At 38.6% G+C, this 72089-nt stretch overlaps 1 long non-coding RNA gene across 1 annotated transcript; it reads left to right on the plus strand.

The window, feature by feature from the left end:
- The first annotated feature begins 834 nt into the window (after nucleotides 1-834).
- Nucleotides 835-37626, plus strand: LOC135971138 (uncharacterized). The gene is made up of 3 exons (XR_010587219.1): nucleotides 835-1016; nucleotides 29970-30009; nucleotides 36766-37626. It is a non-coding gene; the product is annotated as an uncharacterized lncRNA (long non-coding RNA).
- The last annotated feature ends 34463 nt before the right edge of the window (nucleotides 37627-72089 follow it).

The following is a 72089-nucleotide window of genomic DNA, read 5'->3' on the forward strand; positions in this document are numbered from 1 at the left end:
TTTAGGAGTTAGAGCTACATATAAAAACAATTATGCTGAACAAACTTAAATTTTATGTTTAAACTCAGAGGGGCATTGAAATTAGATGAATAAATATTACATCCATGGTACAGTATAATCACAGATGGTTTTCTTTCTCTTTTCTGGAAAGATAAATGTAGAAGCTACAGCTATAACACTGTGCTTTGTAGGCATATATTTATGTCATGACTATTATAAAAAGGTAATATATTACCCTGAACTTTGTGTCTTTTTGATTTGTTAATGTAAGTATGAATGTACATAAGTCTAAAACAAGACCTGCAATAATATCCCCATTGTTTTTCTTTTTCTTGTTATTTTCTTCATGCATGGGTGTGGGTGTATATGTGTATGTATGTTCTAAGGAATGATTTAAAAAGTATCAAACGATCAGAATATACTTTTTTTAATTTGAGAAGATGATCACATTTTGGTCTAGTTGTGGTAGATTCATGGCGTATCATGAATCTAAAAATCAACATATTATTTAGGATGGGTAAACTGAGGCTAAAAAATAGATTTCTTGTCCAGGCACGGTGGCTCACGCCTGTAATCCCAGCACTTTGGGAGGCTGAAGTGGGCGGATCACTTGAGGCCAGGAGTTTGCGACCAGCCTGGCCAACACAATGAAACCCTATCTCTACTAAAAATACAAAAATTAGCCAGGAGTTGTGGTGGGCACCTATAATCCCAGCTACTCAGAAGGCTGAGGCAGGAGAATTGCTTGAACCTGGGAGGTGGAGGTTGCAGTGAGCCAAGATCGTACCACTGCACTCCAGCCTGGGCAACAGAGGGAGACTCTGTCTCAAAAAAAAAAAAAAAAAAAAAAAAAAAAAAGATTTCTCAAATTCAATCACTTAAATAACAAAAATGTTTATCTCTTTCTCATTCAAGGTTCTGGTTGATAATTCAGTTCTTGTGAAGCTGTTCACCATATAGCGATTCAGAAATCAAGGCTGTTGGCTGCTTGGACATCTTTAATGTGCAGCTTCCAGGTAGGTCATTCTGAGCATTGCCATCACAGTCAACCTAAACTGGGAAAGAGAATGGAGGAGTGCACGTGCAAATCATTTATGGTCCAGATTTGGAGGTGGTACACATCACCTCTGCTAACATGCCAAAGGCGAGCACTCAATCACATGCCATGCCTAACTGCTATGTAGTTTTGGGCCAAAGGAAGGAGAGTATGTATTTTGGTGGACAGTCAGCTGACTTAACTGGTAACACCTTTTTATGGCTTTGTTATTTGCTGATGGAGAATGATTCCAGAAGAAAAAAGCATCCTACCTTTACTTACCACAGATTCTGTCCACTAAATAATCATATTCATGAAACCTCAAATTCCCGAATTCAGTGTCAACTCTCTTTACTTGCATTTCTCACTTTATTACCTTTCCCTTGCTTTAAGTCAATTTAAAGGCCATTTTTTATTGATGCAGTTGATTCACATTCAAGCTGATACTAACTGGCAATTATCAACTAGTGACTCTAGCTTTAGCAGAGATCATAATCACGTGGTGTAATGTGCTAATTCTAGGCCCTAACCCCACAAAGTTTCAGATTTAGTAATCTGGAATAGAACTCGATATTTATTTGCCTTTCTTTTTTTTTCTGAGACATGGTTTCTGTCAGTCAGGCTGGAGTGCAGCGGCCTGAACACAGCTTACTTCACTCTCACCCTCCTGAGCTTAAGCAATCTATCGGGGAAACCCACCCCCGATAACTCACAATTCACGTGGGCTCTTTTCTATTTCCCTAAGCATCGGCCGGTCTGAGAAATAAAGGGAAAGAGTACGAAAGAGAGAGATTTTAAAGCTGGGTGTCTGGGGGAGACATCACATGTCGGCAGGTTCCGTGATGCTCCCTGAGCCGTAAAACCAGCAAGTTTTTATTAGCAATTTTCAAAAGGGGAGGGAGTGTATGAATAGGGTGTGGGTCACAGAGAACATTTGTTTCACAAGTTAATAAAATATCAGAAAGCAAATGGAGGCAGGGTGAGATCACAGGACCACAAGACTGGGTGAAATTAAAATTGTTAGTGAAGTTTTGGGCACGCATTGTCATTGGTAACATCTTATCAGGAGACAGGGTTTGAGAGCAGACAACTGGTGTGACCAAAATTTATTAGGCAGGAATTTCCTTGTCTTAATAAACCTGGGAGCACTACAGGAGACCAGGGCTTATTTCATCCCTTTGTCTACCATGATAAAAGACAGTCATCCCCAAAGTGGCCATTTTAGAGGCCTCCCCTGAGGGACGCATTCTCTTTCTCAGGTATGTTCCTTGCTGAGAAAAAGAATTCAGCGATGTTTCTCTTATTTGCTTTTGAAAGAAGAGAAATATGGCTCTTTTCTGCCTGGCTCACATGCAATCAGAGTTGAAAGTTATCTCCCTTGTTCTCTGAACATTGCTGTCATCCTGTTCTTTTTTCAAGGTGCCCAGATTTCATATTGTTCAAACACACATGCTCTACAGACAATTTGTGCAGTTAACGCAATCATCACAGGGTCCTGAGGTGACATACATCCTCCTCAGCTTACGAAGATGATGGGATTAAGAGATTAAAGTAAAGACAGGCATAGGAAATCACAAGGGTATTGACTAGGGAGGTGATAAGTGTCCATGAAATCTTCACAATTTATGTTCAGAGCTTGCAGTAAAGACAGGTGTAAGAAATTATAAAAGTATTAATTTGGGGAATGAATAAATGTCCATGAAATCTTCACAATTTATGTTCTGCCATGGCTTCAGCTGGTTCCTCTGTTTGGGGTCCCTGACTTCCCTCAACAGCAATCCTTCCACCTCATCCTTTTAAATAGCTGAGACCACAAGTGTGCACCACCACACCTGCATAATATATTTTTTTATTTTTAGTAGAGATGAGGTTTCTCCATGTTGCCCAAGTTGGTCTAGAACTCCTGGCCTCAAGTTGGTCTAGAACTCCTGGCCTCCTGAAGTGCTGGGATTACAGGCATACGCCACTGCGCCCGACCCTGATATTTCCGATATTTCCATTTCTAACAAGTTTAACATGATACTGATTCTGCTGATCTCAGATCACGCTTTGAGAATAAGTACCCTAGACTTTTCCAATGATGCCTGAATTTTTCTCTGCTTATACTTTTGCCTACCTCCTTACAGCAAAACCATCCTTCCTTGAACCCAAGAGGACTTAAAGATATCTGCTCACCTTCTGTAAGGCAAACTGAAACTTCTGTTTGAACTGGTGTTTTTGCTAAAATTGTGCTCTCCAATTATATTTAATTGGACAAGTAACTGTGATTTGATTTATTGCAAATCTGAAGGACCACTCTTGCCTTCCCACTATCCAAGACTTCTTTTTGGCATAGGTTTTCTTGTCATATGCCCCAAATTTGGATTTGCTCGTCTAAACCTCTGGCTCACATATGATATTTATTTATTTATTTATTTACTTATTTTTTGAGATGGAGTCTCGCTTTGTCGCCCAGGCTGGAGTGCAGTGGCCGGATCTCAGCTCACTGCAAGCTCCGCCTCCTGGGTTTACGCCATTCTCCTGCCTCAGCCTCTCGAGTAGCTGGGACTACAGGCGCCTGCCACCTTGCCTGGCTAGTTTTTTGTATTTTTTAGTAGAGACGGGGTTTCACCGTGTTAGCCAGGATGGTCTCGATTTCCTGACCTCGTGATCCGCCCATCTCGGCCTCCCAAAGTGCTGGGATTACAGGCTTTAGCCACCACGCCCGGCCCATATAAGATATTTAAACAGTCTTACTCAAAGCCTCCAATGTGCTCCTTTCACTTCTCTAGCAAGTGGCATCACTCAGAAAGTTGTATTTTTGCATCAAATGTCTCGCTTGTCTGGGGCTTTTAAACAATGTTTAAAAACTAGCAACCTTTGTTTGCTAGTTTTGTTGAATACCTACCATTCTTTGTGTATCCCAAAGATATATATATCTTTGCTACAAAGATACATTACTTCTTTATCTATCTTTGGGATACACAAAGAATGGTAGGCACATTATTTTTTTAATGGCTCCACATCTTGATCTTTGTTCATTATTCAAAATTACATGCTTATTATTGGTTACTGCAGGCTGCCTCTATAACCCAACATTTATTACATATTTAAAAATTTTGTTCTTTTTTTTTTTTTGCTTCCAAAATAGTTATCTCAGGCAAACAGGAGTCTATGAGAACTACAGTCGTATCTTTGACCTAATTTGTCTGCTGACTTCTCTTGGTGATTCAGTGTAAAACACTACAGGTGCTAATCTGCCTGGGGCAGGAAAGAACAAAATAGATTTGATACAACAGTTTCAAAGCTTACAGGTAATTAACTCAGCATGATTAATTGGATTTGTACCAAGCATTTGTTTGCCCATGCTGAGAAAAATAATAATTTGTCTCTTTCATCAGTGGATCTCAAAATAGTTTGCAAACATTAATTAATGCTTATCACACATCTCATCATCCCCATTTCCAGATGAGGAAACTGAGCAATAGAAGATAAAAAATGATTTGCCTACAGTCTTGCAGCTGGGCCCAGTGGAGTGCAGAGTAGAACACTGATTTTGGTCTTTTGACCTTGGGGTCATACTTCTTGCTGATGGAAATGCTGACGCCACACTCTTAAATATGGACAACCAAGTTTAGTCATTCCTTCAGCCTAATCTACTCAAAACACAGAAACAAAGTGAAACTTTAGGAAAGATATGTGGCTATGTTTTATATGGATAAACTCTGGTGCGAGTGTGTGTGTGTGTGTGTGTGTGTGTGTGTGTGTGTGTAATCACATATGTGTATGCTTCTGAACTTGCATTTAACGTTGAGTTAGAATTATTCCTTAGTTAGACAGCATTTTATAAGCATTTGTTTGCCCTGTGGAGAGATTGACCAATGAATGGAAGGAATGAAGGTGAAGAGTTGCCTCTGTCCATGGATCAGGTCATGAGATAGCTGGGAATAGGGGCTCACCCAATTCTCAGGGAATGGCTGCACTTCAAATTGGCTTCCCTCGGGGCCGGTGGCTTTGCCTCTCTGCAGTTGGAAGAGCTGCAACTAAACCCAACTTCACACCAAAGGTTCACCAGGTGCTAGCAGCTGGTGTTTCCAGATAGCTCCCTGCACAGCAAATGACTGACCCAGGCTGCTCAATCCCTGCCTGCAAGCCTGTTCTCCCACTTGCCTTATAGAAAGGGAGAGCAGCAGGAGGGTGGTGATGTCTCTCCTGGAGCACACTTCTAATGTGGGCCCAACTGTACTAAGCAAGGAACCCCTTCCTGCAAGGAGACCTGGGCAGGCAACTGCTGACACTATTCTCTTGCAGTTCCAGCCTGCACCATGGGACATGACTGGTAATTGGCCAAGCCCTTTATACACGCACCTGTCCCAGGCACCAGAGTCTTGATGCTCAGAGTCAGGCTCTCAGTTCTGGTATTTATATATATCAATAGTGGGAGCAATTTTTATTGGCTTCAGTAGATAACTTTTCAAAGATGACAGAGGAATTATAAAGAGTGTCCAAACTCAAATTGAAAATGATATACATGCCTTTTTCAGGGTACCAACATAAGCACAGTATACATTTAATTAACATTTCATATGCACACATATAAACACAAATACAGATGCTTCTCAACTTACAGTGGTGTTATGTCCTGATAAACCCATTATAAGTTGAAAACATCTGCATTTAATACACCTAACTTACCTAAAATCATAGCTTAGCCTAGCCTACATTAAAATTCTTAGAACGCTTACATTAGCCTATGATTGGACAAAATCATCTAGCACAAAGCCTATTTTATAATAAAGTGTTGAATGTCTCATGTAATTTATAGAATATTATTCTGAAAGAGAAAAACAGATGGCTTTGCACCATTGAAAAGTCAAAAAAGCGTAAGTTGGGGACTATCTACACATACTTTTGGGAAAGAGGGGTATTCATCAACTTCCAGATCCTCTTTACCAAAGGCCTTTGGAAATCTTTAGCTGATTTGGCAAAGGACATGGTTTCTGCTTTCCTATATCCTGGTCCTCTTTTCTTTTTTTGTCTTTGGGTTTCCCTTCTGTGGCTTAGGTCATTCTTGCCCCATGCCAATCCATGATAAGATAAGGTAGGATCTTTACTACTTCCTTTTCATTATTACTCCTTAGTTTGATGTTCTCAAATGGTAGTGTTCATTAGAAGTATCTGGAGATCTTGTTTAAAAGAAAGTGCAGCTTCCTGGCTGCACTCTCAGAGATGCAGATTTAATAGGTCTAGGATGGGCCCCAACTGTCTGTGTTTTTAACAAACATGCCTAGGTCATTCCAATGTATGTGGCCCATGGATTGCACTTTAAGAAACATTGCTTTAATGTTTGCATTTGAAAACATTCCAAGTTTGTTTCAAATACAGCCTTTGGCAAAGCTTCACTCTACAAAATGCTGGTTGCCCACTTTGTTAGATAAACTCCAGGAATAGTTTTGCTGCTTACCTCGTCTTGCAGCTCTCTGTATCTCAATATCCTGTTTGGCCTCTGATCTCTTTATCCTCATGTGTTCTCTCCTGTACACTAGGGTAAAAGAAAAGAATTTTTATTCTGCCAAAAGTGTAACTTTTAGATAAAGGTTCTAATTAAAAAGAAATCTCCTTATTATACACAGTCATGTATAATACCATTAAGCACCCCTCAGGTAGGAATTACTGGATATTTATTGTTTAAACAACTGGAATGATATGCTTGTGGGTGGTCCAGGTTTTAGAAAACATGATAATTATCTATTAATCAAAAGGATGTCTTCTGTTCTCATTACACTGTTTACATGTATACATATACTTATTTATGTATTAGAAAATGAAAAGACAGTGTACATTCAACAAATTTGATTCCTGCTTTAACTTCTTCTAAATTATCCAATTCTCATTCCCTTTTATTGCCACTGGCATATACTAAATAATGGGCACATGGCAATCAAGGCCTATATTTGTTAACACCTGCCAACCCTTTAATTCCAAGGATCTATCAAGCAGGCAACTGCCATTTTATGTGGTTAAAAAAGAGTAAGCAAGAAGATTGGTTTTCCCAACACTGAGAAGCAGAGTGGTTTCACAACATGGCAGCTAATGTTATACCCTATGTTAGGATAGCAAAACTGTGACCTCCAGGCCAAATCAGGCCCATCACCTATTTTTGTAAATAATGTCTTATGAAAGTACAGCCATGATCATTTGTTTACCTGCCTATGATTGCTTTTATGCTACAACATCAGAGTTCAGTAGTTTCAGCAGAGACTGCCTGGCCCACAAAGCCTATCAGATTTGCTATCTGTCCCTGTGCTACAGGATGGGCCTTTCTGTGGTCACTGTCCACATGGAATAAGTAGCAAGAGCATGTATAAGATTTGATCCTGCAGGGAACTACATTTCCTGCAGGCTTTCTGGATTGGAATCACTCACTGGCTGAGTGTTTTGCTGTATTTCCTTTGGAGTTAGTATAGGGCAGCTACATTTAAAGAACATTTACAATACTTTTTATGAATTGTCTTCTTTTCTGTCTGGTTTTAAAAATGTAAATATTTCCCAACTCATTTTCCAGTTAGAAGAACTTACCGTTATAGGTACCTTGAAAGGGATCTTATATCAGGGTTTTCCAAACAGTATTCTGAAGCACACTAGTATTCTTTTAGATCCGAATACATTTTTTTTTCTTTCTTTCTTTCTTTCTTTCTTTTTTTTTTTTTTTTTGAGACGGAGTCTCGCTCTGTCGCCCAGGCTGGAGTGCAGTGGCACAATCTCGGCTCACTGCAAGCTCCGCCTCCCGGGTTCCCGCCATTCTCCTGCCTCAGCCTCCCGAGTAGCTGGGACTACAGGCGCCCGCCCCTGCGCCCGGCTAATTTTTCTATTTTTAGTAGAGACGGGGTTTCACCATGGTCTCGATCTCCTGACCTCGTGATCCGCCCATCTCGGCCTCCCAAAGTGCTGGGATTACAGGCGTGAGCCACCGCGCCCGGCCATTTTTTTTCTTTCTTGAGACAAGGTGCCACTCTGTTACCCAGGTTGGAGAGCAGGGCCACAACCATACCTCAGTGCTGCAACCTCAACCTCCTGGGTTCAAGCGATCTTCCTGCTTTAATCTCTTGAGTAGTTGGGACTACAGGTGGTACGCCACTATACCTGGCTAATTTTTATTATTTCTTTTTTTTTTTTTTTTTTTTGAGACGGAGTCTCGCTCTGTCACCCAGGCTGGAGTGCAGTGGCCGGATCTCAGCTCACTGCAAGCTCCGCCTCCCGGGTTTACGCCATTCTCCGGCCTCAGCCTCCCGAGTAGCTGGGACTACAGGCGCCTGCCACCTCGCCCGGCTAGTTTTTTTTTTTGTATTTCTTAATAGAGACGGGGTTTCACCGTGTTAGCCAGGATGGTCTCGATCTCCTGACCTCGTGATCCGCCCGTCTCGGCCTCCCAAAGTGCTGGGATTACAGGCTTGAGCCACCGCGCCCGGCCCAATTTTTATTATTTCTGTAGAGATGGGGTCTTGCTTTGTTGTCCAGGTTGGGCTTGAATTCTTGAGACTCAAGCTATCCAGCTATCTTCCTGCCTCCACTTCTCAAAGTCCTGGGATTACGGGTGTGAACCACTGCGCCTGGCTTTAGATCTGAATAAGTTTTTTAAATTAAAATGTTCGGTAAGTAATGGGGTAAGCAAACTTTTACTTTTTTTGTGCTGTAGAATTTCTCAGAGCTTTAATATGCCCCGACTCTAAAAATAAACTATAGCATGGAATATCTTCCAAACTTGTTTGTGTAGTGCTTACATATTTAACCAGATAATATTTTTTGAGGAATAGTAATTTTTGAGAGAACATGGATTCGAAAGTGCTAGCCTTTTATAGTGTGGTACTAAGTAACTCTAAATAAGCATGATTTGCCTTTTTCCAAGTTTGTATCAGGAAATTCTACCCACTTAGTTGCAGCCCTGCTCACCTAGTTGAAGCACTATTAATTTGTGGCTTCAAAGTCTATATTCACAGCATTCCAGTGACTCGATCTGCTTATTCTAATTGTTTTAAACACTGTTGCTGTTAAAAACAGCCTCCAAAGACTGCCTCAAGAGCTTGCTCAATTATTTAAGATGCTAAGGCAAGAAAGCAATACATCCTGAGGAAGACACACCATTAATTAACATGTGTTCTGTCTTATCATTTTCCTTCTTCACATTTTATCCCGTTTTCAAGTTTGTTTAGTTTATTAATAACTAAGGAAGAGGTTGGGCGTGGTGGCTCACACCTGTAATCCCAGTACTTTGGGAGGCCGAGGTGGGCGGACTGTCTGAGGTCAAGAGTTCGAGACCAGCCTGGCCAACATGGTGAAAGCCCGTTGCTACTCAAAAACAAAAACAAAACAAAACAAAAAAACAGGCAAAAATTAGCCAGGCATAGTGGTGCACACCTGTAGTCCCAGCTACTTGGGAGGCTGAGGCAAGAAAATCACTTGAACCTGTGAGGTGGAGGTTGTAGTGAGCCAAGATCATGCCACTGCACTCCAGCCTGGGTGACAGAGTGGTGAGACTCTGCTCCAAAACAAAAAACAAACAAACAAACAAAAGGACGATGAGACTCCATTTCAAAAACAAACAAACAAATAAAAACAAAACTAAGGAAGAGTTTGGCTGCAATGTTTGTGGTCTTGTGAAAAAAAAAAAAAAGTGATATTGGTCAACTCGGTGCGGTGGCTCACACCTGTAATCCCAGCACTTTCGGAGGCTGAGGTGGGTGGATCACGAGGTCAAGAGATCGAGACCATCCAGGTCAACATGGTGAAACCCCGTCTCTACTAAAAATACAAAAATTAGCTGGACGTGGTGGTGCATGCCTGTAGTCTCAGCTACTCAGGAGGCTGAGGCAGGAGAATTGCTTGAACCCGGAAGGCGGAGGTTACAGTGAGCCGAGATCGTGCCATTGCACTCAAGCCTGGTGACAGAGCGAGACTCTGCCTCAAAAACAAACAAAAACAAACAAACAAAACGGTGGTGTATTCATTATCTTACTCTATGCAAGAAGCTTAGTTTTTGTTTCCACCTTCCCTTGTGTGTCGGGTTAGAGCTTTATTAGGAGCTCTATCTTGCAATCAACCAGTAGGCTAAGTTCGTGATACATATGCCTTGACAAAGTGTTTTCACTGTTTGTTCCTGTTTTTGATGGCTACAAGACTTTTATTATTGACATCTTTTTTTTCCCCCAGTCACAAATTAATTATTACATGTAGATTTGCTAATGGACTGCCCAGATGGATTGTACTGCCCAATCCATCCCAAACCACTGATACTGTCAATGGTTCTGGAATAAACTTATTATCCTTCTGCTCTGAGCCAATCAGCCCCTATTCTGGTTTGATAGATTCTGGAGACATTTATGAGATTTCAAATTAATATTTTCTCTGATAATTTAAAACATTTGGAGAGTGTCACGTAGGCCTTTAAATTACTTTCTCCAAATTACTTTAGATGGCAATCTGGAAGCCCAGCCACCTGGAGCAGTAAACAAGCAGGTGTGGACTAGGTAGCCCGAATCCTCTGACTCAGGACAGACAGTGTGAAATTAACATGGGAAACACAACAGAGAGATGCGGTGGTACCCTGAGACCTGAGCTGCCTTCACAAGTGCTCCTGCAAGTGAGTTTCTGCTTCTGGAAGCAAAGCTCTAGTTTGTGTTGACTTTCTGTGATCTATCTGTATATGTCAGCCAGCAGTTGCTATGTGCATCAGGATAGCAGTGACCAAAGGCAGTGGCTGTTTTTTTTTTTTTTTTTCTCCCATGCCCTCTTTGTGAGGAAAACCTAACATCTTAATCAGAAATAGCATGTGCCTGTAGGAGTTTGATGTTTTTCTCATTATAATTCCCACCTGTGCAGATGGCAAAGCACCTTTGCCCTGGGACAGATGCTCGCCACACACTGCTCACCATTGGTTCTCTCTCATCTCCCAGATTGTGGATTTTCCAAGAGTTAGAGCTGTTTTTTTTTTAACCAGCTCATGGGAGCCTGTATTTTACATATCTCTTCTCAACTCCGTGTTCAGTGATGCTGAGGGGCTTGAAAGCGGCCAGATTGGGAATATTTGTAAATTAAGGCTTCCTTCCCCCTACCAAGGAGATTGCTTGGTAAACATTCACTGGCAAACTATTGGTTCCTTCCTTCCTGATCTAACCTCCCAGGACTTAACTTTGGCATGTAGAACTTCAGTACCCACACAACCCAAACTAAATATTTCTAATTCTTTGTACCTGACATCTTTGGTTCATTTATTGATTTATTTATATTTGAGCACACGCCAGGCACTATGTTACAGTTCCAGGGATAAAAAACAATATGCCTTATCCTTAAACAACAACAACAACAACAACAAACTTACTGAAGTTCAGGTGCAGTAGCTCAAACCTATAATCCCAGCACTTTGGGAGGCCAAGGCAGGAGGATTGCTTGAACCCAGGGCTTTGAGACCAGCCTGGGAAACCAAGTGAGACCCTGTATCTACAAAAAAAAAAAAATAATAAATAAAGAAAAAAAACATTAGCCAGGCATGGTGGCAAGTGCCTGTGGTGCCAGCTCTATGGTTGACTGTGGCAGGAGGACTGCCCTGGAAGTCGAGGCTGCAACATTTATATCATCCCCAAAAGAAACCGCATATATCCCAGCTTTTGCTCTCTTCCTGCTCGACCCCTTTTTCAACCATTAATCTATTCTGTCTCTCTAGAATTGCCTATTCTGGACATTTTACTTAAACGGAATCATATAATATAGCCATTTATATACCTGTTTATATGGCCTTTTATATCTGTCTTCTTTTACTTAGCACAATGTTTTTTTCTTTTGAGATGGAGTTTCGCTCTTGTTGCCCAGGCTGGAGTGTAGTGGTGCAATCTTGGCTCACTGCAATCTCCGCCTCCCGGGTTCAAGCAATTTTCCTGCCTCAGCCTCCCAAGTAGCAGGGATTACAGGCACCTGCCACCATGCCTGGCTAATTTTTTGTATTTTTAGTAGAGATAGGGTTTCATTGTGTTGGTCAGACTAGACTCGAACTCTGACCTCAGGTGATCCACCTGCCTCGGCCTCCCAAAGTGCTGGGATTACAGGAGTGAGCCACTGCACCAGGCTGTTGCCTTTTCCTCTTTTTTGAGTCAGGGTCTCACTCTGTCACCCAGGCTGGAATGCAATGGTACGATATTGGCTCGCTGCAACCTCTGCCTTCAGGGTTCAAGTGATTCTCCTGCCTTAACCTCCCAGGTAGCTGGGATTATAGACGCCCACCACCATGTATGGCTAATTTTTTGTATTTTTAGTAGAGATGGGGTTTTGCCATGTTGGCCAAGGCTGGTCTTGAACTCCTGGCCTCAAGTGATCCACCCGTCTCAGCCTCCCAAAGTACTTGGATTATAGGCGTGAGCCACTGCACCTGGCCAGAACAATGTTTTCAAGATTCGTCCATGTTGTGGCATTTATCAGTACTTTATACCTTTTTAAAAATAGACAATTTTGTAGGTCAGTTTTATTTTTATTTTTTATTTATTTATTTATTTTTGTAGAGCAATTTTAGATTCACAGCAAAATTGAGAGGAAGGTACAGAAATTTCCCACATCCCCCCACCCACACAGGCATAGCTTCCCTATTATTAATATCTCTCACTGCAGTGGTACATTTGTTATAATTTATGAACCTACATTGACACATCACAATCACCCAAAGACCACAATTTACATTAGGGCTCACTCTTGGTGTTACGGGTTTTATGGATTTGGACACATGTATAATAACATGTATCTACCATTATAGCAACATGCAGAGGAGTTTCACTGCCTTGAATATTCTCTTCTTCTACGTGTTGTAGGGGAGTTAATATACCTTTTCTCTTCACATTCTAGGTTGATGTTTGAGGATGTTATGACAAAAGACAGATTAGCAGGAAGAAAGCATACAAATTTAGTCACATCCAAACACATGTTTTTCTCTTGATAATCTGAACTTGGAAAATAACTGGCAGGAAATTTTTACCTTCTTTTCTCAACCAGGCACTAAGACAAAGATCTGGGAGAGCTGACTTTAGTAAGAATTTTTACCTTTGGCCAGCTTTTATCAGTTTTGCTAGAATGCCATCCGTAGCTCTAGAGCAAATGGGGTTTTTCAGCCACCCCATGTTGGGCTCCAGAAAATGTTGGTAGTGGAAAAAAAAAAACCTTTTTCTCTACTCTTCCTAGGTTTATGGCTGGCACCCCTTTAACAATACAAATTAACAAAAGAAAAGCATACATATTCGTTTCATATAAGTTTTATGTGACATGGGAATCACTGTAAAGAAGTGAAAACTCAAATAAATGGTTAAACCTGCGTATTTCTATGCTAGGTTTGATGAAAAGTGGATAGTTACGGGTAAATGTGCTAGGTCAAAAAGGGTATGATCTAACGGTAACAAACTGAGGGAACTATAGTGAAACCCATTTGTTCAGATTCTTCTCTGTGACCCTTTGTCTTCAGAGATATGGATATTCATAAGACCCCCAGGTGAGACGTACCCTCCATGTATCTATAGGACAAGAACATCCATTTCTTATGAAAGTCAGAAAATTCATCCTAGGTTTTATGACCTGCTTCAGGAAAAGGGGGTGTGGGCAGGGTGAGAGTGACCTTGTTTCTGTTGCTTTCTCAAATGCCAAGGTGCCATATTTTGGGGAAGTATATTCTGAACCCAATTGCTATTCCTCTCCTTCTTCTTTAACCCCTGGCAACCACTGATCTGTATACTGTCTCTACAGTTTTGACTTTTCCAGAATGTCATATAGTTGAGGTCATGAAGTATGTGGCCTTTTCAGATTGCCTTCTTTCAGTTACTATATGCATTTAAGTTTCTTCCCTGTCTTTTCATGGCTTGTCAGCTTATTTCCTTCTAGCAGTGAATACTATTCCATTATCTAGATGTACCTGTTTATTTATCTGCACACCTACTGAAGGCCATCTTGGATGCTTCAAAGTTTTGGCAACTATGAATAAAGCTGCTATACATGTCTGTGTGCAGATTTTTTGGTAGATATAAGCTTACAAAACCTTTGAGTAAATATCCAGAAATGCAATTGCTGAATTGTATGATAACAGTACATTTAGTTTTGTAAGAAACTGCTAGACTATTTTCCAAAATGACTATACCATTTTGCATTCCGAGCAACAATCAAAGAAAGTTCTTGTTGCTCCATGTGCACTTTATTTCTAATTGCCTAACATTCAGTTGTATGAATATATTACATGTTACTTATTTTTTGAAGAAATAGCAAACTATTTTCCACAATGTCTATACCAATATACCTTCCACTAGCAATGTATTAGGATTCCAATTTGAGTACATTATCAGCAATTCCTTTTATTTTCTGATTTTAAAAAAATTTAGGGTAATTCTGGTGGATGGTATGTCATTATGATTTTGATTTTCATTTTTCTAACCCCCAATGATGTTAAACATCTTTGCATGTACTTATTGATCATTTGTATTCGTGTATCTTTTCTGGAGATACATTTATTCAAATCATTTGCCCCCTCCTTTTTATTTTTCCTTTTGTTAGTGAGTTGTAAGAGTGATTTATATATTCTAGATAGTGGACCTTTTTCAAATATGCGATTTGCAAATATTATCTCCCATTTAGTAGGTTGCATTTTCATTTTCTCAATAATGTCTTCTGTTGTGGTTGTTGTTGTTGTTGTTGTTAAGACAGGGTCTTAACAAAAGCTAGAGTTCAGTGGTGCGATCATAGCTCTCTCTGCAGCCTTGACCTCCTGGGCTCAAGTGATCCTCTCACCTTGGCCTTCCATTTACTGAGATGGGCGACACTGGAAATAAAAAGACAGGTTTTGGGAAAATAGTTAACATGCTGTTTTAGATTTGTTGATTTTTTAAATTTTTATTTGACATCTAGAAGAGATGTAGAGGACACACTGGATACAGAAGACTATAGTTTAGGGAGAGAGCAAAGCTGGAGATATAACATTTGGAAGCCAATAGCATATTTGCTCTTTAAGGTCTTGTGACTTGATGAGATTACATAGGGGCAGACTCTAATAGAGAAGTAATGAGGTCACAATACTGAACCCTTGTGTCTTTCTGATATTTAGAGGTTGGTAAAAGAGGATTCAGTAAGTGGGAGAAAAACCAGAAGACAACTTGACTTTAGAGCTGCATAAGTAAAAATTAAAATAATATTAATAGTTACAGTAATAAGGATGACTATAACACAAGGTGGGGAGCTGTCTTCATTTGGGAAATTCCTTGATAGTGATATTGAAATCTGTCTCTTAGAGTACAGATTTGAATAAAATAAAAAAAAAGATTGCTAATCTGCTATTCATAAAAGATAAGCAGGAATTTGGAGGACAGGGAGAATTTTAGTGAGGGTATTGGGAATAAGGGCAGAGTGGATGACTAAACAACACAGTAGGGTGGCTGAAGAACTTCTAGATTTTAAGTTATTTTAATTGCTAGAAGTCAATTCATCTGTTTCCCCAAGCCTTCAGTAATGTGTACGACATAGAAAAAGATTTTAGTGACTGGTGTGTATGTGTCTCTGTGTACATGTGTGTATTCATGTGTGCAACAGTGAAGACACTCATGTAGATTGGGTTCAGAGCTGAGCAGAAAGGAGGGGCAGAAGAGGCCACCCGTCTTGAGAGAAGAGTGGAATGTAAACTTATGTAGGAATAGAAATTTGGAAGCAGAATGGACACAGGAAGGGAAGTCACCGGGAATGCAGAGACATCTGGGGGTCTGGGATTGAACTAGCTTCTAGGTTATACCTCTATGACCCAGGAGCTGCCTGATTCCTCCACCACGTTAACTGCTTTGGGCTAGGATCTCCTGTTACTTAATTCTCAGTATTTATGCTGATTTTCTTAGCTGCTTGGACTCCCATTCCTGTCTGCTGCTGGACAACACCATTGGGCTATCACTCTTGCTCTGGCAGTACTCTTTTCTTTTAAAATAGGCCAAGTGAGATGGATGTGTATTTCCTGATTCTAATGAAATACAAATAAATTAAATGAGAATGTGGCCTCCTCTGATGCAAAGAAGAATGTATCTTGATATGTCTTCAGCTGCCAAGCTTTCAAAATATGCCCAGAATTTTTTCCCACAACTAGGTTTGTCTTGTTTTTGTTAGCAGTGATTAACTTTTTGTGTCATCACTTGTATAAATTAACACTAAATTAAAAGAAAATCTTGTTTGTTCTTCCTAAACAAAAGTTTGATTTTTAAGACCTTTGTTACCTTTTAGATAATGGCCAGTTGATTGTATTTTTTATAGACTCTGAATTTTTATTTCAATATCTGAAGACTAGACAGAAGATACAGGAAAAAGGACTATGTTCAAGTAACAGAAAAGATACTAGACTTATAAATTAATTTTCAAACTCCCCAATAGTTCTTCATAAATAGTTGGATTAAACAATACTATTTTTTTGGTTTCTACCTAACCTTGTTCCTTCTTTAACTACCTCTTATCTCTCCCTTTGTCCCTTTCTTCTTCTATTCCTAAATGTGTCCCATAACCCCCAAAGCTAAAGAAATTAGATATACTGATTCACTGTTGAATAGAGGAAGTTAAGAGCCCAGATCTGATCTATTAATAGTTCAAATCTCAGCTTTACCACTTCCCATTCTTGTGACATTCATAAGTTGTTTAACCTTTGTGCTTTGGTTTCCTAACCTTCAAAACGTGGGTAATAATAGTGCCTTATCACATGGGACTGTTAGGGAAACTGAAATAGATTTGAAGAATAGATGAAGAGCCAGGCAATGGTCTAACTTCTTTAAGCTAATTTAGAAAATACTCTACCAGTTAGTTTGCTTTCTTGCTTTCCTTTATTTATTTTTATTTTATTTTATTTGTTTTAGAGATGGGTTCTAGCTGTATTTCCCAGGCTGGAAGGCAGTGGCATGATCCCACTGCAGCCCACTGCAACCTTGAACTACTGGACTAAAGCAATCCTCCCACCTCAGCCTCCCAAGTAGCTGGGACTATAGGTGCCTGCTGCTGTGCCTGGCTTATTTTTAAATTTTTTTTTGTAGAGATGGGGTTCTTGCTTTGTTTGTTGCTCAGGTTGGTCTCAAACTCCTGGCCTCAAGTGATCCTCATGCTTCAACCCCTGGTTTGTTTTCTTTATTGCTCTTCATCTCTGTGACTCTGCTACTTAGATGTCATTGAAAAAGAGCATTTACTTTGATGTCTGCAGGCCTTATATTGGTCTTGCCACTAAGAAAAAAAAAGTGACTTTAAGCAATTTATTTAACTCTGGGAGTCCTGATTTCTTACATCTAAAATGGAAATAGTAACTTAGAATCAAATGAACTTTGGAAATGCACTATGAAAATATTACCAAGATCCACCCTTGTCTAGAAGCTGTCTAAGATTCTATGATTGCTAAATGAAGGATGGATATGACTTTACAAAGTTCCTCTGGTCTTTGCAGAGTGACTTACCCACACAAGTTCTACTCTATGTTTCTAGGAAAATTATTTCAATTAATCCCTGAATTGTAGCCCTCTCCCCTGGCACAGCAGACAACAGCTGTTCAATACTCCAGAACAGGAGACAGCAGTCTTGGTTTATAAAAGGGAGGATACATTTTTTGTTCAACTATAATCACAGGGGAGTTTTGGGGGTGGGTAGAAATTTTTCCAGAGGAGAATAATTTCCTCTCCTTTATTCAAAACAGAAAGCAAATACAGATTAACAGCTCCTACCTGTGCAATGACAAAAGAAACCCAATTTGGTCATGGTCCTTCTCTCTTGGCTGCTCATCCTTAGGGCCCAAGCACTTGACAAATTTCTGAATCACCAGCAGACTAGAGTATAATAGCCCTTTTGGAGCAGTTATGGTCTGTCTTGTCAGAGGCCTTTGGGGGACACTTTAATCCTTCTATTAATAATACAATAGCCTGAAAATGGCTTCTTGGAAATCATCTGAATGTACCGTTACAAACCCCCCATGAGTTGGCAATCCAACTCAACTGACTAAAAACTCCTTTCCTGATTTAGACAAAAATTATGTCAGAGCATGAACAATAACACCTTAGAACACTTTTCTTTTTTCTTGGAACTTGCAGACACTCTAAGTTTGTATTACAGGCCTATCACCTATAGGATTTCATTGGAAAAGTCATAGCTGTTATAAATATTCTCTTTTAGTAGCTAAAACCATAAGCCATTTCTTTTGGCCTTTCTAGTGGTGCCTCTCAAAAATCATCACACTGATTTACATTAAATCAAAACCATTTGCCCTTGCACAGGTCCTTGGTTTTCTTTGTGGTATGTTTGTGTAATATTTTTCATTAACCGGTTCAGGCATTTTGGCAATTTCAGTGCTAAAGCGAGATTAATGGAAGTTTAATTCAATAAACTGCATAGGATTAAACCCAGTGCCCAAAGTGAAGTGATGTGAGCTATTTTAATAAGGCTCTTAACTTTTCCTCTTTCCTCCCAAGACCCATGTTGGCTCCTGCCTTGACAAAATTATTCGTATATCTCTCAGAGCTGTTTTCCTGATTGTTCAGGGTGTGTTACCAAGGTGGCCTATTTGATCCATTTAGTTTTTTGGAAGTTTGTGCTTGGCTGAATGACTTTCTGTAAAGCATTAGAAAATGTTCTTTCCACCTAACCACAGGGAAATGTAACGAGGAAAGTGCTTCCTTTTCCAGCTGAAGGAACTGATGTTCTGTATAAAAGGAAAAAGTCAGAAAAGAAGTAGTAGGATATTGGTGGAAATAAGTCTTGGGTGGGGGAGGTCGCAAGACTGTAGGAGAGATGACTCCCAAAAGAGGGAGTTATATGCTGATGAAAAAGTCATGCAGTTCATAGAAACTGAACAAGAGCAACAAATTACACTTAGTAAAGCAGGAAGAAAAAATATAACTATAAATGCAAGAATTAATGAATTAGGAAAATAACAAAATTGGCCGAGCATGGTGACTCATGTCTGAAATCCCAGCACTTTGGGAGGCCGAGGCAGGCAGATCACCTGAGCTCAGGAGTTCGAGACCAGCCTGACCAACATGGAGAAACCCCATCTCTACTAAAAAATACAGTACAAAAATTAGCCAGGCATGGTGGCGCATGGGAGGCTGAGGCAGGAGAATCACTTGAACCTGGGAGGTAGAGGTTGTGGTGAGCCAAGATTCCACCATTGCACTCTAGCCTGGGCAACAAAAGTAAAACTTCATCTCAAAAAATAAAATAAAATAACAAAATTATTAAATGCATCCTATAGTATTTCTTATAATAAGAAAACAATGATAACAAATAAAAATATTCAAATAAGTTACTAGCTCATCTATTTATGAAAAATAGAGAGAAAACACAAACACATAATTAGGAATGAGAAAGGTGAAATACTCACATATAGGATATGAAAAAAAGTATCAAAGACTAGGCTAGTTTATAAGAAGACCTTAATGAAAGACATTGTTTCCTAGGAAAATATGAATTATCAAAATCATTTCGAGAAAAGTTTAAAGACCTGGCCAAATGAATATTCATGAAAAAGATGAGAATATTGAAAAATCTCTGTAAAGATTTGAGCCCACATAGTTTCACACATAATTTTTTTTTAACTCTTTAAGCCACAAGTGATGCCTGTTATTTCTGCTGTTGCGGTATTGTTTGGTCTGGTTTCATTTTGTTCTCTTCTCTTTCTTCTTTTACTTTTTCTTTTTTAAACAAAGCCAGCCAGCCTTGACAAAATTAACACATACACACTCACACATAAAACAGATTACTCTCACACATGAACGTTAATAAAGCAACTCTAAGTAGAAAAATTTCAATAGAACTTTAAAAAAAATGTTAACCCTGATCAAGTAGGGTGTGTTAACATTTTGTGATTGCCATGTGAAACTCACCTGTGATTCTTTAAGAGTCCATAGCAGTTTATGGACCCAGTAGGACCAGGAATTAATGTGACTTTAGACATAAAATTATCCACAGGCTTAAATAATGTCATTCTCTTTTGTTTCTCAGCGCTACTTCTCTCAATATGTTGACTACACCTTCCTTGTGGGGAAAGGGAGATGGCAGTCAGCAACTTGAGGTTCATATTCTTTTTTCTTTTTCTTGAAAAAGAAAACGGAGTCTCGCTCTGTCGCCCAGGCTGGAGTGCAGTGGCGTGATCTCGACTCACTGTAAGCTCTGCCTCCCAGGTTCAAGCCATTCTCCTGCCTCAGCCTCCTGAGTAGCTGAGCATACAGGTGCCCACCACCATGCCCGGTTAATTTTTTGTACTTTTAGTAGAGACGAGGTTTCACCGTATTAGCCAGGATGGTCTCGATCTCCTGATCTCGTGATCCGCCCGCCTAGGCCTCCCATAGTGCTGGGATTACAAGCGTGAGCCCCCGCGCCCGGCCTGAGGTTCATATTCTTGAAGCTCAGAAGTGCCAGTCGTAAGAGACTGTCTTTCTTCCAGCAATTTTATAGCCCCCTTAGGAAGGAACTCTGGCCGATACTGTGTTGTATGCCCACCTCTGGGTCAACCCACTTCATTGTTTTCTGCTCATTGTCTTTGTGCCTTTCTGTATATGCAACGATTGAGTGCTCCACCAAAAACATGGAATGGGTGAGTGGTCGCTTCTCAAAGAAGAGGATGCTGGTCAGTCAATACAGTATGTTCACGATCTAAGGTTCATGATGCAGTCTGGCTCAATATTATATAGTATTTATTATTATTGAACTATATTTGTAGTTCAAATGAGAACAAACATCGGATCCATTTCTTACATGCCAAAAAATGCATTTAATAAAATTCAACATTCATTCTCAAACAATTTTGTAATTAAAATGGAAATAGAAGAATATACCCCCAAAATAGGCATCTCAAGCTAACAGGTAATGTAGAGTTTAGTGGTGAAATACTTGAGGACTTTCCAATAGTAAGTAGCTTGATAAGAATAGCATCTGATCAGTATCATGACTTAAAATGTTTGTGGGATGCTTGTTAATGTGTGTAGACACTGTACCAACAAAAAGACATATAAATTTGAAAGGAACAATCAAATATCATGGCTTGAAGATTTTTTAACTAAAAATTAAAGGGATCCCATGGAGATCTGTTGGATTCTATGATACGGCATCTTGCTCATTTCACTCTTGTCTTATTCATCCTAAAGCCGTCTCACATACTAATGATTCTCAATGTGTCATTTCCAGACACCTGGAGGTTCCCAGGACACTTGGATGGGGTCAAAACTGTTTTCACAGTAATACTAAGATCTTATTTGCCTTTGGCATTGCGTTGACGTTTGCAGTAATGGTATAAAAGTAATGGTTGGCAAAACTATTGGTACCTTAGCTGGAATCTACTGCCATGTACTCACAGTATAAGAAATTGCTAGTTTCACTTAAGAATGTCCCAATCAAGCAGCCTAAATGGCTAATTCTATTAAATCTAGATACTTGAATAATATCGTTTTAATATTCTGTGTGAGAAAATGGGAAATACACATAAACATAAACACTTCACTTGCAAATGTCATACAATGGATACTCTGAGGAAAAACATGTCATTCTTTGAGTTGTGAGTTGAATCAGCCACTTTTTACAGTCAATGCCATTTTTATTTGAAAGCGTGACTGACAGACAAATTATGGGGATTCAAATTTAGGTATTTCGTAGAAATTTTATTTGAAGTGAATGACATAAGCCTATCATTTCAAGGAAAACAATCGACAATGTTTGTTGTCAATGATAAAATTCAAGTTTTTGAGCAAAATTAGAATTTAAAAAACCTTAAATCTGTCACTAGGAGCTTGATAATTTCCAAAGACATAGAGACTGTCCTATGAAATTGGTGGTGATATTAATATATGTAATTTTATTGTTAGTATAATATAATATGTAAACATTTGGAGCACCTTCAGTTAGACCTCTGAGTCAAGGATCTAATATTTTCTAATTGACCAATGTATGACTTTGATAATCTATCAAGCATGAATGAAAGATCCATTCAAAGTACAACGTAGACCAATAGATTTTCATATACCAGGGCATGAAAAACTCATTTCTATAGTTTCAAATTTCTAAATTGCATTTTTTCTTTAAGAACTATACTTGCCATATTTTAATGGAGCATCAAAAAAATAATATACACAATTATTTGTAAAGGCTATTAATATACTCCTTCTTTTTCCAACTTTATTTTTGAATAAGATTGTTTTTTCTTCATATACTTCAACCAAAGCAACATATTGCAGCAGACTGAATGCAGAAGTCAATATAAGAATGCAATAAGAGACAGCTATCTTCTATTCAGGCAGACTGAAGACATTTTCAAAGTGTAAATCAATAAAGAAATGCTGCATTTTTCACTAATTTTTTTCATTTGGACATATACAATTTTCACAAAAATATTTTTGTGATAATATGTAATAGGGCCAGGCATGGTGGCTCACGCCTGTAATCCCTGCACTTTGGGAGGCCAAGGCGAGCTGATCACTTGAGGTCAGGAGTTCCACATCAGCCTGGCCAACATGGTAAAACCCCGTCTCTACTGAAAATACAAAAATTACCCTGGCATGGTGGCAGGCACCTGTAATCCCAGCTATTGGGGAGGCTGAGGCAGGAGAATCACTTGAACCCAGGAGACGGAGGCTGCAGTGAGCTGAGATCGTGCCATTGCACTCCAGCCTAGACAACAAGAGCGAGACTCCCTCTCAAAAAATAAAAATAAAAACTAAAAATATGTAATAGATTTATTGTTACTTGAAATATATGAATAAAATTTTAAAAAATTAGTTTTAATTTCAAATATTGAGAGATATAACTCATGTAAAAAAGCCTGTTGGAGAGCTTCAGTGACTTTTAAAGGAGGGTTTCTGAGTTCAAGGAGTTTGAGAACTGCTAGCATATCCTAATCCCTCAGTTTGAAAATCTCCCTCTCGGCCGGGCGCGGTGGCTCAAGCCTGTAATCCCAGCACTTTGGGAGGCCGAGACGGGTGGATCACGGGGTCAGGAGATCGAGACCATCCTGGTGAACATGGTGAAACCCCGTCTCTACTAAAAAATACAAAAAAAAAACTAGCCGGGCGAGGTGGCGGCGCCTGTAGTCCCAGCTACTCGGGAGGCTGAGGCAGGAGAATGGCGTGAACCCGGGAGGCGGAGCTTGCAGTGAGCTGAGATCCGGCCACTGCAACTCCAGCCCGGGAGACAGAGCGAGACTCCGTCTCAAAAAAAAAAAAAAAAAAAAAGAAAATCTCCCTCTCGACTTACAGGCATGCCTCACTTTATTGCACGTTTCTTTATTGCACTTTACAGATATTGAGGTTTTGGTTTTTTTAACAATTTGAAGGTTTATGGCAACCCTACATTAAGCAAATCTATTGGCACCATTTTTTCAACAGCCTGCACTCACTTTATATTTCTGTGTCACATGTTGGCAATTCTTACAATATTTCAAACTTTTTCATCATTATATTTGTTATGGTGATCAGTGATCTTTGGTGTTACTATTGTAACTGTTTTGGCATCCCCTGAACCATGACCTTATAAGATGGCAAAACTGAACTGATAAACATTGTACAGGTTTTGACTCTTCCACTGATCAGCCATTTCCTCTCTCCGTCTCCTTGGGCATCCCTATTCTCTGAGATAAAATGATCTTGAAATTAGGCCCATTAACAATCCTTCAGTGGTCTCCACTTAGAGTGAAAGGAAGAGTTTCATGTCTCTCACTTTAAATAAAAAGCAAGAAATTACTAAGCTTAGTGAGGAAGACCTGTCAAAAGCTGAGACAGGCTGCAAGTTAGGCCTCTTGTGCCAGATAGATGAGTTGCTAATGCAAAGGAAAGGTACTTGAAGCAAATTAAAAGTGCTACTCCAGTGAACACACAAATGATGTGAAAGCCAAACAACCTTATTGCTGATACAGAGAAAGTTTTATTGGTCTGGAATAAAGATCAAACCAGCCACAACATACCCTTAAACCAAAGCCTAATCCAGAGCAAGGCCCTAACTCTTTTCAATTCTGTGGAGGCTGAGAGAGGTGAGGAAGCTGCAGAAGAAAAGTTTGAGGTTAGCAGAAGCCGATTCAGGATGTTTAAAGAAAGAAGCTGTCTCCATGACTTACAAGTGCAAGATGAAGTAGTGTGTGCTGATGTAGAAGCTGTGGAGGTTATCCAGAAGATCTAGCTTAGATAATTGATGAAGTGGTTACAGTTAAAAAAAGATTTTTAATTTAGACAAAACAGCCTTATGTTAGAGGAAGGTGCCATCTAGGACTTTCATAGTTATAGACGAGAAGTCAGTGCCCAGCTTCAAAGGACAGGCTGACTCTCTTATTAGCAGTTAATGTAGCTGGTGACTTTAAGTTGAAGCCAATGCTCATTTACCATTCTGAACACCCTAGGTCCCATACGAATTATGCTGTATCAACTTAGCCTGGGCTCTATAAATGGAGCAACAAGGTCTGAACATCTGTAAACATCTGTTTACAGCCTGCTTTACTGACCACCTTAAGCCAGCTGTTGTGGCCTACTACTCAGAAAAAAAGACTCCTTTCAAAATATGGCTTCTTATTGACAATGTACATAGTCAAGCAAGAGCTCTGATAGAAATGTACAAGGAGATTAATGTTGTTTTTAATACCTACTAATAGAACATTTATTCTGCAGCCCATAGATCAAAGCGTCATTTTACTTTCAAGTTGTATTGTTTAAAAATACATTTCATAAGGCTATAGCTGCCATAGATAGTAATTCCTCTGATGGATCTGGGCAAAGTAAATTGAAAACTTTTTGGAAAGGATTTACCATTCTAGATGCCATTAAGAACATTGGTGGTTCATAGGAGAAAGTCAAAATATCAACAGAAGCAAGAGTTTGGAAGAAGTTGCTTTCAACCCTCATGAATGACTTTGAGGGGTCCAAGACTTTAGTGGAAGAAGTACTTGCAGATGTGGTGGAAATAGAAAGAGAACTAAAATTAGAAGTGGAGCCTAATGATGGGACTGAATTGCTATAATCTCATGGTAAAACTTGAATGGATGAGGGTTGCCTCTTTTTTTAACTGCTAATTTATGTTCGGGGTACACGTGCAGGTTTGTTACATAGGTAAATTTTGTTGTGAAGATTTGTTGTACATATTATTTCATCACCCATGTATTAAGCCTAGTACCCATTAGTTATCCTTCCTGATCCTCTCCCTCCTCTCAACCTTCATCCTCTAATAGGTCCCAGTGTGTGTTTTTCCCTCTTTGCACCCATGTGTTCTTAGCAATTAGCTCCCACTTATAAGTGAAAACATGTGGTATTTGGTTTTCTGTTCCTGCATTAGTTTGCCAAGGATAATGGCCTCCAGCTCCACACATGTCCCTGCAAAGGACATGGTCTCGTGTAAGTTGTTCTCTTATAAAGACATGTGCACACATACGTTCATTGCAGCACTATTCACAATAGCAAAGATAGAGAATCAACCTAAATGTCCATCAATAATAGACTCGATAAAGAAAATATGCTACATAAACACCATGGAATAATGTAGCCACAAAAAAGAGAGTTGCTTCTTATGGATACGCAGACAGTGGTTCTTGAGATGGATTCTACTCCTGGTAAAGATGCTATGAACATTGTTGAAATGACAACAAAGGATTTAGAACATTCCATAGACTTAGTTGATAAAGCAGCAGCAAGTTTTGAGAGGAGTGACTTCAATTTTGAAAGAAATTCTCCTGTAGCTAAAATGCTATCAAATGCTATCAAACACTATCACGTGCTACAGAGAAATCTTTTGTGAAAGGAAGAGTTCATTGATGTGGCAAACTTTACTGTTGCCCTATTTTAGTGAATTGCCACAGATACCCCAACTTTTAGCAACTACCACTGTGATCAGTCAGCAGTCATCACCATTGAGGTAAGACCCTCCACCAGCAAAAAGACTACAACTCACTTCAGGCTCAAATGATTGTTAGCATCTTTTAGCAACAAAGCATTTTTAAGTTAAAGTATGTACACTATGTTCTTGACACAATGCTATTGCATACTCACTAGATTGCAGGATAGTGCTAACATTATTCTTATATGCACTGGGAAACCAAAAAAAATTGGTGTGACTTGCTTGATTGCTAAACTCACTTTATTGTGATGGTCTGAAACCAAATCTCCAATATCTTCAGGGTATGCCTGTATCTCTCTTCCAGCTCTGTCTCATTCTCTACCATTGAGCTTGAAGTAAAGTCCCCAACCTCTCAATCTCCTAGACAGGATGATACCACCCAGTGAGGAGCTCCTCTGCACCCCTGTGTTTCTCCTCCAAAGCACAGTCACCAACCTCCAGGTTGCATTCCCTCTTTCTGCCTTCTTACTAAGTCAAAGAAGTCCTTTCTTGTACTTCCAAAGTATTTAAAAGGGCATTTGGATCTAGTTTCAACATCTAGGACAGTGCTTTGCTTGCAATTAGTTAAATTAGGCTATTTTCAGAATACAGTAGTCCCTCCACATTTGTGGGTTTCACATCTGTAAATTCAAACAACCGCAATCAAAACTGTTCTAAAAAATAAAAATAAAAATGGCAATAAAACTATAAAAGTAATAGAAATAAAAAATTAGTATAACAACTATTTCCATTGTGATTTGTAGCATGTTAGGTATTATAAGTAATCTAAAGATGATTTAACATACAAGAGGATGTGTGTAGGTTATATGCAGGTAGAATGTCATTTTATGTAAGGTATTTGAGCACAGTGAATTTTGGTATTCATGGGAGTCCTGGAACATATCCTTTGCAGACATCAAGGGGCAATTGTATATTGGTTCAGTTTTAAAATTTAATTCAAATACCAAATTGTAATGATTAAAATTGGTATGACCTTATTTTGGTGCCTCTATTTCATTATTATCTTATTCTCTATCATTGATCATAAAGCCCTCTTTCCTCTCCTCCTCCCTCACCAGCAGCAGTAGTGAAACCGGTTAATGTAAGATATTTTAATGCCAAAAATTGAGGGACAGACTCATTGCCAGTAATTCAGTCCAATCTGTGTAAACATCAGAGATTAAAGATTGTCGCTTCTTACCTTTCCCACTTCTAAAAATATAGGTCACTTTGCAATCTGGAATGCAGAAAGGAGAACAGTGGAATTGGTTAGTTGAGTTCTGATTATTTGATTACTGTGGGTCAGTGAGGCTCCCGCGAGGATCCTAGACCATCATTTTTCTTACTAAGCTTCCGGTATTGTGGCCGGGAGGGCTCTCTCACTTTTAAGATGCCTTGATAAATTAACTTGGGTAGACCTTTTCTGAGGGTGGGTGAGCACGTTTCTTCCAGGAATAAAAGTCTCACTTAAAAGAGTGAAATGAAAACTGACCAAGAACAAAGGCATCATTAATTTCAAGTGGAAGAAATAATTCACAAAGCTGAGATAAGTCACTTCTCATGGGTAAACCATTTCCTTTTATGTACTTTGGTCACCTTGGTATACACTGCTCTACAGAAACCTACTGGAATACTTTTATTTATGCTCTTAGATTTTCAACACCATTAGTCCCATGAGCTCAAAATGCCACAAACTTCAAAGCATACCCATAGCTTCATTATTATGCCTCCAAACCTCCCTTCTCCAGTAGCCCACAAACTTTTCACCCCCTAAGTAGGTGAGCAGTAGTTACAGATACCATATTTAAGTTCTCCTCCTCTTGGCCAGGTGCCACTTCTTGTGGTTAAAGGAAAAAGCGTAAAAACTTATTAAAAAGTTCTGAAAATACATCAAACACTCAACACAGTGTGTGCTCATGATTTGTGTGGAAATGAATTACTAAATGTAGATTGAATTTCCACCTAAACTCAAATGACTTGAACAAAATGAAAGAAAATAGTACATGGCACAGATGTAAGCGCCATGTAATTTTTCTTTCAAATAGTTTTTATGAAAGCTCACCATTGTCTATTTTACTCAGCCCTAAGTATTGATTTAGACTATTATAATTTTTAAAGTCAACATCCAAAATTATTGGACTTTTTTTCTCTTACAAAATCAAATCTATTAGTGTTTTAGAACATTTCACTTGAAAAAAAAACCCAGAATCTTCTTCATCTTCTTCTGATTCTTAACATGCTTTTGAAAGGGGAAAGTTTAGTTCATTGCTGAAAGTTACTTATAAGTTGTTGTTGAAGTCCATATAGAACCCTATGCATAGAATGAGTATATATTTACACATGTGTGAATACATTTGTGTGTATATGTATGTGTGTATATATATTTTCTTTTTGTTCTATGTTTAGTTTAAAGGCCTGATAAGTCCTGCAATCCCTATTTCTAAGCATGAACTTCCACAAAATGAAATGTTGTTGTAGCTCAGATATTATATAATTTTGAGATTTCCTACAGGCTTGTTCTAAACGTTAAAAAACAAAGCATGTCTCCAACAGTGTGTTCAATTTCCTGCATGATCTTTGGAAATGCTGTAATTAAATAAAATGTAACACATGTGGGATCTGTACTCTTGCTTATTATGACGTTAAAGCCTTCAAGGCCTTCTCCCTGCATACAAGTCAAGATGCCCAGAATAAAGAATGGCAAGTGATAGTTTTTGGTCTTGCTGTAACTTTCCACTAATCATCAGAAGGTTTTGAGACTGCATGGTAGAAATCCTGGAAAACTCCTATTTATTATTTTTTTTAATTTATAAGCAATACATGGAAGGAATACTGAATGTTTGGTATCCAGATTTCTTGTCCTCATGCTATGTACCATAAGGGAAATTGAGGCTTAGAGAATTTTTCTAGGATAAAAATAGAGCTCACACATCTAGATCACCAACATCTCTCTGCTAGAATTCAGATGTCCTATCTTTATACACTTAAAAGCACACCACAAATGCATGTGTTATTCAATTAAGTATATCCCTTGCATTTTCTTAATGCAGTTAAAATTGTGAATGCATTGTTTGATGTCTTAATTTCTTTAGGCTATTGAGATGATGTCTGCTGACTCTAAATGTCAGAGCTCCCTCATTACTGAACATGCAGGAAGTTGAACACAGCTCTTAAGAAACTTACGTAGTTAAAGGAACTCATGCAAGCTGAAATAAAAATAGAAGTCATATGAGAGTTTTTCTGTAGTTACTGTGGATAGCAGGATTGGATGGAGGGTTTAGGACTGGAAAGTGCAATAGGGAAAAATAAATCAGATCAGCCCAAGAAATAGGGAGTCATAAGAGCGGTGATTCTAGGTTGCATTACAACAAACAGGGTTTTCTGGGTAGGAAATACAGTTAACGGTGTTGAAGAACTTGCTTTTGGACAGTAAATATTACTGGGTTTCGTGGCCTGTTTTAGGAGAGATGGGGTAAGGAGAAGCTGAGAGTGACTTTCTAGCGTCTGATACTTTCTTAAACGCCAAGGTGCCATATTTTGGGGTAGCTTGTCCTGAACTCCAACCATCCTATATGTTTAAACTAGTTACTTTATAACCTCTTTTGGCTAAAGGAATAAAAAATTACCTTAAGCATACCAATAGAAATACAAGTTAGAAAATACCAATTTCATAGTAGCATTGAAGTCGATTGAAATAGAAGACAAATGTGACTCAGCAGTCATATCCCTCCATCGTCTCCCTTTGCATGTGGGCTTTATCTCCCATCAGTGTCCAGTAGAAGTTTTTGTATGACTTAGATGGAGCCATCCACCATAAAGTGGTGGCAACGATCCACTGTGGTGAACTCCACTTACAGGAGAAGAGTGTGGAGCAAGGTCAGCTCTGCCTAAAGCTGAGAACATCCTTGTGCGTGCAGGTTGTAGGTAAAATCTCCAGTGAACCCGTCTTAGGTCATTCTGTTTTCTCAGATTTGTTGCCACTACCATGCTAAAAACCAAAGAAGTCTGTATTTTCTTATGTCTGTTATTTTAAGTAAAGATGGTAGTATGGACAAAGAAAGGCACAGAAACTTCCAACATTTGCCTATTTTTTTTACTTTTCCAGGATAGCAGTTCCTTTCTCATTTGGGATCTTTTCTGCCTGTGTAAGTATATTTTTCAGGGTCCAGTGAACTGAGAAGTGCTGTTCATTATGAGGTGATGCCTCAGATCATCCTTGTTGGCGTAGAATGGAATGTCCCGGTGATGATGGCAGCTGTGCTTGTCTACTTGTTTGTTCTAAACTGTTTCTACACATTTACAGGGTGATTTATTGCAAGCCCAGCTGCTTTGTTTATTTTTTCAGTAGTTGAAATTAAAAATAATTCATTTGTAATTGAATCTCAGAGAGAAATAATATTAGATATACTTTCAGTTAGAGAAGGGGCAGAAAGTGGACGTTTGTCTCATGAATTAAAGCCATCTGTATGAAGATGCACAGTTGTGTAGGGTGGACCTGTGGATGGTGGTTGGAATGCATTTTCAACTTTAGGATACGCTTTCTTTTGGGGTTTGAGGTTAAAAATAACTGTGTTTTTATGATTAGCATGACTAGCACTAGTAATCCAGAAATAAAATAAGACTTTAAAACACATGTGCACACATTCACGCCTACACACATTTATTCTTGCACGCACACATGCACACACACCAACAGTACTGCATAGATTCAGAATGAAAGTTCAAAAAGACCCAAGTGGAAACATTTCTAATAGAACTAAATGAAAGGAACACTGGAGACTGAAGCAAAGAAGGGGTTTAGTAAAGGTGAGAGAAAGCTACAGAAGTGCATTAGCAACTGTTCTGACAACAGTTTTTGCAGTTACTGTGTCCTTCAGAATAGAGAATTGGGTTACATTGGGTTACACTGACAACTTCATTCAGGCCTTTTTTTTTTATTGAGACAGAGTTTTGCTCTTGTTGCCCAGGCTGGAGTGCAGTGGCACTATCTCGGCTCACTGCAACCTCCGCCTCCTGGGTTCAAGTGGTTCTCCTGCCTCGGCCTCCCAAGTAGCTGGGATTATAGGCATGCGCCACCATGCCTGGCGAAAGTTTTTGTATTTTTAGTAGAGATGGGGTTTCTCCATGTTGGTCAGGCTGGTCTCGAACCCCTGACCTCAGGTGATCCTCCTGCCTCGGCCTCCCAAAGTGCTGGGATCACAGGTGTGAGCCACCACATCTGGCCACCATTTGTTTTTTTAAGCAGCATTCACTTTCTCCATTTATTCATATTCTTTCATTTGTTTACATATTTGTTTATTTATTCAGTCAGTCATTTTAAGAGGAGTTTATTGGGAGCCTTGGGTATTCCTTCTTCTTTGTAGGGTCTGTGGTAACCCAAAGTCACAAGGATGAAGCCTCTGAAGACTCTGCTTCATGTGAGTGCCCTAGGGAGACAGGTTTTTAATCCATTGTTTTTATAGTGAGTATATGGAGATAGTTGCAGAGACAAAGTGCTGTGGGACCACAAAAGACTGACAGCAGCTTTACTAAAGACAGCAGTTGGTGAGGTTCTTATAATTGGTCCCTGACAATTCAGCTTGTCTCGCAATCCAAGATCCCCCTGGATAAATCCCAGAGGAGTCTGTTTTCTCTTTTTCTATCCCCGTTTGTTTTCCTTCTTACCATACTTTCTCTAGGCTTTACATCTCCTTTCTCATTCATTGAAGACTTGAGTTAACCATGTTTTTCCTTCTAATTTGTGGGGAAAGGTGTCATTTTCCTTGGCCTTCTGTGTTGTGTGTTGACATAAACATCAGGGAAGTCCTTTCCATCCAAACATTAATGCATCAGTCTCACAGTATAACAAATACAACTCTCTACAATATGATCTTATCATATCTGGGAACCTAGGAGTCAGAGCTGTGAGGCATAAAGAAATCAGATGCTGTGTATGATTTTGCTTGGTGGAAGAGGAAAAATCAAGGAATCACAGGTTCCAGGTGACTTCTGAGAAAAATGTGCTGCTTCTTTGAAAAGTGGGATATAGAATTCTAAAAAGGCCTCTGGGCTACTAAAGGGTTGAGAAAACACTTAGATACATTGGATTTCACCCTTGTAAACTTACTACAAAGAATATTTAAATGAAAGGTGGTTGCTATGTGACACAGATGTGGAGAAGAGAGGATGTCATTAGAGACATCTTCATTTGAATGGTATGGGCTTCACATGGAGGGTAGAAGTGAAGTCATTTCCTTCCACTCACGTCACTGCATGCAGCAGCATCTTATCCTGCCACTTGAAAAGATTCTTGAAAGCCGTTGTCAAAAGACTGAAAGAAGACAAGCAGATTAGCTGTTCTCTGGAATACAAGTCAGGGAAGACATAGAGAGCAGAGGCTACCTCAAGGCCCACAGGCTGCATCACGCAGGCTACCTGCCTACCCCTTAGGAGCTGGCTGCCTCCTGAGAATGAGGAATGCATTTCTTGGGCCTCAGTTTCCAAACATTTTAATTGAGAAGGTTGACTAGATCAAACTTTCTCAATTTATTTTCTGCAGCAAATTGTAAGTGTGATGAACCTTCCATGTGCAAATCGCAGAGCACTGATTGTGCCTAAACCCTTTTCTTTCCCATAAAAGAAATCTTAATGGAAATTAAGCAAACTACCATTATCCTAGGAATGGCCTTGAGTTCTCACCAATTTATACAGCAAATTTTGGCACGTTAATGATTATTAGTACAAAGTTACTTATGAATTCCTCACATTGTTATAGACAGCTGCCAAAAATGAGAACTCTAAGAAGCTGGATGATCTAACATTCTAGATTTCATGTTTCCCAGTACCTGTGAAGAAAGGGGTTAATATAGCCAGGCCTGAGATTGCTATTCTTAGAAAGGCCAGTCAGTAAGATTGGCGTTTGACTGGCATCTGGGAGCCTGACTGGTAAACAGTCCCCAGCATTGATATAAAACTTTCATTAAATGATAAGGCTGGCTCACCTGGTTTGTGCAAACATATGGTTCATGCTGAATACCTACTTTTTTTCTAAGGGTCTGGAATTTTAGTACATGCTAGGCAGAGGATGCCTACATCACCAGTCCCCAGTCATGGGGTGCCTAGTCTCTATTGAGCTCCCCTGACAAACAACACTTAACTCATATTGTCACAATTAGCTGCTGGAGTAGAATTAAGGGCATCTTATTTGACTCCACTGGGAGAGGACTCTTGGAAGCCTGTGTCTGATTTCTCCACACATCTTTTTCCTTTGATGATTTTGCTTTGTATCCTTTTGCTCATGTCTTTATCCTGAGTCCTGTGAGTCCTTCGAACAAACCTGGTGCTGGAGACCCCTGATACAGGCCGCAGACTGATTTTTAAAAAAATCATTTATTAAATGTTGCCTACTAAGTAACTTTTGGGGGTGAGGAGACAGAGTAATGGGACAAAAGCAAAGATGAAAAACACACAGTTGTGCCCCAGTTTAGTGGGTGAACTTGACTTACACAAGGGAGCAAATGCAATAGAGAGTGATGGTAGGTGGGGCAGGAAGAGGGTGTGGGGTGCTGAAGGTGAGATGATTATGATGGAAATTAAGTTAACAATTATAATGGGGATAAGAGGGTTATTATACGTGGTGCTCTTAATGCCCATTGCAATGTATAGATGATTTACGGAGCATGACCCTGAGTGTGGAGGCAAGAAGAAGTCCCAAAAAAGGGTAAAAAAAAAAAAAAAAAAAAGAAAGAGTAAGGATATATTTGAGAAGGAGTGTTCTGAGATACAAGGGCCCAGAATCATGTACTTAGCTTTCTTCTAACTAAAGAAGAAGGGAATGGTATTGAGTGAGGAACAACTTCAAAAGAGTCATGAACTTCAGATTGGAAGTCAGTGAAATCAAATCTAAATCCTTCAGTAGCAATAAGCATGGTGTGATGATAATGAAAATAATAATGACTAAACGTATTGAGTGCTTCCTGTGTGCCATTTACTGTCATAAGCTATTATATGCATTGAATCTTTTAATCATCCTAGCAACCTGTGAGGTAAGTACTTTTCTCATCCTCCCTGTTTTACAGATACAGAAGTAGAGGTCCTGAAAGTTACTTTTCTCAAGGTTATAGACCTGATAGACCCTACTTAAAACGTCCATGCTCTACTGCTATGGAAGTTAATAGAAGGTTCATCTGTTGAAGGCAGGACTTTTTTCCTATCAGCATATGCTTTTTCTAGGATACTCTGGAGCTCATCCAAGACAATGGAGTCTTGAGGAGAAAGGCAAAAGCAACAACCTCTCCTCTTGCGTAAAACCATGGTCACAGGAGTATGGGGAGACAGTGGTGTGCAGCGGTTTAGTGCCTGTCTTTCGAGTCAGTGGAAATTGGACTAAACCTGCTCTGTTGCTTATTAGCTGACTGATTTGGGACAGTTTGCTTAGATTCCTCTGTGTCTCAACTCCTTCATGTATAAGCTGCAGAAAAGTACTATCTACCTTAATGTGGCTCCTATGAGGATTGATGCTATAAGATGGTGATTCTAAATTGGTGGCACACTGCCTGGTCCATAGTAAGAACTCAACAAGTGGTAGCTATTACCAATCAGTAAGAAATAGAGTATTCTCCCACCCATTTCCATTTTATGGCCACTTTTAATTTACCACTAATTACCTTTTGATGGCACTGGCATACAGCATTTAATTGACTGAAAAATTCCATTAATACTTCATAATGAAGTACACAAATTATATGGGGAAAACATTGTGGTGGTGTTCTAAAGGAAGGCCTACTTTTTCCTTCTTCAAATATCTAAAAATTGTGAGGATGACCATATCTCAATAACTTGGTAATTGTCAACAGTTTAATGTGAATGGGACCATTAGGCTCCTCATGAGTGAGCAATACAGTCATTTTGCAGTCTTACCTCTTTGTGTACTCCATCAAGGAAAGTGCTGTACTCTTAGTCATGTCCCTCTCTCCACAACTGCCATTACCATGTCCATCAAATCCTATCCTTGGGGTAATTTTTGTTTTGTCTTGTTTCAGATAGAGTTCACTGTTGCCCAGGCTGAGGTGCAGTGGTACAATCACAGCTCACTGCAGCCTCGAACTCCCAGGCTCAAGTGATCCTCCCACCTAGGCCTCTGAGTAGTTGAGACCATAGATATGTTCCACTGTGCCTGGGTAATTTTTATTTTTATTTTTTGTAGAGATGGGGTCTTGCTATGTTTCCTAGGTTGCTCTTGAACTCCTGGGCTCAAGCAATCCTCCTGCCTCAGCTTCCCAAAGTGCTGGGGTTACAGGCATGAGCCACCACACCCTGCCACTAAGGTAATTTTCGGATTCATGTCTTTGCTCAGCCACCAGCATTACTCTTAGGATGAGAGTGTTAGCACTCCTGGTAGGTACTCATGTCCTGTCCTTTGAACCTTAGTCACATTGCTGATTCAGCACACTTGGTGAAATGGTGACAACTGTTGAGACTTCTTTGTGAACACTTTCCACCATCTTTAATCCTCTTCATCAACATGTCCCTCTACCAGTGTCCTGAATGATGTCCTCAACTACATATCAATAGCTGCCTTCTCTCTTCCTCTGGACTGCCTTGAAGAAAGGTTAAAAAAAAAAAAAAAAAAAAAAAGTGCTCAGAGCCACTTATGGATTGCCAGTTCTTCTTTCTCAATGATCTTCAGTGACCTAAAGTCCCTGTGTCTAGGCCTTGAGCCCTTGCCATGGGCATTAACATTTCTTCTTACAAGGCTGAAGGGAAGGGGTCTAAAATGAACTTCCTGGCCATTGACATAAAGGGACTTTTTTCTACCCACTCTGTCTCTCACTCTTGCTGGTATTCAACTCCACCATTACTCTTAGATTTTTTTCACCTGTACTTCCTCAGCCTTTATTTCTCCTCTGTTTGCATTGAGGGTGTTTGTTCTTAGGTATTACTTTACATGTACCCTTACTAAGATGTATCAGTTATTATTGCCATTAAAAATATTTTCTGGCCAGATGTGGTGGCTCATGTTTGTGACCCTAAGACTTTGGGAGGCCGAGACAAGTGGATCGCTTGAGCCCAGGAGTTTGAGACCAGTCTACTGGTCATGGTGAGACGTGGCAAAACCCCACCTTTACAAAATAAAGAAATAAATACAAAAATTAGCCAGGCATGGTGGCCCATGCCTGTAGTCCCAGCTACTTGGGAGGCTGGGATGGGAGGATCACTTGAGTCTAGCAGGTGGAGGTTGCAGTGAGACAAGATACTACTATTGCACTCCAGCCTGGGTGACAGAGAGAGACCCTGTTTCCAAAAAAAAAAAAAAAATTCTGTTGTTCCAGAGTTCTATCTATACAAATTAATTATCTGCAAATTTGATAAGAAATTCTTAATCTCTCTTTTGAAGATAGAGACAACAATGTTTTCCATATTTCAGTTATTCATGTACAACACCTTCAAAACTTTTTGCTATATGTACATACCCTTGTACTTTTTGCTATGTGTACATACTCCTGTACTAAATGTATATACCCCTGTATGTACATACCCCTATATGTACATACCCCTGTACTTTTTGCTATATGTACATACCCCTGTACTAAACTGTTTGCTATATGTACATACTCCTGTACTGTTATTTACTTCATAAAGTCAAATGTTCCTTGGGGAGGCAAAATTGCTAACAGTGGAGAACCATGATGTGGTTCATGCATATGTGGGAGAACAATGTAGGTCTCCTTGCCTTAATGTTTACTCTTTGAGTACAAACTTCAGGCCAATATGACATGTAAAACCAGACTACACACATTGTTTATGGAGGCTGTCATGCTGTCATAGAAGGAGACCAAATAGGTTTGCTAAGATTTATCCTTCTTTTAGTCATATTGGTTTCTATGCAGTTCCTAAATCAGGGGTCTGTCATTCTTTTTTAGAGGGTCTAAAGAGGAGCTACCTTGTCACTCGCTTGAATATTCATCAGCAACAGAAGAGGAAGCTGATCCGGGGGGGCGGTGCTGCTGGCTGTCTGTAAGTCATACAAGGAGTAGATGGTTCACAGATCAGCAGATGCCACTGCCACTTTTATCTTGTCTGTGTGTTCTTCAGTTGTTCCTACGATAAGGCTTTTGCAAGGAACATAGTGCTCTTTCCCTTTCTATGGAAGTATACTTGTATGTGGATAAGTATCCTTGTATGCTAACTACTGTAAGAGAAGCACATACTCAGTCCTAAAAATAAAAAATAATATTTTGCTCAACTCACAGTTGGGAATGGGTTGGAGGGTCCTCTGATGCAGCTGTCCTTTAAATGTTTACTCAGGGATCTGAGCGTTGCTGCCTTTGACTATGTGGCTATGTCATCTTGAGCCAAGAGATCATGGAACATTATTTGGGACAGCAGGTATATAGTTCTGGTCAAAACTCTGAAGAAGGCATGTGAGTGATTACAATTTGTCAAATGCAGTGTTGGCCGGGCGCGGTGGCTCAAGCCTGTAATCCCAGCACTTTGGGAGGCCGAGACAGGCGGATCACGAGGTCAGGAGATCGAGACCATCCTGGCTAACACAATGAAACCCCGTCTCCACTAAAAATACAAAAAAATTAGCCGGGCGTGGTGGCGGCGCCTGTAGTCCCAGCTACTCGGGAGGCTGAGGCAGGAGAATGGCGGGAACCCGGGAGGCGGAGCTTGCAGTGAGCCGAGATCGCGCCACTGCACTCCAGCCTGGGCGACAGAGCGAGACTCTGCCTCAAAAAAAAAAAAAAAAAAAAAAAAAAAAAAAAAAAAAACAAAACAAATGCAGTGTTAAGTGACAACCTGCATCTGGACTCCTAGATAGCCAGTGTTGGATGGAATCTCCCTAATGTTGACTCTCTAGACCATTCGTTCTAGGGACCTGTCTGCCCAACTGGACTTCCTGCCATGTCTCATGGTGTCTCCCTGGTGTCTCCTCAACTGCAATTCCAAATCCCAGTCACTCTCTGTCTGCATCCCTCAGGTACACAGTTCTCTTCCTGGTCCTCTGCATGATGAGTTAAGGTAACTAGACCGGGTCAAACTTCTCCACTGGGATTACAAACTGTGATCCCAGACACTGAACCATGGCTTCCTAAAGTTATAAGCCCAGGTATTCCAACGAGACAGAATGTTGGAAAATGCTTTCTCATGTTAAATGTGATTAGGCAAATGAGAGAACATACTTTAAAAATAATAAGGTCTGAGAGAAATATTTTTTTTTTAATTATTATATTCCTGTTAGAAATGGTGTTATGGCAAAAATAAGGAGACTTTCTCTGTCAGCAAAACCCACTCCAGTCTTACTACAGTGTGGTCATCCTTGACAAAGGTGAAAAGGTGAGAAGAGTTTTGATTGTTTTCATTCTGAGGTTTATTGCCAGGTGTTTGAATATACTTAGTGGACTTACACAAAAACATTAAAAAACTTACAATATTTTGGTGAAGATAATGCAAAATAAAAATGTTAAAACAAACTAAAAAGTTGCATTTTGACTGTTTTCTGTTAAGAAGTGTTTTCTCTCCATGAGGAGGACAACATAATTTTTCTTCATTGCTTGTATTCATCATACCCGAGAAATATTATTGGTTACATTTTGTATCTTGATGAGTTTAATCAAGTACATTTGATGCTAGGCCAAATTGGGAAAGAAGCAAGATGTATCATCCAGCCATCCCATTCCTGTACTTTCTGCTATTCTTGTTGGTTCATGTTTTCCTCAGATGCAATTATTCTTAGGCTATATTGTAGGCTTGGGATACTACAGATCAAAGTTAATGGATTTGGTTCTTTTGTATTTCTCTGGTTGTTTGGGCAGGGATGGTGTTTTTTTGTTTTGTTTTGTTTTGAGACAGGGTCTTACTCTGCAGTCCAGGCTGGAGAGCAGTGGCATGATCTCAGCTCACTGCAACCTACCCCTCCCAGGTTCAAGTGATTCTTGTGCCCCAGCCTCCTGAGTACACTGAGCTGGGACTACAGGCATGAGCCACCACACTCGGCTAATTTTTCTTTTTGTATTTTATAGTAGAGATGGGGCTTCACTCATGTTGGCAAGGCTGGTCTCGAACTCCTGACCTCAGGTGATCTGCCTGCTTTGGGCTCCCAGAGTGCTGGGATTATAGGCGTGAGCCACTGCGCCCAGCCTGGACAGAGATTTTAAAGAGCAGGGTACTAGATGATGGTTGCATTTAAGCCTGGCTCCTCCCTTGCCTATTGATTTTGTTTTTACTGCTATTCAGGGAAAAAAAAATTCATCCAATGAAACTAATATCCACTGAGGTTTTAGGGGACTAATATGTTGCTTCCATTAGAAGAAAACTTTTTCATCTTTCCAGAAACAATAGTGATTTTGTTTGTAATGTTAAGCTATTTAGAAGAAAATGCAACTGAAAGCTTTAATTGCATATGTACGTACATGTAATCGAAACTAGGGTGCCTCAGAACACACTTGCCGGTGGAAGTTAATAATGGAGCAACAATAATCACCATAAAACTGTGTTTCTTTGAAGACACTTGGCCTGTCAATTTTGTCCTCAGTGATTCTGGGGTTCATCAGGTTATCCTTCTTCTGCACATGTGTCCTTGTGACCAGCAGTCCTGCTGTTGCCCTGACTGCTCATTCTGCTCTTGAAGTCAGTGAAGCTCTCTGAGGCCTAACAGCCTTGTCATCTTCTGATGTTATGAGACTCCTAATGTTTTCACATGCTCTAGGTACAAGCCCCAAGCGAAAAACGTCCTCTTCCCCCTGTCATGGGTGCATATATTCGAAGCTTTGGAATCTTGCTCTTTAGTGAAACAGATGCTGCAGTGCGTTGAGTGGTGACTTGCCAAAATGTTTGTTTATATCCTGACTCCTGAAACCTATGAATGGGGCCTTGTTCTGGAAAAGAGTCTTTGTCAATGTATTAATAATTAATGTAACTAATAATGCAGTAATTATTAATTACTCAGTGTAATTAAGGATCTCAAGATGAAATCATCCTGAATTATTTAAGTGGACCCTAAGTTCAATGACAGGTAGGTGTCCTTGTAAGAGACAGAGGAGGAAGAGACATAGACAAAAAAGGGGAAGGCTATGTGACAATAGAGACAGAGATTGGGGTTAGGTGACCACAGGCCAAGAAAGGCCTGGAGCCGTCATAAGCTGGAAGTGTCCAGGAGGGATTCTTAGAGTCTTTGGAGGAAGTGTGACCCTGCCGCCTCCTTGATTTCAGACTTTTAAATTCCAGAACTGAGAAAGAATTTTTTTTTTTTTGTTTTAAGACACTGAGTTTGTGGTAATTTGTTACAGCAGCTAATTAGGCACATAATACAAATATACTTTTCAGACTTTCATTCAACCACTTTTCTCTGAGACTCAATATCAATTCCTGGGGATTGGGTTTAGGACAGTCTACATGACAGACTGTAATATACTCAAAATCAATCCTCAGTCAGATGTTGACTCAACCTTAAACCACACTATGTGCCTCAGCTTTCTCTTCCTTTGGGTTGAAATTTTTTCATATATTTTTTTTCTCCTCAGGGACTTCCCCAGAGCCTGTGACAGACTGGATGTCACACATGAAGTGGGTTATCGGCAGCCATGTTCCTTTGCTTCTGGTCATAATGTTAGGTTGGTGCAGAAGTTGTGGTTGCTGCCATTACTTTCAATGGCAAAAAACACAATTTCTTTTGCACCAACCTAATAAGTTCAGAGGTAGACACCTGACTCACACCTAGTCATCTGATGGGGATGGTGGTATTGAAACCCAGAGCAGTGGGTGGATGAAGCTGTCATATGTAAATTTGGAAATGGGTATGGCCATGTTTCATGTAGTATACCGAGGAAGAGAGGAAGTGTGTCTGTAGAGAGAAAAAAGAATACAGGTAAGAGGAAGCAGGTCCCCAGCGTGATCCCTTTCCTGGTTCTTTCTCAAGAGCATGGCTCTTAGTTCCCCACCAAGAATATAACACATTTGCATTTTTTTTTCTTTTTTGCTTAAATAAAGTAGAGTTTGTTGGTATGTGTCATGAAAGAGTCCTTAGGGAAAGCAAATCCAACTTCTGGGCTCCCCAGTCCTTCCTACAAGCACTGAGACTCACACCTGGTCCCTGCCATCTAGCACTTTGTAGGTACAAGGCACTCTGATCCACATTATCTCATCCCAACCTTGTGTGGGAGGGTGACCTTTGAGACATGGACAAAGGAGATTTGACCCATCCTTAACATTTAAAGGCACTGGACTTAGAGAGGATGACAGGGGCTCTGGAATCCCAGTGCTTCCTGATCAGTTCTATTCTATTTAAAACAAATTAACAACCAAAGCAAGACTAAACGGTCCCAGCAGGGTCTGAATATGAAAGATTCTTCAGCATAGAAGGTTCAGAGCAGAAGGAATAATGGAACAAGTGTATTCTGTGACTACATTCAGGGCAGACAGTGGGAAGGAGGGAGTTGGAGGAAAACAGAATTGCCCAGTCTGAGAACTATTAAGGGCCTCCAGCCCCGGGAAGGATGGATGACAAGGGAGCACCAAAGAGGTAATTGGGCCCCTGATGTGAGGAACAGTCACAAATAAGCCGACAAAGCCACACATAAGCCTAAAGCATCCAGCAAGGATTAAGCCCCATTAGCTAACCTAGTAGCATAGACATAACCTGTTAGAAGACAGTTTTACTTTAACCCATGCATTGTCTGTACCAGAAAATCATAAATAGAAAGCGGGCTTTGTAGGTCTACATATTTTAGATTTCAACATTTTCAAAAGAGTTTGGGAGAATAAATAGTGAATATCAGAGAGGACTCTTGTGATTCCTGTCATCCTCCTCATTTTCAAACCTCATTCAAATTTTCTGGGTTTTTTTCATAATAATTATCAGTCACTACTCTCTCTGCTGCAGCCTATTTTTCTCTCTAAGCTTTTGATTTTTATCTGCTTTTTCCCAGCAGAAACAATTTTCAGGTGTGTGAGGCCAACTACAATTGAAAATCCACCCAATGGTTCAGTTATCATTTAACTGATATTTTATCGAGCAACAAGTAGGTGCCAAGCGTTGTTCTAGGAGCTCAGGACACACAGTGAACAAACATTTCTGCCTTTTTGGAGCTTACATTATAAAGCAGGTGAAAAGGAGAAAATGTTATGGGAGAAAATAGAATAAGAGAAGGGCTGAGGAGCATGGCTTGCAAGTTTCAAAAGATTGGTAGTGGTGATTATTATTTTTGGTCCATCTCCTGGCTGCTGAAGTTTTCTCTTTGGCTCATCCTCAATCCTAAATACTTCAGGACAGGCACTGTGTCCCTTATTTTAGGATTCCTGATTCAGTTAGTTCATTAAAATTGAGATAATCCTTGCTAAGAGCCCAGGATTAGAAATTTAGCCCATTAAAAAATACTAAGCCATGAGGATAAAACATATTATATGTGTGTTACCTACTTACATCTTTAACTTATTCCAATGCCTTGTTGAATAAAAGGACAGCCTTCTTTCTTCTTTTTCATATCAGGATTTACATTAATCATGGCGCCTACTTGTCCTCCATTCACTTCATTAGGAAAATCATAGGGATGGAGGAGGAAAAGTCAATCTTCCATAATCAGCCTGGCTGTTTCTGACATTTTTAGGAGAAACAAAAGGAATGCAATTATTATTATTATCTATTTTTTCAGAAATGCAAAGAGAATTTTTTATTTATCCTCTGTGACACCCTTCTTGTTTTCTCTGCCTTCTGAAGAGTTGACATCAGTGGGGAACTTCATTTGAAGTCAAGCAAATCAATCTTTTATTGAGATTTCAGGATCCAAACTTGCATAAACTGCTTCATTCAGACAGCTTTTCTGCCTTTGTTGAGTTTTAATCTTGCCCTGTAGGACCAGCTACACAATTTTTGGGGCCCAGTGCAAAATGAAGTATGAGGCCCTTGTTCAAAATTAAGGATTTTGAGATGGCAGCAGCAGAGCGTTAAACCAAACATAGGGGTCTGCTGAATGGAACATGAAGCTTACCCTGCCTCCTATTCCTGTTTTTGAATCAGGTGTTTATTTGCTTTAAAATTCGCAGGAAAAATCCAATCCAATCAAAATATATGGTGAAACTTTTCAGCCTTTATTTTATGAGAGAAACATTTTAGTTACATATAAACTGAGACAGAAAACAGACAAAGGATTTACTGGATGTATAAAATTGAGAAAGCAGAGGCTTTTTTTGTTTAATATAAGTATGTAATTAAAAGAAAAATTCTTAAAAATAATTCATCTTAGAAATAATCTTGAGAGTATAACTTGAACACTTTCTTATTAAATACAATAATAGCTAAATTATAATCAGCTTAACCAGGCTTCCCTGGTCTGCATATCATGTTCACATTCCAGGAAACATTATGAAATAGGGAAATAGAATAAGCCAGATTTTCAGGGCTAGTATTTGGAGACAAGGGAAGTGAGGAAAATTTTCATTTTGGAAGACTGCCATGGGAATCATCTATTTAAGGTAAGTTTTCGGGCTCATAATTGCAGTGATCTTGCTCATCATCATCATTATTATATGATTTGTATTTAGGAATATGTCATACACATTACATGATACATTTAACTGTATACCATACGTCATGTAATAATGATAGGATGTCACTATCACCATTTATATTTAGGGATGTATCACTATTACATGATGTATAGTATGTCCATTGAAGCAAATACTCACCTTTGGCACTATCTGAGGAAAACTGCCAAAGGGAACTAAATTTGTATTGAGCAGTTCTGATCTGAGAGAAAGGTGCAGGGACACATACTACTACATGCACCTAGGTGCACACGCACTACTCATACTTAATACACATCATATTTTAGAGCAGGGCTTGACAAATATGGCCATCAGATCAAATCTGACCTGCAGCCTGTTTTTATAAATAATGTTTTATTGGAACATCACCATACCCATTTGTTTACTTGTGTCCATAGTGTCTTTGCACTGCAAAGGCAGAGTTGAGTAGTTGCTGTGAATTCCACACAACCTTTTAGGATAATAAATATCTTAGAATATTTACAGAAGAAAGTTTCCTGATCCCTTGTTTACCATCATTTAACTGCTGAAATATTTTTCTAGTAAATTATTATGCCTATAAAATAAATAATAAAAGATACATTGTTTACATATATTCCTATTTATACATATATATCTCAAGGCAATGATTATTATAGTTTAATTGGCATAAAAACAATATTGAGAAAAGTTATTTTTCCCTAATTGTAACAGACAGGACTATATTGCTCTGTATTCCTGACATGATTGATTTGGTTCCCCGTTTGTCTTCTTTAATATGCAGGGCTACCAGGAGGTTAAACAGTTGTATATTTCCATTTAAAATTTCCATAATCATTTTTTGTGTGTGTGTGTGAAAACCTAAAAATTGTGGTAACTTACCTGGAGACCTTGGGGAAACCATTTTGCTTTGATTTTTCCAATCACTCATAGTAAATCAGCTACTGAATATATTTCCCTGTTAGGAGGTTTTTTTTTTTTTCACAGTTTCAAAATTATGTGATTTACTTACTGATAACAGGGAATGAATTTAAAAGAGCAGTTTAAAAAATGAACAAAAATGCCAAGAATGTAACATAGAATTTAATTTTTCAGCAGGTATTATTTACTTACTAAGATAAACCAGTCACTTTACTTTCATAGATCAAGTTTAAACCATACACACAGTAAGAGAGGTGAGCATATTTTCTCAACCAAAAGGTAAAGGGGGTGATTGTGGAGACAGTGTGTGTAGACTCACAAGGTCTCTGGGAGAGAATTATTTGAATTGGTGACTTTAAGGAAACCTTGGGATTGGAATCACCGCTTGGTATTTATATATTCCTCCAGGTAAATTTATATCACCCCTCCTTGCCTCTTAGAAAGATTATTTTTATTGCCGGGCATGGTGGCTCACGCCTGTAATCCCAGCACTTTGGAAGGCCGAGGCGGGCGGATCACGAGGTCAGGAGATCGAGACCATCCTGGCTAACACGGTGAAACCCCGTCTCTACTAAAAATGCAAAAAATTAGCTGGGCGTGGTGGTGGGCACCTGTAGTCCCAGCTACTCGGAGGCTGAGGCAGGAGAATGGCGTGAACCCAGGAGGCAGAGCTTGCAGTGAGCCGAGATCACGCCACTGCACTCCAGCCTGGGCAACAGAGCAAGACTCCGTTTCAAAAAAACAAGAAAAAGAAAAAAGAAAAGAAACATTATTTTTATTAAGCACAGAATAGTTATCAAAGAAATCAAAGAATATTTATTACATAAAGTATAAAACATGATAATATTCACTATTTAAATTAGGGAAAAGAACAGTGCCATTGGCTTTGACATTTCCTATGTGCCCTTCCCCATCTCAGCCTGGTCTCCCCTCTCTCTCAGAAGCAACCAATATTCTAAATGTTGTTTCTCACCCCTTTCTGCCCTTTTAATGTATTTATTGTTTTATGGTTCTAGGAAATTTTATCACATCTATAGATTCATGCAACCGTGGCTATAATCAGAATCCAGTACTTTTCCATCATTGCAGATAAATTCCTTTATGGTACTTCTAAAGAGCTATACTCTGCCCCAACCCTAAGCCCTGGCAACCACAGATCGGTTCTTCATCACTATAATTCTGTCATTTTCAGAGTGGATTGGCTTTTTTACACTCAGCATAATGTCACTGGGGTTCACCAAAGCTGTTAGTGTGTGAATAGTGTGCTTTATTTCTGAGTGGTGTTCCATTGTGCTATAGCATTATAAAAAGTACTATGGTTTATTTATCCATTCACCCTTGAAGGACATTTGGGCTTTTTTTCCCCCTAGTTTTTGTCTATTACACATAAAGCTGCTATCAAAATTCAAATTCACATAACACTTTTTTGTGTGGAAATGTAAGTTTTCATTTCTTTAGGATAAATACCTAAGAGAGCAATTTCTGGGTCATATGATAAGAAGATACTGAACTACTTTCCAGAGACACTACATTTTACATTCCCATCAGCAGTGTACTAGAGGTATGATTGCTCTACATCCTTGACAGCACTTGTTATTATCAGTATTTTTTATTTTAGCCATTCTAATAGGTATCTCTAATAGGTAATATAGAGGTGTCTCATTGTAACTTTAATTTGCCTATCCCTAGTGGCTAATGACATTGAATATCTTTTCCTGTGTCTGTTTGCTATCTGTATACAGCTATTCCCCTGTATCTACAGTTTCACTTTTTGCAGTTGACTGCAGTTTGAAAATAGTAAGATATTTTGAGAGAAAGAGACCAAATTCATATAAGCTTTTAATGCTCTATTATTATAATTGTACTGTTTTGTTATTAATTTTGTTAATTTCTTTCTATGTCCAATTTATAAATTAAACTTTATCATAGGTAGGTAAATATAGGAAAAAGTCATAGAATGCAATCAGCCTTGTATCCACAGGTTCTGTGTCTGTGGGTTCAGCCAACCATGGCTTGAAAATGTAGTTAGCTCTACAATGGTTGCCTCTGTAATAATATACAGATGTTTTTCTTGTCATTTTTTCATAATCTATACCAACTAACAACTATTATCATAGCATTTATAATATATTAGGTATTATAAGTAACCTAGAGATAATTTAAAGTATATGGGAGAAGGCACATAAGTTATATGACAAATACTGGACTATTTTATATAAATGAATTGAGCATTTGCAGATTTTACTAGCCACAGGGTGCCTAGAACAAATCTCCCATGGACACTGAGGGACAGTTTGTATGGGGACTCTTGGAATTTATCCTGTGCTGATAACGAGAGACTATGGTATACTCACTGGCAAAGTTTTCATTCAAATCTTTGACTTGTTTTTTAATGGGATTTTACATGAAAATAATGCTCAAAATCATTAGTCATCTAGTGTTGCGGGAAGTCAGGGACCCTGAATGGAGAGATCGACTGGAGCGCGGCAGAGGAACATAAATTGTGAAGATTTCATGGACATTTTATCAGTTCCCAAATAATACTTTTATAATGTTTTACGCCTGTCTTACTTTAATCTCTTAATCCTGTTATCTTTGTAAGTTGAGGATGTATGTCACCTCAGGACCACTGCGATGATTATGTTAATTGTACAAATTGATTGTAAAACATGTGTGTTTGAACAATATGAAATCAGTGCACCTTGAAAAAGAATAATAACAGCGATTTTCAGGGAACAATGGAAGACAACCATAAGGCCTGACTGCTTGCGGGGTTGGGCAAAATACAGCCATATTTTTCTTTTTGCAGAAAGCCTACAAACAGACATGCAAGTAGGGAAGATATCACTAAATACTTTTCCTAGCAAGGAATATTAATAATTAATACCCTGGGGAAGGAATGCATTCCTGAGGGGAGGTCTATAAACGGCCACTCTGAGTGTCTGTCCTATGTGGTTGAGATAAGGACTGAGATATGTCCTGGTCTCCTGTTGTACCGTCAGGCTTACTAGGATTGGGAAACTCCATCCTGGTAAATTTTTGGTCAGACTGGTTCTCTGCTCTTGAACCCTGTTTTCTGTTAAGATGTTTATCAAGACAATACATGCACTACTGAACATAGACGCTTATCAGAAGTTCTGCCTTTTGCCCTTTGTCCTGTGTCCTCAGAAGCATGTGATCTTTGTTCTGCTTTTTGCCCCTTGAAGCATGTGACCTAGTCCCTGTTCATACACCCCCTCCCCTTCTGAAACCCTTAATAAAAACCTGCTGGTTTTGTGGCTCAGGTGGGCATCACGGTCCTCCTGATATGTGATGTCACCCCTGGTGGCCCAGCTGTAAAATTCCTCTCTTTGTACTCTTTCTCTTTATTTCTCAGCCAGCTGACACTTATGGAAAATGGAACCTATGTTGAAATATTGGGGGCGGGTTCCCCCGATAATCTAGGGAAATGCAAATTATAGGGAATTAACACTACATATCCACTAAGAAGACTCATATTGAAAAGACTTAAAATACAATGTTGATGAAGATATGGAGCAACTAGAACTTTAATGCACTACTGGTGGGAATGTGAAATGGCTCAAGCACTTTTGAAAACAGTATAACAATTTCTTATACAGTTAACCATACAACCAGAAATGAAAACATATGTTTGCACAAAAATGCCCATACTGCTTTTATTCAGAATTGTCAAAGCCTGGAAACAAGCCAAATATCCATCAGCATATGAATGAAGAAACAAATTATAGTATTTTTTGTACAATTGGGTACTACTTAGCAATAAAAAGGAATAAATTACTGAAACATGCAAAAACTTGGATGAATATAAAATACATTATGCTGAATGAAAGAAACCCAAACTAAAAGAATATATATTTTTATCATTCCTTTTATAGGAAAGCCTATAGTAGATAAAACTATAGTCCCTAAAAATCAGGATGGGCTGGGAGAAGAAATGGGGAGTCTCAACAAAGAAGAATGAGGACATTTTTGTGACTAATGGAAATGTTCTGAATCTTGATTAAGATGGTCGTTACCCAGATGTGTACATTTATCTGAACTCATTGAATTGTACATTTAAAATTGATACATTTTATTTATATAAATTATGGCTCAATGGGGTGATTAAAAACACAAGAATATTTTCAAAGTTATTTTTGGGATGAAGTGTTATATTACATAATTATGAGGCAGTCTAATTTTTCTTCATTTACAGATACATTTTCATTTCTGCCTAGATTCTGAAAAGATCTTTTTCTTCATTTTTGTAGATTAGTACATATTTACATCTGAATCTCTTTTCATGAGTTTTGTTGGTGCTTTCATAATGCCTTCAATCTGAAAGATCTGGAAAGTTGTATTTTTTTTTGCTCTCTATTTTTTTTCTTCTCTTTCTCCTTCCTCTGTTGCTTATTTTGTTCCAGTAATTTTGATCTCTCCTCTTGAAACATTATATATTGTTGTTTAACTCTCCTCTATTCCCATGTTTTCTAATTTTTTTTATCTCTCTGCCTTTCTGAGAACTTCTTAAGTTTCTTCACACTGACTCCATTTTCCTGAGATCCAAAAATGCTTCTTACACTAGCACTGAAGTATATTTTAATTGTGAATTACAGCTTCAGTTTCTTTATAGCCTTTCCTTGTCTTATATTGCTACCTTTTATTTTCTCTTGAATTCTTTCATCATGGCTTTTACTCCATTTCTCCAAACACAACACTTCTTTCATTCATTTATTTCTATAATTTTATTCCGGTTGCTCATCAGAAATAATTTTGAGAGTGGTTCCTTGTGTCCACTGAAATTTTTTTGGTGCATACAACAGAAAATGATTCTAAATTAAAGAAGAAGAAACATGTTCAATGGCTTACACAACCAGGGGGACTGGAAGGAGCCAAAGTAACAGGCTGATGGTAGGAATCACGCACTATTGTAGTGATGAAAAACTCCAATCCCTCTTCAAGACTAAAATGCCAGACAGGGGTACCTAGTTTATCTCAATTGAGTCAAATAACTGCCACTTGGCTAGGAACCAGCAGAACTTCCCAAATACAGTCTCAAGGTATTGTTTCCAATAGAAAAATATTAATTCCTCAAATATAAAAAGATCTGTTAGGAAAGGAAGTAGGTTTTTGGTCACCAAACCCAAAAGATATCCATTATAATCTTCTTCTGAATTATTAGGATGGTATTTCTCTCTCATTGTCCTGATGTATATCTTCTTACATATCTTGCTTCTCTTGTTTTTGCTGTTTTCTTGTTTATTCATCCTGGAATGAGGGGAGATCTCTGCAGACCCAGTATTTGCCAGTGGTCATAGTAAAGGTCTCTTCTCCTGTGTTAATCCCATTTGATTCATTGATAACCTTATTCAGCAGGGTGGATGAAAATTCACACTCCCCAGAATGTAGTGCTTTGAGGCTTTAAAAAGACTTCCACTCTTTTACATTTTTGGACGAATTTACAGGAATTAAACTTATCAAGATGGAAAGTGACACAGCTCCTTCCTCCCTTTACTCCTGTTTTATTGTTATGGTGGAGTTGAAACTGTCTAGTGAATATAACAGGATTTCTATTGGGATGCTTTTCTCTAGCCACCTCTTATAGCAGTGGGACTGTGGCTGATGATTCTAAATGGTACAGGGCTGGGTTACTGAGTTGGAGGACAGGCAGAAGAGCAGCCCAAACAGGGGAGTATGTCTAGTTCCCTTCAGGCTGCTGTGTCGGCTTGTTTTCTGCTGCTAAAGCCTGTGTCAGTTGCCCAAGATTAATCAAAGCTTACTTGTAGGTTTTGTATAAGTAGATCTTTCTTATAATTTTTAAGTATTTTTTTTTAGTGTCACTATGTGTTTTTTATGTTTTAGTGATTTTATAGATGCTTTATCAGAATATTAGAAGAGATATCAATAACCACCATTTATCACAGATTCTATTTATTAAAGTAGATAGAATATGTATAGCAGAATATGCATTTATCACATATTCTATTTATTAAAGTAGCAACATATTTAAGCATTTGGTATTTAAAGAGTCCCTTGTTTGTTTTCTGTGCCAATTAGAGGTACCTTCAGGATTGCAAAGGAAGATGGGAAATGAAAATGTTTCTCTATGGGAGCCTTTTGGAGTTTGCCTACTTTTTCTCACTTCTACCTTGGCTAGCACTTTTGCTGATTCATTCAGGAAATCCTTATCCCCAGACAGGCCTGTGGTCAGTTCTCCTGGAGGCTGATCGCCATCCACAAGTGATTGGACTCCAAGTTGGGAGAGACATTTATTTTTTCAAGAATAAGGATTTAAGAATTTATTTTAGATACATTCACAAAATTACTTCAATCAAATGCATGTTTGTGCCATTGTCTTCCTTATAATGGTATTAAAATATGTTCTATTAAACATTAGAAGTCTGATTTTTTTTGAATAAATATAATTTCTATAGAGGTTTATCACAATAACTAGGGCTATTTATGAAACTGCTGCTGCAAGGGCAAAAAAAAACAGGCTGGCACACTCATACCAAGGTGGATGAGAGAACAGCAAATGAACAAAGTGAAAAGGCCAGTTTTTCTATTTTCCTTGACTATTCAAAAGTATCTAATATAATTTGTTCCAGTGCTGAGGACAATCAGAATCTGTATCTCTAAACTCTTTAACTGAAGTAAGCTCTAAGCAAAGGAAAAAAGACAAGGTATAACTCAGAGAAAAATTTAATCCATTCATCAAAATTAAGCCACATGAATAAAGCTAGGTATGCAGAAGACAGAAAATGTATTTCATTTTTATCTTTTTCTCCAAGTTGAAGTCAAATGCATGGGAAAAAACTCAGTGCATTTCATTTCTGATGCTTTTGAGGTCTTTTCTTGAAACTGCAAATTATTGCTTTGCATCTTAACATCAAGCTCTAAAAGTGATTGTTGTTTATTCTGGAAGTTCAGTTTTTTAAAATTCCTTCTTGTCAAAGAGGAATAAATCCTGACAGGCAGATGACAAGAACCAGCGCTCTTTTTTATCGCAAAGGGTCTGTAAAATAAAAATGATCCTGAGTAAAAAAAGAGACTTTATTAAAAACATCTTATTATGGCATTCAGCATATCACTTTGGAGGGCTAGTTAGGTGGCAACCATATTGGAGACCTATTATTGTTTCTGAACAATAGTAAATATCAAGATAATAAGCATTTCACTTAGTAATATAATATAATAATAATAATATGATATAATAATATTTCACTTGGAAGAAGTCAAATGTCCTGAAGGTTTTTCTGAGTTGACTGACATCTGACAGGGACTCCCTAATCCCTTCCCTGTAAATAACTGCCTGTGATCTCAGGGTTTTAACCCTGCATTTGTCTGCTTTTTGTGAGCTTCTCAATAGAAAGATGCTATCAAGTGTGTGTGTGATATGGGAATTGGCTCACAAAGACAAGGTTGTGCAGGGTTTATGTAACCATGTGTTTTCATAAAGTCTACAACTGCAATATTCAGGCAGAGAGATAAGAACAATTTTTCTTAAAGAAGAATATCTTATTATTTTGTGAAAACTCTTGGAAATCTATGAACACTAAGGCCAAATTAAATGAAACAAATACTTCTTATGTTGGTTTTATTTTTAGTCTATTATTTCAAGTGGCTTTTGAAAGCCCTCTGCTTCATTTGAAAGCATTCCTTTGGCCATGGCACATGAGAGGGGGAAGACCTATTACAAAAGAGAATAAAAATTACTTAATCTTAATTCATAAAATCTTAGATTAGAAGCAACCTTTGAGATCGTCAGTCTAATCTCTTTCTGAAGATAATCATCTAGCCTCACTTGAGCATTTCTAGCGATTAGAAACTCATTATGTTTTAGAGAGTCATTCTCTTTGGGGAAATTACTAGAAGCTCTTTCTTATCTTGAGATTAAATCTGCATACCTGTAATTTCTACATCTCAGAGCAATACAAAGAAGATGATTAATCATTTCATTTAAAAATAGTTATCTTAGGACTCTTCAAATGTTTGAAGAAAGTTTTCAGGTTACCACCTGAGTCTCCCCCTCAACCTATTTCCCAAGGTTAGACATATTCACTTCCTTTAACCAATTCTCAGAGAAAAAAGTTTTCAGTTTTCAGAGTTTTATCAGACCAGTCACCTCTGCACGAAATGACAGTATCTCTCTACAAATTCCAGCTTGTTTTGGCCAAGTAAGATGACTTTAAGGAGTCTCAACCCTGCCAATGCATTTGAGTTGCCTGGAGAAACTTGACAAATTTTACTTCCTTTGTAGACATTTGATTTCAGTTGATATGGGATGAGACCTTGAAATTAGAATTTTTCAATGTAAAAGAAATAAAACCCCTTCTACTGAAATCATCTGAGTTCCAGGCAGGGCTTTAGAAGTGAGAGCTAGTTAATAAATGTATGAACACGCCCAGCTGAATTTTGAGCAGGCTATCTAAGCATTTCAGGAGAAGATGATATTTACCATTTACCAAGCACTTCCACAAAGCCTGGCATCAGGCTAAGTGTGAACTAATTTAAATACAAAATAATAAATAAGAACCTGAGGCTCAGAGCAACTAAGTGACATGACCAAGATGATATTGGCCACAACAAAGAGGCAAGGAGATTTCAGACTGGGCTGTAGAGACCTTGAGCCAAGCTCCTTTGGATAAACTTGTTTCGCTTCCATTACTGGCTCTCCTAGAACAAGGGCCTGAAATGGAAATGGTGACTGTTAGACTACAAGATTCAGTTGTGCTTAGGCTGCTTCCAAGCCTAGTGTGAGAGAACACTGAGTGAGGCCCTTTGCTATCCAGATTACTGAGGCAGTCCTGGAGTGGGTGGGCCTCTCCCACTAGTGCCTTTGCCCTGCATCCTTGCCTAACAAGCATCCTGAATACAAGAGGTAAAACTAGGGTGGAGGAGAGTGCTGTTCAGAGGCTGAGTGGCCTGGCCACAAGGACATTTAGCACAGAGGAAGCCTGTAGGATTTGGTGACAGTTCCTACCATGCCTTCATGTTCATTCTCCTTCAATACTTCAAACTAGAGCAGCAGGCCTTTCTCCAAGTATGTGAGGAAAAAAATGGGATAGATACTTAGAACTGAGTAAAGAAACAGATCAATCTGACATACTGAACATTCATTCCCAGGATCCTTATACAGCTGAAGAACTATCCAGTACATATATATCAACTATGTTAAATACTATTCACCACGGTCTGACCATCCCACACAAACCACTTCCTCAAGACATGTCCTTCATCCCCAGAATCCCAAGCCCCGTGCAGGTTCTCATGGAGCTTTTTTCGTAAGAACAGTCATGAGAAAGCTTGGAGTCTCTGGAGGACCATTTTGTTTTACTTACTTTTGTCATGTTGTTTTAAAAAGAAGAAAAAAAACTTTGCCTTTTTGGGTTCATCTGAGTTTGAGTTTTAGGTGATTACTTTAGCCTATGAACTTGTAAGCATTCAGGGACTGGATTAAAATCCTGCCTGTTACTTATAAATATTGACACTGACAGGTGAGAAGTAGTGACCTGTTTATGAAACGGGTTTTGTTTTTAAGTCTGTCCAGGGGCAGACTTGAGTCAGATTAAACCTGTATCTCACTAAAACTTTAGTCATAAGAAATATGTATTGTTTTCTTAAGAGTTTGCTCATTGACTATTTTAGTTTCAGTTCCCCTGGAAGTAGACCTTGAGTCAACAATTTGAGTGCAGAAGTTATTTGGAAGTCAAGGAACACTGGCTTGGGCAAGGGGAATTGATATAGGGAAGGAAAGAGAAAATAACAAGTGAATTATTAGGCCACCTCTCACAGTGGGGTAGCATAATTGCATGGAGAAAACCTAGAAAGGTAGTGTAAAACACAAGTCTTAGAATTATCCTGCCAAGGAGTAAAGGAGAAGGGGTATTTATGCCTCCACATCCATTAGTCATTGGACAGGGACTTCCTCTGGTAGTTCTCACGTCTACTCTTTAAAGATGCAGAGGCTGGCTGGTGGAAGCCTGGTTGGGCACGCATGAAAATAATATGTGGGTCAGAGGAAATTTGAGGGAAACACATTAGACACGTTAAATGTGATAACTAAGAGAAATAAAGGAGTTTGCTGCATCTGGAAAGAGAGATATAAGCAAAAAAAGTTATAAAAATTTTGTTTGTAATTTAAAAATTAATGTTTTCTACAAGTCTTCAATCAATTTTTTTTTCTTAAGCCATTATTACCAGAACAGTACATAATTTTCTGGAAATATAAATTAAAATGGGTTTTGGTTCATACTCATCTCTAGAGATTTTTGAATACTGAGTCTCTCTTCCAAAATATTTATTATTTCTCCCAAGCTAATGTTAATTTAATTCAATCTCTGTGTATGTACTTAATGTCTAATTTGTACCCAGCACAGTGCTTGCCACTTACTAAAGAAGCTTAGAGTGAGAATCTAAGTGTTTTGATATCAACATATTGCAATTTTAAAATTTTAAACTAGGTATATCCAGGTGTCCAAAGGTGCGCATATGACCATTGTGACAGATAAAAGATAGCCACAAATTTTTTGACATTTCTCTATTGAGAGGTGGGTTTGTGTTCCCTGTCCTTTAGTTCTGGTTGGGTTCTGTGACTGCTTTGATTAATAGAACATGGCAGAAGCGATGCTGTGCCAGTTTGCAGGTCCTAACCATATGGTTCAGTGCCAGCAGCTTCTACTTCTGATATCTGGAAATGCTTATACTTGCAGTACATTTCTCTATTGAGAGGTGGGTTTGTGTTCCCTGGTTGGGTTCTGTGGGTTCTGGTTGGGTTCTGTGACTGCTTTGATTAATAGAACATGGCAGAAGCGATGCTGTGCTAGTTTGCAGGTCCTAACCATATGATTCAGTGCCAGCAGCTTCTACTTCCGATATCTGGAAATGCTTATACTTGCAGTGTTTTCTCTGGGTGATCCACCTGCCAGGATGTGAGACTCCAAAGCCACCTGATGAAGCCTTGTGTAGGTGCCCCTATCGGTAGCCACAGCTGAACTCCCAACAGATAGCCAGGATCAACTGCCAGCTATAATAACAGTCCATTTTGAGTACCGAGCCCAGTCAAGACTTTCCATGACTGCTTTGCCAGCTAATATCTGACTATAATCTCAGGGACAACCTGCATGAGCCCAGTCCACTGACAGAACCATGAGAAATAATAAAAGCAATTTTGTTTTAAGTTACTGAATTTTTCATTGAGGGGTAGGGTTAGTGGGGGGAATTGTTACACTGTAATAGATAAGTGGAACATCTATTTCGGTTTTAGGGATGGTTTCTTAGAGTTGTAAGAATGTCACTTATATAAGACCTTCTTACAGTACACAAGAAGTTCACTTATTTTAAGTTAGAGGATGAGTTTGAGTTATCCAAAAAAGAAAGTTAAAGAAAATCATAAGAGCAAAGAGAGCCTGATATGTTCGGGAAAATGCAAGCAATTTAGCTTTACTGAGACTAAAATGATAATAAAGAAAGCTAGAATATCGGGTCCGTTGTTCAAAGGTTTCTATGTACTATGTTGAGGATCTGGTGCTGAGTCTTCTAAGTGGTTCTAATTTTTCTCAGAAAGTTAACAGTCTTAAGTTTTCAACTAATTGGATAATCATGAACTCAGGGGTTCATCCAAGTTGTCTCCAAATATGTTAATCAGCTTTGATCAGGCTCATTCATTCATTCATCCAAAGATTTATTGAGCTCTTACTAGGTGCTCGGTGTTAAAAGGATCAGAAAACCAGTAAGTCGTATTTCCTTTCCCTCAAATGCTTAGAGTGTATTTGATATTTAAATGTACAGAAAAAGTTTAAAAAAGACAGAGTCACAGAAGATACATGGAAAATTATACCTTCTGAATGCTCCAGGAGTTAAGAGAACAAAACATGATTGTGGATTCCCACCCAAGAGGGTGTCCTTGAGCAAACAGACTCACTTCCTAATGTGCACAAAAGCCAATTGCAATGGCAGTGGCTTTTGAGAAAAGAAAAGCTCTATTGCAAAACCAGCCAGTAAGAAGACAGTAGTCAAGATCAAATCTGTCTCCCAGGTTTAGGGTCTGGGGCAAGTTTTAAGGAATCAGAGGGAAAGGGAAAGGATTTAGGGATGTTGGCTTGGCAGGGTCTGATTGGAGGGCTTCAAATTTGACCATTTATGATAAGGCATACTGAGGTGGATTTTAGCCCCAGATCTTCCAGGCCAATGGACACCTTGCTTCTGAAAGAGCTCTTGTGTCCAGGTTCTGGTCATGTCCCAGTCTTGGCTCTGAGGAGAGAAATTGCTGGTCCTAAGTATTGTTAGAGACCAAGGCTTTTTGTATTGTCCAGGCTACATGACTTGTTTTTGGCTCTGTTACACCTACTAGGCAACTCAACATTTTGTTATCAACAGAGTAGGCTAAGTTTGGGCGGGTCCCACAGTTACAAAGGGACTGTGGTTATTTATATCTTGGGAAGGAACTAACACTATCTCAACCCAACCCCACAGGAATACTCACTTTCAAAAAAGACTGATTAGGTATTTTACAAAATAATAATAATGAAAGTAAACTCTTAAATCGCATTAACTATGTGCTGGTACCAGTCTAAGTGCTTTAAATATTTTAACTTATGGAAAGATAGTAACTTAATCTCAAACAATCCTATGTGATAATACTAGTGATATATATATATATATATATATATATATATAGTGTGTGTGTGTGTATATATATATATATTTTAGATGGAGTCTCACTCTGATGCCCAGGCTGGAGTGCAGTGATGCGATCTCAGCTCACTGCAACCTCTGCAACCCAGGTTCAAGTGATTCTTCTGCCTCAACCTCCCAAGTAGTTGGGATTACAGGCGTCTGCCACCACACCTGGCTAATTTTTGTATTTTTAGTAGAGATGGGGTTTCACCATGTTGGTCAGGCTGATCTTGAACTCCTGACCTTGTGATCCACATGCCTCGGCCTCCCAAAGTGCTGGGTTTAGAGGTGTGAGCCACTGTGCCCGGCCTAGTACTAGTGATATTATCCCCAATCTAGAGAGAAGCAATAGAGTCATTAACTTGTCTATGGTCATATAGCAGTAGGTGACAGCACTGGGATTTGAACCCAGTTGCTACTACTAGCCAGGGCACTACTGCCTCTCATTATTATACTATGGGATTTATCTGAATGTGTTTTATGCAACATAGCTTTTTAATGACAAGTTGTTCTACTTTTGCTTTCTTTGTATATTAGCTATGGACACTCTTAAAAAATAACAAATATTATATAGTCAAACCATTCCTCTATCAGTCTATTATTTGGCGATTTTATACCATTTTTACCTCAATGTATAGCATAGTATATATCTTATATACTAGATGTATACTTATCAAATGTATACTTATAGTATACATTATTTAAGTAATGTATAAGATAGAACTAAATTGATTTTTATTGCTATGGATACTTTTTGATAAGTAAAATAGAGTTAGAATTTTATTTCATAGATGAGGGATAGTAACCCAAATATTCGATTAAGTTCTGAAGGCTGAAATGCATGAATGCTGCTGGTTGAAAGCATGTCTGTACCATAGTTTTTACCTTTCTTTTGTTCTTGTTTGAACTTCATTCAATTTGGCCAATTTAGCCTGACAGAAAGTGGCTTTCAGTGAAAAGAATGTAGGTGAAGAGAGAGCAGACAGCTGTGGCAAGAGAGAGCGAGGCTTTTGCTTGCGTAGTAAGGCAGAGCAGAGGCTGTCTCCAGAGACGCCACACACATCACAAGGAGGGCATCTGCATGACTGGCTGAGTTGCTGTTTCTTTTGTTTTGATTTTCCCCAGTCCCCCACCCTGCTCCATCTCCAACAAATCCGTATTTAGTTAGTGCTCTTAAGAAAATCACAGCCTCTTTAGTTTACAAAGACAATTAGGAACAGACAGACCAGTACTTGATAACTTCTCATCTTTAAATAGACCAGACCCACAGAGATGAATTGTTTGGAAATGCTGATAGAGGCAACAATAATGATAGCAGCTACCATTTATCGAGAATATATTATATACCAGACTCTGGTCTAAGCATTACTTTCTTTATTCTTCAAAGCAACCTCATGAGGTAGGAGCTATCACAACTCTGTTTTAAAGCTGTAGCAACAGGCTCAGAGATTGTCAGTAACTCATGAGAGCCACGAAGTTGATAAGGATTCAAGTCAGGACTTGAATTGGCTGGGTTCTGAGAAGATTAACTTGTGACTCTCTTTGACATTGTTTATCAAAGGTAGGTAAGAGTGTCTGGTTTTGTTTGTTTGTTTTATTATTATTATTATTTGTCTGATGATTGGAAAATTCTCTTCTCTCTGAATTTGGCAATGTCACACTCATAGTTCACCTTAGATGCATTTTTACTTGTCTATTTGGTGGCTCTTGTTGGGAATTGTGAACTCTCATTGAAGTCACTGTTGGTGATAGTTGAATAAATCTAACAGGGGCTGGAAAAACAGAGTTGGCTGCTTAAAGAGTGGTGATCAAAGCAGGTCAAAAGAATCCACATGGCCGGGCATGGTGGCTCAAGCCTGTAATCCCAGCACTTTGGGAGGCCAAGACGGGCGGATCACGAGGTCAGGAGATCGAGACCATCCTGGCTAACACGGTGAAACCCCGTCTCTACTAAAAAATACAAAAAAAACTAGTCCGGCGAGGTGGCGGGCGCCTGTAGTCCCAGCTACTTGGGAGGCTGAGGCAGGAGAATGGGGTAAACCCAGGAGGCGGAGCTTGCAGTGAGCTGAGATCCGGCCACTGCACTCCAGCCTGGGCGACAGAGCGAGACTCCATCTCAAAAAAAAAAAAAAAAAAAAAAGAACCTACATGCAGAACTGGCAACCCTGTCCGTCACTGTGGCAGTTGTGGAACCAGTGCTCCTACTAGACTCAAAGCATTTGGGTAATTTTGCAGGATGTTAACTTTAAAAAAATATTTTTCTTGCTTATTTTGCATGATGCTAATTAAAAAAAATCCTATCTGCAAGATTTCCCAAAATCCCATTCTGAGATTTGCTTAGTTCCAATTAAGATATCACGTGGCATTAATCGATTTTTTTTTTTTTAAGACCACATTTTGAAGGTGCTCAGGTTTTAGAATCTGCAATCTTTTCTGCTCTCCATCCTTCTCTCATTTCCCCTCTTGGCATTTTGGGATCCGGCAGGTTCTTTTGGGATCCCCTCTTGACATCAGACCCAGAATATGTGTATTAGTGGCAGCTGCCAAGGGAAAAAACAGGACACAACAGATGTGGTGACAGCCGGAGTGGACTCAGTTCATTTTCAATTATTTTTCAAGTGAGGCTCAGCCAGACAGCTCACAGACCTCATCATGTGTTTTGTTTTTTTTTTGTTGTTGTTAGTTAAAAGGCTGGTTAAAGGTACATTTGTACATGAATAAAGAAGTCTTAGAAAAATTTCAAAAATATAGTATTTTCATCTGAAGACCTACATTTAAAAGAGGGCTTCCTAGCATGTCTAGTCTCCAAAACATATGTAACTGTCTATGTAGACTGCATCTCTAGTTATTGACCATGGCAAAGCTTTCCTAGATACATTTCCCTAGAAAGAAAGTCAACAAATCTTTTAAATCCTCAGCCTCCCAATCACTTCAGCTGGGACTTTGGGGACCAAGCCTGAACTTGGTTCCATTTGATCCATCTGGGATTTAGTCTACCCATCTGGATTTCAAAAGGCTCCCTGGGTAGCTCTATTATATAACCAAGGTTGAGAAAAATCGATCTGGAAAGATTTCGTCAAGGCAATCATGATGCCCCGGGGGTAGGGAAGTTCACAATCCTTTCCCTTTTGACAGGTTTATCATGAGTTGGGGTTAATTAAAAAGCCTATGGAGAAAGAGATTGAATCCAAAGCTGTCATCATCATTTCCTATCAGTGTGACTTTGTTTAACCTCTGTACTTTGGTGTCCTACTTTTAAAATTATAATAATAGCACCTTTCTGTGGGGGTGCTGTTAAAACTAAATGAGATCATTCATGGAAAGTTATCTAGCATAGAATCTGGTGTTTAGTAAGTGCTTAATAAAGATTGGTTTCCTGATGTGCCTCTCCTTGTCATTCTGTTAAGGCCAGCCACATTTGAGAACACCTCTGTGTACACACACACACACACACACACACACACACACACACACACACGTATTTAATATTTATGTTGACTTCTTCCTGGGAAATGGGTTATGATCTAGACAAAATGGAAATGCTTAATAAATACTTGTGACTTGAAGTGGTTAATGAGGTTGATGTCCTTTCTCCGGTGGGAGATGCTATGGCTAGAGAGACATTAACACAGAGAGAAGAAGAATATTATCGAGTCTTCACCCCACAGTTTCCTTTACATGTGTTTATCCCTGGGTAACAAAAGAATTCTAAGATACCCCTTCAGAATGAAGAAAAACAGTACTTTCTGGCATCACACAACGCCCTCCAGTTTTGGCCATCAGATGCATTTTATGTGGAGTAGATGGGCACTTCACCTGCGTTATTTTGACACTTTTGGGTTTCATATCAGATTTTAATTGACAAAAATCATTTTCCTGTTAGAGAATTTTGATGATCATTTCTAGTCTACCTTCCTCTATAGATGGGGGAACTGAGGTCCTACCAAGTTAAATGATCTGCCAAGTTATCCCTGCAAGTAAGTGACAGAACTGGGTGGTGTCCTAGGCTCTCCTAGTCTCCCCTCTGGCCTTCCAGTCTTTCCTGCATAGTCTGTGGTGGTGTTTATCTGACTTGAGTGCAGGTAAGCATCACCTGGGGATCTTGTTAAAATGCACATTCTGATGCAATAGGTCTGGGGCAGGTCTGAGTCTTCATTTCTTACATGCTCTCAGTTGTCAGAATAAAACAGCCTTTAAGTGTTAACAGTGACTTCCTAGTATTTTGCTTAGGTGCTATGCAGAGTTTAAGATTCACCTCTAACTGGCATGTTTTCAGTCTCTTACCTTTTCTAACATGGATGCTCTCATTTGCAATGAGTCTCCTCTTCTTTCCACTGATCAGAACCCCATGATTCAGCCAAGGCTTCTCTCACTATTTCAGTCCCATTCATCTTCCCTCAACTCTCACAAATTAACATTTAATTATTGTCTTGATGTTTCCACAGATTGTTTGGTACATGTTAACTTCTTTATAACTAGATCATAAGCCCCTTTAGATGAGAATTATAGCCTGACTTTTTACATTGCTCAATATGTGTAAATGGTTAATAAATATGTATAGGCTAAGAAAATCTGCCCAAGTCAGTTTGAGCGATGTACTGTAATGAGGAATTGCTGACTTCCTTATTCGTGGGTGTATCCTAAAATAAACACCACTGTCATTATTATTATTTTCATCAACACCACTTTATTATTATTACCTCTTTTTCCCCAGGTAGTCCTCTGGGTCTTTGCACAATGATGATTTTCTGTAGAATTTCTAAAACACCATTTGCTTTACTCAGTTGGCTGTAGTCAGTTGTTGCTTAGCAATAATAATGACATGTTGAGAATCATCTGATGGGCTTTGAACACCCTGAGCAGAGGCTAGCCAAGGGCAGCTGGTTGGTTACTTGTGGCCTCCAGTCATTACCAGAAGAGTAGTGCCAATGAGGGAAGAAAAGTGCTGTAACTGCCACAAAATGTATTTAAATCACATTTTTGGTACAAATTCATAGTTTAAAAAATTAAGTAGCAATAAAATCCTTAATATACAGACCATTTTCATGGGCTTGAAACAATAGACATAGAGACCTGGCCTGAAAAATCATATCTTTGCCAAGAGCCTGTGAGATTATTTGACGGTACGTGTGGCTCCTGCCTTCCAGAATTCTCTGTGGGTGATGGATGGGGATGACCATGGCACCGCTGGCTGCATGAGCACCTGAGGAAAGGCTGCTTGAAAAAGGTCATTTTAAAACAGAGCCATTTGTGAATGATTGGAGTTTATGTTGGTTGCCCCTTTTTATATGACTCAGAATATATTAATTATGTTCCTATGCCTGGGGCCTTTCATGTCGAGTTTAAGTCGACAGTGGATCACAAGTGCCAAGTTATAAAATCCTGAAAATAAGGGTTTCTCCTGGAAACTTTGGAACTGTATGCTAGCAATTAGAAAGACTGACTAATGCTCTGGATGACCTCATCATCTCTTTTCTCCTTCAAGTTCCACAGCTTTATGGTCATGTTGCAATTAGTGATGTAGTGATAGAATGCGTATAGAATGTTGTCACTACTGATGACTGTTTCTATTGTCATTCTGACAATATTGTTGTTACTTCATAGAACATTAAGGCCCTCAAGTTGCCTAGGTTTAGGACTGAACAACTCCGGGAATCTGAAAGATGATGCAAATAAACAGGAAGATGGACAAAATCCCAAAGGGAGAGAAAGGAACTGGGAATGGGGGATCGTATTCTAATAGCTCATCATCACCACATGAAACATACAATGCAGAGGTAAGTTCATGGCTCTCTAAGATTAAACAATTCTCAGGAGACTCACGTGTTAGGAAGGATGTTGGAAAGAGTATGGCCAATGACATTTCATTTTTGTCAGTTTTAGTGCTTGATATTTTAAAGAATTATCTTAATTAGATGTAGTTAATTCATACTTAAGTTGGCTTCGTCACAAAAATTCTTTTCTGTGGTTCTCTGGCTTCCATTATTCTTAGAACAAAGAATCAAATATTTTAAATAACTTCTGAGTACTTGTCCATTAGCAGGTAGGGTTCTTGAATTTTGAGAATGAGATGTGAAGAGTGACAGTCTATATATCTCTAAAAAGTCCCCAAATGAACTGAAGTTTGTTTTCAACTATGAGCTCCACTTGGCTACAAAATGATATTTATTATTACTGCTATGGTCATACTTGCTGCCATTTTTATCGTACTCCTTTCTGGAACGTCAAGGCCCTAGAGTGCTGGCATGTTGGTGTATATGACAGAGCAGAGTCAGGAATCTGAGGACACTGAGGGAAAAATGGAAAAACTCCAACAAGGAAGAGAGAGATTATACTTAAAATATGTATTTTTATGTAAACCCGCCAGCCTCTTCCTACCCATTACAACCAGATCCATTGCTTTAAAATATTACCTTTATGATGTCATCCCCTTATTCAAAAACTATGAAGGCTTCCCCATGCCTATAAGATAAAGACTGAACACTGCATTTGGGCTTTCAAGACTTGCTGCAGCTGGCCTTCCTCTATAACTCAAAATGCACCTGCCCCATTTTCACTACACATAAGGTTCTTTATCTCTACTGTTATGTCTTTCCTGCCTGATGACATGGTAAGCACTTTGTTGTTGAGGATCTGCTTTATTCACTTTTATGTCAATTAAAGCATCAGTGTCTGCCTTTTTTGACCCTCTCTGCAGAAATCACCTATGTCCCACTCCCTCCTGTGGGCCAAGATTAACACAACCTCTTCCCTTGCTTAATCTTGACAAGGCAGCAGCTGCAGCCCTCGTTGAGTCAGAGCTGCAAGTTAAACTGTCCTAGATCAGGCAGGTGGTGTGCCAGACATGAGTGCAAACCATGCTGTGCATTCAAGCCACAGACCTTTCCTTTTCCAGAGCTTTGATCTGTGTTTTGCATGTAGGCTCCTGTCTTGGTTTCTTTATCACCCCAGTGAATCATCTGGTGGCCCAGAATCACCATGCTCTTCAACTGCATTAAACTACCGCTTGCCTGATTGCACTCAAACAGATGCCACACCCTCCGCACCACACATTTAACCTCGTAGACTTGTTTTGGCCTTATAAGCATCAAGACCTTCCTAACTCTGCCCCAGCTGGACACCATGCCTTGCATTGCTCAGCTTCCTTTGTGGCTGCATTCAGATCCTAGATAACTATCCTTGCAAGCTGCCTAACTATTCCTGGATTCTAGGGTTTTGTTTCCCAAGCATATTTACGTACTCTTCACCTGCACAGCGTTTAGCAAAAGACAAAACTGTTGTTTCTCTAAGAAAATTTTAAATTCAGATTTTCCTGGAGACATAATAGGTAGCATGCCCTGAAAATGTCCTGTGTGTCTATGACTTAGTGCACTGAATTCAAAAGCGTTCCTGAAGTGTGAAATCATTAGCATACTTTATAACATTCAAAGATCATTGACAATAGGGAATTATATATAATCTGCTAAATGTGTTGTTAATAGTGCTAGAAATTTTAAGAGGAAAAACAGTTATTGATCACACTTAGGATGAGTCAATAGAGAAATGCTAAGTATTCTGAAATTCAGAAAATTCCACCTGAATTTGGTGTCTACTTGAACGATACACGTCTCAAATAAGAATATTATTTCTGCTGCATATTTTCAAGAGGAAGAACTAACTGCATTATGCACCTGAGATTATTTTTATTTTCATCATTTGTTTTTATAATTACAATTATTTCTTTTTAGATGGAGTTTTGCTCTTTTGCCCAGGGTAGAGTACAATGGCTTGATCTCAGCTCACTGCAACCTCTGCCTCCCGGGTTCAAGTGATTCTCCTGCTTCAGCCTCCCAAGCTGCTGGAATTATAGGCGTGCGCCACCACGCCTAATTTTTGTATTTTTAGTAGAGACAGGGTCTCGCCATGTTGGCTAGACTGGTCTTGAACTCCTGACCTCAGGTGATCCACCCTCCTTGGCCTCCCAAAGTACTGGGATTACAGGCATGAGTCACTGTGCCTGGCTATAATTACAATTAAAAGGTGTCTTTTGGAAGATGTAAGAATAAAAACTATTAGTCAAAAAAGCAAAACATTTGCTATAATTGTATCCCTTAATCATAATGATCATCATTCTCCTCTCTTTTGCTCTCCCTTTCATGTCACCATACATATAATTTCTTACCAAAATTAAATCCTTCTTTACATACATTTTGTACCTAGCTTTCATAATTGGCAAAAATCTATGAACATGTTTTCATACTAATATATATTCATATTATCTCCTGTAATCACCCTATGCAGCTCCTTGGATTGATTCCCTATAGTACTACTAGTGTCTTATGAGTGGATATCATAGGGACTCATCTTTTTGCTATTTTTAAAATGTTGCTAAAATATCCTTTGGTCTACATCTTTGAGATCTACTTTTTTTTTTCTTTCTGTAAATATGCAGAAGTAGATGACTGATGCAAAGAATAGGTAGTTTTCAGCTTTCAGGTATTTACTGCCAAATTGCTCTCAAGAAAGTTTGCTTCATGTTATCCTCCCTCTGGCAGTGGATGGGACAGTTGTTTTCTGGAGACCCCATTGTAGTTCTATTGATTAACTGGGCTCTTTTAAATTTCTGTAAAGCTGACAGGCAAAAAATATTGTGTATTGTTTTATTTTGCTTATCTAATTTACTCCTTCATTTAACAGGTATTTATTGAGTACCTATTATGTACCAGGAACTCTTCAAGGAGTGAGGGGAAAGTATAAAATAAGACCGAAAAGTTCCTTTCTTTCATGAGGATATAATTCTAGTGGGAGAACCAATAAGCAAACAAATGGAAGAACCTTAGGCAGGGAGACATGCTAAGCTGAGAACTAGGCAGCCAGCACCTGGGGAGCTGCACTGGAATTGTGATTGTGAAACTGATTCAAAGAGGTAACATTTACAGTGAGACCTGAATGATAAGAAGGAGCCAAGTGTGCAGTGATTCTCCAGAAAGGAGTTCCAGATATTGAGAACAGCTGGCATAAATGTTTGAAGGTGAGTATTTACAAGGGAGGAGACCACCCCTCATATCATCTTATGTCCAATTTCTGCCTCCAAAGAAAGAAGTAAAAACTAAAACGCAGAAGTGAAATCCACAGGCAGACAGCCCGGCACCGCATCCTGGGCCCGGTAGTTAAAGATCAATCCCTGACCTAATCGGTTATGTTATCTATAGATTCCAGACATTGTATAGAAATGCACTGTGAAAATCCCTATCTTGTTTTGTTCCGATCTAATTACCTGTGCATGCTGCCCCCAGTCACATACCCCCTGCTTGCTCAATCAATCAGGACCCTCTCACACGCACACATTAGAGTTGTGAGCCCTTAAAAGGGACAGGAATTGCTGAATTGGGGGAGCTCGACTCTTGAGACAGGAGTCTTGCCCATGCCTGTGGCTGAATAAACCCCTTCCTTCTTTAACTCGGTGTCTGAGGAGTTTTGTCTGGGGCTCGTCCTGCTACATTTACAGCAGCACTATTCACAATAGCCAGAAGGTGGAAACAACCCGAATGTCCATCAGCAGTTGAATGGGAAAACAAAATGTGGTATATCCATGCTATGGAATATTATTCAGCCTTAAAAACAAACGAAGGATTGATACATGCTATGACATGGATGAACATTGAAAACATTAGGTTAAGTGAAAGAAGCCAGTCACAAAAGGCTACATATTGTATGATTCCTTTTAATTCCTTTTATATGAACTATCCAGAATAGATGAGTCCATAGAGACAGAAAGGAAATTAACCGTTGCCAGGGACTGGGGTGGTGGTGGAGAATGACTGCTTATTTTTTATCGAGTTTTCTACAGGTGCGATGAAAATGTTTTGGAAACAGGTAAGGATGATTGTTGAGGACACTGTGAATGTACTAAATGCCACTGAATTGTATACTTTAAAAATGGTTAGTCGTTTGTTATGTGAATATTACCTCAATTTTTAAAAATGTGCTACAGTGAGTATAAACTTGCTTGGTGAGAACAGAAGGGCAGGAGCTAGGTACATGTGAGAATGAAAGGAGGAGATGAGAGTTTTCTCTCCCAGGAGCAGAAATCTTTTGCTTCTAACTTGTTTCCTAGTAACAGTGGCTCTTCCCCTAGATCCTGTGGAAAAGATGGCTTCCCACCCCCTCCGCAGCGATAGACTTGTTGTCCTAACCTGGGTCCCTCCTGGTAAGCTGTGTATGCCTGCGCCTTGGGGCAGGAGAGTTTGCTGCCCTCTGCTGGAAGATACAGGCATTCGCTTCATAGGAGAGAAGGGTCGGGGGAAATAGGTAGTGTTTTTTCCTCTTTCCAGCAGCTGTTGATCACCTCCTGCAGGCTGCAACATCCGGCTAACTTTGTGGGGTAGAGGTGGGAGATTCTCTTTTGCCTCTTTTGTTCTGCCTGCAGGCTTTCTTGTGGGAAAGCAGGGTAGCCAGGGAGCTCACTATGAGTCTGGAGTTCCCAGCTATTCTATACTGACAGTCTAGTACATGCTTGGCCTTAATTAATTTCTTAAAATTTTAGTTGACTTCTCCTTACTTGCTTGTATGCTGCCTACTTCTTTTTCTCATGCTCTGTCAAAGATGAAATAGTTATATGCCTTGTCTGTGCTTGGAAGGATTTACCTCTCTTTGGAATTTAGTTCACTTAGTGCCTAGCTTGCTCAGCTCCAGAGAAGGTATGATTTTGTAGGTCATCTGTCTTTTTCTTACCGTTAAGTTTGGAGTGATATTAACTTATGGCTTTCTACATTCTAAGTGGAAGTCTGTGTGTGTGTATATATATACATATATATAGTTAGTTTGTGCATAGTCAAATCAATCAATTTTTTTTTCCTTTATGGTTTCCACATATTATCACATTTTTAGGAAGGAAAAAGATGTCTTCACTATTATATAAATATTAATCTATATGCTTTTGAAGTTTCCATAGTTATTCTTTTTTTTACATATTTATGTCATTAATCTATCTGGAATTTATCCTAGGGTGAAATTTAAAGTAGATATCTTTACTCCCCCCAAATGAATAGACAGTTTTCAAATATAAGGTATTAAATAACCCATCCTTTTTTATTTGAATTGATACCTTTATCATACGCTTACATTTGATCTATTTATAGATTTTCCACTCCAATCCATAGATCCAATCCACTGTTTTTCCACAGTGCCACTAAGTTTTAATTACTATAGTTTTATAATATACTTTAACCAATAGGATAATTTCTCTCTCATTATTAATCTTTAATGTAAAAAAGATCTAGGTTATTCTTGCTTTTTTTTTTTTTTTCTGGGTGATCATCGGGATTATCTTTCAAGTTCTTCAGGAGATCTCATTGAAACTTTTATTGGGATTACGTTAAATATTAGAGTAGTTCTTTGTCAGCATTTTCAAATTCTTCAAGGGTTATTTAGAATTCTAATTCTTCTTGGGTTAAATATGATAATTTAAACTTTCTAAAATATACATTATCAAGGTTTTCACATATAGTAAAATATATTCGCATTTTATGAAATATTTTCTATAGGATTTAAAAATCTATAATTCTCTGGTTATATTTCTTTAAAATTTTTTTGATTTTTAGTTTATTTGCATATATAGTAGATGTATATATTTATGGGGCAAGTGAGATATTTTGGTACAGACATGCGCAGTTTAATAATAACATCCTGAAAAATGGGGTATCCATCCCCTAAGCCTTTATCCTTTGTATTTCAAACAATCCAATTATACTCTTTTAGTTATTTTGAAATGTACAGTTAAATTATTATTGACTATAATCCTGTTGTGCTATCTGATTATATTTCATTTCTGATTTTTTAATTTAACCTGATAAATCTTTCTAGAATTTATCTTTTTCAGTATGCATTTTGCAAACATCCAGCTCTGCGGTTTATCCATTCTACTGTTGCTTTCCTGAGCCTCAGCTTTTCTCTACATATATGAATCTTTTTGTCAGCTTAGGAAAAATTTCTTCTATTATATCTGTCAGTATTGTTTTTTGTTCCACTTGTTCCATTATGTTCTTTGAGAACCCAAATTGTTTATGTTTAATTTTGTTTCTCTTTTCTATCTATAAACTTTGTCATTGTTTTCCTCTGAATTTTCGGAAACCTCCTTGAGATTTTCCTCTCTATCTCTCAGTAGATTTTTCACGTAGTCTTTCCCTTTGTTGACTCCAAAATAAATTGTATTGTTTTTATTTTAAGCCATTAATTCCCTTGTAAGGTATTCTCTTTTCATTTATCTATTTTCTCTCTTACAAGTTCCTCCTCAGCTTTATTATTATGATTATTTTTGCATTATCCTGAGCATGCAATTTCCTGGAACTTTCTTCTCCATACTATAGATCATTTTTCAAAGGCATCTTTTTCCTCTGAATTTTCCAAATGTTATTTTTCTCTCTTGGTCTCTACTATTTTTCAGTGGGCCCAGTACTTTATTTTGTACCTCTTCATCTACACTTGAATAAAATATAGATTTGAGCATCTTTCAACACACAGTATGTATAGATTACTCCATTCCTGTTTATGACGTTCTTCTAAATCTATCTTATTGGACCTAAATCTGGTCCAATCTCTACACTCACATGGGGAACCTGTATACCACTAAGGTGTAACCTCTACAGCCTGCTGCTGCCCACCCCATAAATGAATATATACAGTAGAAACTCTTTTCAGTAGTCTCAACACAACCAATTTGTACCTTAATTTCTTTTCTAAAACATACACAGTATTTCTCATGCTACTCTGAATGTTCATGGATAACAGGCCACTCCTTAGTATGTCTGTATAATTCTGATTATACTTACCAGTAATCACTTTGCTTGTTCCCAAACTTGTTCATTCCAGTTGGCTGTTTTAAGAATTATATGATTTAATTGAATATTATGTAAATGGATGAATACGTTTGGAATTAAGAAAATATCATCTGTGAAATACATATTTGGAAAAGTAATTTGCTAATAAATAATGCTGTCAAAATAGATGTCAGCCAGAAAATGGTGAAAGATTGAAATATGTAAAAATCTATAAAGATTTTATACTTACATTGTTCCACAGAACATTGAGTTTTCAATATTTTTTAAAGAATTAAAATTTGAGATTATAGATAATGCATTACTCCAAGAAGATGATAGGAAACTAATCAGTGGACTTATTATCAAACAAAAGGCCTTAACAAAATATTTGTGAATAACTTTGTTTTACATATTTAAGTTGAAATACTTAGAATATATGTTTCACTTTTCTGGTTTCCTGCTTTAACCAAGGAACAGACCAGAGTTTAGCAAATGCATGAGTTCTGCAAATAATAGTTGTTTCTTGTCTAGAATCTTTTGCTTTTTTTCTTTGTGTGGCACTTTACTTGTGGGGGTACACTTTTAAGATTGCAAATCACTGTCACCAATATGCCACTCTATTTTCTAACCTTTGTTTTTCTGGGAGAAACTAAATTTCAATAAATATCATTTGACATGTTGTTAAAAAAGTTTAAATTCAAAATAATAAATACATATGCGTGTGCATGCACTCTCACACACACATTCACACACACATACACACACACACACATGCATGAACACTTCTTGTAAATATTATTTTACCCAGCCCTATTTTTGTAAGGATAAATGAAAGATATGACCCAGATTTCCTTGGGGAGAAAAGTTTTGGAATTAAACTACACATGATGTGCAAAATAAATGAACTCAAACAAACTGCAATGCAGTGGGAGTTCTGCTTTCATGCTGTAAACTCATTTGTCAAAATAATAGATGCTGTATCTACATGGATGACCTATATGGCCTCTCATTAACTTGGTTTGATTAGACAGCTAAACTATTTAGTAGAGTCTGAAGAAGATTCTCAGTATAATTGGGAGCCCAAAGTGGATAAACCAACACTAAACAGTAAGAATCTAAATTCATTATTCAAGTAATTTTTGATGCACAAAACCACAGAAGAAATCGAAATTATCTCTGAGCATCTTTGTGCTATGATAACAACCACTTATCTGTGTACACAGATAAATTGCTAGAACATTGGATAGTGCAACGTATTTAATAATAATGTGGAAGAAGCTGCTCATAAGAGCTGATTATATCTGTTGATTTTTCTGGTTATTTTTGGAACCCACTTAATAAGTGTTTATTGTTAAAGAACAATAGGAATAAAATCAATCATATATGTATGCTTTCAAATACTTATCTGTTCTAATTATTGGAGCCAACTTGAATTGCATCTTCTCTTTGGCAAATGACAGTTGAATTCATTGTAGAGGATACTCACATCTTTGACTCGTTAAAAATGATGACAATGGGCTGTTTTCAGTTTGTCTCTGTTGGTTGCCATAGTTTCCTAGGATACAATGACTCCCAGTTTCCATGGGCACACCACTGGCTAGGGCTGAAATGTTCTCTGTCATGATGCAAGGGCAAATCTGGGAGCATCCTCTGTTTAAAACTGCATTTTTGAAAATTTCAAGATGGAAGCATTAAGGAAAATAAAATAACAGCAAGGAGTCCTTTTGTGCAAACAAGGTACAATAATAAAGAAATGGTGATGGTAGGCAAATAGCCATAACAATGAAATTCATCAAGAAGGCAGATGGAAAGGGAAAGGGATAAAGAAGGAAGGGGGACACGGAGAAGGAGAGTTGGGAGCTGAGGGAAGAAACCACAGATTCTGTTAAATTATTTCCATCACATGAGTGAAACAGAAATTTTCAAAAATGGCCTAGTTAGGGGTCATTTATTCAACAATAAAGGCACTTACTTTATTCTTTCATTTTATATTGACTGTAGCTTTTGGCATCTTTTTACCTCTTCGTTTGTGAGTGGCTCAATTAAAAGTAAACCGTCTCTTAGCTGAAGAATTCCTAATCCTAAAAGCTGTTTCCTTCAGTGTTAAATCAAGCCCCGATCTTTTCTACAAATTCTCATGCTCACATTTTTTGTTTTATGTATGGATTTCCTTTGCCTCTTCTTGCCCGCTGTTCTCCAATTTTTGTATGCCTTTCCTTTTCTTGTTTGTTTTCTGTGCTCAACAACCTACTTCTCATAATCTTCATCTCAGCTGTTTTTTGTTTGTTTTGTTTTTTTTAAACATTACTGCTTTGTCAGTGTGTTTG

This window comes from Macaca fascicularis, chromosome 6 (assembly GCF_037993035.2).
Source record: "Macaca fascicularis isolate 582-1 chromosome 6, T2T-MFA8v1.1".
Taxonomy (NCBI): Eukaryota; Metazoa; Chordata; class Mammalia; order Primates; family Cercopithecidae; genus Macaca; species Macaca fascicularis.